This window comes from Bufo bufo, chromosome 8 (assembly GCF_905171765.1).
Source record: "Bufo bufo chromosome 8, aBufBuf1.1, whole genome shotgun sequence".
In the NCBI taxonomy this organism is placed as follows: Eukaryota; Metazoa; Chordata; class Amphibia; order Anura; family Bufonidae; genus Bufo; species Bufo bufo.
In genome coordinates this window covers 185891400-185963488 of record NC_053396.1, presented here as the reverse complement: position 1 = coordinate 185963488, position 72089 = coordinate 185891400, and the positions used below count along the sequence as shown (strand labels likewise).

The following is a 72089-nucleotide window of genomic DNA, read 5'->3' as shown; positions in this document are numbered from 1 at the left end:
GGGATGTGGAAATTTTACACAGGAGATGTCACCCATATAATGTCACTGTCTGCAGCGGACACCGTCGATGGAAAAAGTACACTGGATGTCACTTATATTTTTTGGATGTGCACACGTTACACAGGGGACGTAGCGCAGATAATGTCGCTGTCTGCAGCGTCCTAACTATTGCATGCTATATCGCGCAGGATGCGCTAAAAATAGATATTGCTGACACACACAATAGCCCTTAACTGCTTAAGGACACAGCCTTATTTCACCTTAAGGACCAGGTCATTTTTTGCAAATCTGACCAGTGTCATTTTAAGTGGTGATAACTTTAAAACACTTTGACTTATCCAGGCCATTCTGAGATTGTTTTTTTTATCACATATTGTACTTCATGACACTGGTAAAATGAAGTAAAAAAAAAATCATTTTTATTTATAAAAAAATACAAAATTTACCAATTTTTTTTTTTAAATTGCAAATTTCCAAGTTTTATCTTCTCTAATTCTATAATACATAGTAATACCTACAAAAATAGTTAGTACTTTACATTCCCCATATTTCTACTTCATGTTTGGATCCATTTGGGAATGATATTTAATTAGTGGGGGATGTTACAAAGCTTAGAAGTTTAGAAGCAAATCTTGAAATTTTTCTGAAATTTTCAAAAACCCACTTTTTAGGGACCAGTTCAGGTCTGAAGTCACTTTGTGAGGCTTACATAATAGAAACCACCCAAAAATTACCCCATTCTAGAAACTACACCCCTTAAGGTATTATAAACTGATTTTACAAACGTCGTTAACCCTTTAGGTGTTCCACAAGAGTTAATGGCAAATGGTGATAACATTTTTGGCAAATTTTCCATTTAAATCCATATTTTCCAGTAATAAAGCAAGGGTTAAATAGCCAAACAAAATGCTATATTTATTGCCCCATTTCTGTAGTTTGCAGAAAGGTGCGACGTATGGTTTTTGGAAGGCAGATTTTGCTGGACTGGTTTATTTACACCGTGTCCCATTTGAAGCCCCCCTGATGCACCCCTAGAGTAGAAACTCCATAAAAGTGACCCCATCTTAGAAACTACACCCCTCAAGGTATTCAAAACTGATTTTACAAACTTTGTTAACCCTTTAATTGTTGCACAAGAGTTATTGGCAAATGGAGATGAAATTTGAAAATTCAATTTTTGGGCAGATTTTCCATTTTAATTCATTTTTTCCAGTAACAAAGCAAGGGTTCACAGCCAAAAAAATGCTATATTTATTCCCCCGATTCTGTAGTTTGCAGAAACACCCCATATGTGTCTGTAAACTACTGTACGGGCACACAGTAGGGCGTAGAGGGAAAGGTGCGCCGTTTGGTTTTTGGAAGGCAGATTTTGCTGGACTGGTTTTTTTACACCATGTCCCATTTGAAGCCCCCCTGATGCACCCCTAGAGTAGAAACTCCAAAAAAGTAACCCCATCTAAGAAACTACACATCTCAAGGTATTCAAAACATATTTTACGAACTTTGTTAACCCTTTAGGTGTTCCACAAGAATTAATGGAAAATAGAGATACAATTTCCAAATTTCACTTTTTTGGCAGATTTTCCATTTTAATAACTTTTTTCCAGTTATAAAGCAAGGGTTAACAGCCAAACAAAACTCTATATTTATGGCTCTGATTCTGTAGTTTACAGAAACACCCCATATGTGGTCATAAACCGCTGTACGGGCAAACGGCAGGGTGCAAAATGAAAGGAATGCCATACGGTTTTGGAAGGCAGATTTTGCTGGACCGGTTTTTTGAAACCATGTCACATTTGAAGCCCCCCTGATGCAACCCTAGAGTAGAAACTGCAAAAAAGTGACCCCATTTTAGAAACTACGGGATAGGGTGGCAGTATTGTTGGTACCAGTTTAGGGTACATATGATTTTTGGTTTCTCTATATTACTCTTTTTGTGAGGCAAGGTGACAAGAAATAGCTGTTTTGGCACAGTTTTTATTTTTTGTTATTTACAACATTCATCTGACAGGTTAGATCATGTAATATTTTTATAGAGCAGGTTGTCACGGACGCGGCGATACCTAATATGTATACAATTTTTTTTATTTATGTAAGTTTTACACAATGATTTCATTTTTGAAACAAAAAAATCATGTTTTAGTGTCTCCATAGTCTGAGAGCCATAGTTTTTTCAGTTTTTGATCAAATACCTTAGGTAGGGTATGATTTTTGCGGGATGAGATGACGGTTTGATTGGCACTATTTTGGGGTGCGTATGACTTTTTGATCGCTTGCTATTACACTTTTTGGGAAGTAAGGTGGGCAAAATTTCAATTTCATCACAGGTTTTTTTTTTTTATCGCGTTCACTGTGCGGGTAAAGTAACATTACAGATGTTACAGATGCGGTGATATCAAACATGTGTAGGGAATTTTTTTTTTTCATTTTTAATCAGTGATAAATGTGTTTTTTTATTTTTACTTTTTTTCACTTTTTTAACCACCTCCGGACCGCTGTACGCACAGACGCGTCCTGGAGGTGGTTGTTTCATTCCTCCTGGACGCGCCGGCGCGTCCTCTCGCGAGATTTCGGTCACAGCCGGCCCGCGCATGCGCATCGCGGGCCGGCAAAAGTTAAAGGACTATTGCATCAGCAACCTGCCAGCCAATGATCGTCGCTGGCAGGTTGCTGATTTTTTAAAAAATCGAATCACAAGCCAGATAACAGATCATATTAGTAAATATGATCTGTTATATGGCTTCTCTGCTCCTCTGCTGGTCCTTTTCGTCGGTTGGATCCAGCAGAGAAGCAGACATCACTGTGAGTACACACCAAACACTGCCCTTAGCCCCTGATCACCATCCATCACCCCCATCATCCAAATTAACCCCTTGATCGCCCCCTGTCAATCACTTAGTGAAAGACAAAAAGTGATCAGTGTAAACTGACACTTTTTTTTTCACTAGTATTGGCTGTTAGGTTTTAGGGATAGTTTAGGCCCCTTGGTTAGGTAGTTAGCGTCAGTTAGCGCCCACCCCACCGCACCGCAGTCACTTTTATTCGCTGTTTAGCGTATCGCTAATCAGCATTTGTACTTTTATAGTATCTGTAAGTGATCAAAACTGATCACGGTCAGATCTATAATAGTATTAGTGTCACCTTAGCTCGCCCTCCACCCAAAACGCAGTGTTTGCCCAATCAGGCCTGATCGGTCGCCCACACGTGCATTCACCCACGCCCGCCCCACCGCAGTGACAAAAAATTATTATTTTTTGATCACTGCACATTCACTTTACACGCTCTGCGGCGATAAAAAAATCAGTTTTGATATTTTTTATCAACCGCAGCGGCCTCCCGTACTTCGCTAGCCTCCCCTTTGTAAGACAGGCTTGCTTTTTTTCTTAGGTAGTCTCAGGGAATACCCCTAAATTTAGTAGTCCAAAATGTCAAACAGGGGGTATTCTTCTGAAGAGGCCTACAGGATTCTGACCCAGTCGGATGAGGAGTGGGAACCCTCATCTGACGAATCTAGCGGGTCAGAATATGAACCTGTAGAAAGCAGTGGCTCTCTGACCCAAAGTTCAGACGAGGAGGTTGAGGTCCCTGGCAGCACCAGGCGTACCCGGCCCCGTGTCGCTAGACCACAGGTTATGCAGGATCCGCTTCAAGAGCAGCAGAGTGGGGCTGTCGCTGCCGGATCACGTGGTGAGGCATACACCAGCAGCGCAGCCCTTCCTGGACCTAGTACCAGCACTGCCGTACAACATGGTGACGTGGCGAGCACCAGAAGGGCAGTTGAAGCTGGTACGGTGGCACGTGCACTAGTTACCCCGTCGCAGCCACCGCACAGACAGGCCCGTAGAGCCCCTAGAATCCCTGAGGTGCTGGCAAACCCTGATTGGCAGTCACCAACTTCAGCCGCACCAGTAGTTCCCCCTTTCACCGCCCAGTCTGGAGTTCGGGTTGAGACGGCTCAGATCAGTACGGCCCTGGGATTTTTTGAGCTGTTCTTGACTGCGGAGCTCTTGGACTTAGTCGTGGCAGAGACCAACCAGTATGCCACACAATTTATAACCGCAAACCCGGGAAGCTTTTATGCCCAGCCTTTCCGGTGGAAACCAGTCCAAGTTTCCGAAATTAAAATTTTTCTGGGCCTTCTCCTCAACATGGGTCTAACCAAAAAGCATGAATTGCGGTCATATTGGTCCACGAAGCCGATTCATCACATGCCCATGTTCTCTGCTGCTATGTCCAGGACACGATTTGAGGCCATCCTGCGTTTCCTGCACTTTAGCGACAACACCACCTCCCGTCCCAGAGGCCACCCAGCTTTTGACCGGCTCCACAAAATTCGGCCCCTCATAGACCATTTCAACCAGAAATTTGCAGATTTGTATACCCCTGAGCAAAACATCTGCGTAGACGAGTCCCTAATACATTTTACCGGGCGCCTTGGCTTCAAACAATACATCCCAAGCAAGCGTGCCCGGTATGGGGTCAAATTGTATAAGCTCTGTGAAAGGGCCACAGGCTATACCCACAAATTTCGGATCTATGAGGGAAAAGATCAGACCCTGGAGCCGGTCGGTTGCCCTGACTACCTGGGGAGCAGTGGGAAGACAGTCTGGGACTTGGTGTCACCCTTATTCGGCAAGGGGTACCATCTTTATGTGGACAATTTTTACACAAGTGTGGCCCTCTTTAGGCATTTGTTTCTAGAACGGATTTGCGCCTGTGGCACCGCGCGAACTAGTCGCGTGGGCTTCCCCCAACGGCTTGTAACCACCCGTCTTGCAAGGGGGGAGAGGGCTGCCTTGTGTAACGAAGAACTGCTCGCGGTGAAATGGAGAGACAAGCGTGACGTTTACATGCTCTCCTCCATTCACGCAGACACGACAATCCAAATTCAAAGGGCAACCCGTGTCATTGAAAAGCCCCTCTCAGTCCACGACTATAATTTGCTCATGGGAGGGGTGGACTTCAATGACCAGATGTTGGCTCCCTATTTAGTTTCCCGCAGAACCAGACGCTGGTATAAGAAGGTGTCTGTATATTTAATTCAATTGGCGCTGTACAATAGTTTTGTTCTCTACAGTAAGGCTGGGAGAACACGATCCTTCCTCAAATTCCAGGAAGAGATCATCGAGAACCTCCTTTACCCAGGAGGTTCCGTGGCCCCATCCACCAGTGTAGTTAGCCGTCTACACGAGCGACATTTCCCCAGTGTCGTTGCTGGTACCTCAACCCAACCGCCACCCCGAAAAAAATGTCGTGTCTGTAGCAGGAGTGGAATAAGGCGTGACACCCGCTATTTCTGTCCTGACTGTCCGGACCACCCTGCCCTATGCTTAGGAGAGTGTTTCCGGAAGTACCACACACAGGTACACCTAGCATAGGGATCACATCTCACCAGGACAGGCACACAGGGTTATAAGGGCCCTTTCTCTCACAGCTGCTGCAAACCTCTCCTTTCACCTGGGATAAAGTGCATAACGTACTTCGCCACATCTTTGGGCGATTTGCGCTTTGCACATTGTCCCATGGGGAAGGAGAGGTTTGTTCTATAAAGGTAAAAAAAACTAAACAAAAAAAAAAATTACCGGTAAGTAAAAAAAGTTAAAAAAGTTTAAAAAAGTTAATATGTTCTGTTCTAAAGTTAATAAAGTTATTGCTTTGCGGCCTGTTTTTTTTTTTTTTTTTTTTTACCTTCCAAGTGGACCAACCGATCGACCAGCTGCAGCACTGATGTGCATTCGGACAGAAGCATTGCGCTGCTGTCAGATTACACGCAAGTCGGTGTATGCGGCGCTGCAAGACGAGATTTCTCCTCTGCAGTAAAAGATATGTTTGCCGAGGCATATGAGCTGAGGAGGTGGCGGTGTTCATATACTTTGGCAAACACTTTGTATATATAAAAAAAAAAATCCCGGCAATGATTTATTCATCCACATCGATTGATGTGAATGGAGAAATCTGGTTTGCCAGGGCATACGAGCTGAAGTGGGTATGGATGTTGGGCGGAGCTCCTATGTCCTGGCAGACGCCTTTCCCCTCCTTTTTCTTTTTTTGGCAGAGATTTTTTCATCCACATTGATCGATGCGAATGAAGAAATCTGTGCCGTTCATTTTTTTCTTTCAGCCCAGAGGCTGAACGGAAAAAAAAAAATCTCATTACCCGTAAGCTCAATATAAGGAGAATAGCAGAAACTCCTAATGCTGGCCATACATGTAATGATTGCGGAGACCCTCAAATGCCAGGGCAGTACAAACACCCCACAAATAACACCATTTTGGAAAGAAGACACCCCAAGGTATTCGCTGAGGGGCATATTGAGTCCATGAAAGATTGAAATTTTTGTCCCAAGTTAGCGGAAAGGGAGACTTTGTGAGAACAAAATCAAAAAAATGAATTTCCGCTAACTTGTGCCAAAATTTTTTTTTTCCAATGAACTCGCCATGCCCTTCATTGAATACCTTGGGGTGTCTTCTTTCCAAAATGGGGTCACATGTGGGGTATTTATACTGCCCTGGCATTTTAGGGGCCCCAAAGCGTGAGAAGAAGTCTGGTATCCAAATGTCTAAAAATGCCCTCCTAAAAGGAATTTGGGCCCCTTTGCCCACCTAGGCTGCAAAAAAGTGTCACACATCTGGTATCTCCGTACTCAGGAAAAGTTGAGGAATGTGTTTTGGGGTGTCTTTTTACATATACCCATGCTGGGTGAGATAAATATCTTGGTCAAATGCCAACTTTGTATAAAAAAATGGGAAAAGTTGTCTTTTGCCAAGATATTTCTCTCACCCAGCATGGGTATATGTAAAATGACACCCCAAAACACATTCCCCACCTTCTCCTGAGTACGGAGATACCAGATGTGTGACACTTTTTTGCAGCCTAGGTGGGCAAAGGGGCCCACATTCCAAAGAGCACCTTTCGGATTTCACAGGTCATTTACCTACTTACCACACATTAGGGCCCCTGGAAAATGCCAGGGCAGTATAACTACCCCACAAGTGACCCCATTTTGGAAAGAAGACACCCCAAGGTATTCCGTGAGGGGCATGGCAAGTTCCTAGAATTTTTATTTTTTGTCACAAGTTAGTGGAAAATGATGATTTTTTTTTTTTTTCATACAAAGTCTCATATTCCACTAACTTGTGACAAAAAATAAAAACTTCCATGAACTCACTATGCCCATCAGCGAATACCTTGGGGTCTCTTATTTCCAAAATGGGGTCACTTGTGGGGTAGTTATACTGCCCTGGCATTCTAGGGGCCCAAATGTGTGGTAAGGAGTTTGAAATCAAATTCTGTAAAAAATTACCTGTCAAATCCGAAAGGTGCTCTTTGGAATATGGGCCCCTTTGCCCACCTAGGCTGCAAAAAAGTGTCACACATCTGGTATCTCCGTACTCAGGAGAAGGTGGGGAATGTGTTTTGGGGTGTCATTTTACATATACCCATGCTGGGTGAGAGAAATATCTTGGCAAAAGACAACTTTTCCCATTTTTTTATACAAAGTTGGCATTTGACCAAGATATTTATCTCACCCAGCATGGGTATATGTAAAAAGACACCCCAAAACACATTCCTCAACTTCTCCTGAGTACGGCGATACCAGATGTGTGAGACTTTTTTGCAGCCTAGGTGGGCAAAGGGGCCCACATTCCAAAGAGCACCTTTCGGATTTCACAGGTCATTTTTTACTGAATTTGATTTCAAACTCCTTACCACACATTTGGGCCCCTAGAATGCCAGGGCAGTATAACTACCCCACAAGTGACCCCATTTTGGAAAGAAGAGACCCCAAGGTATTCGCTGATGGGCATAGTGAGTTCATGGAAGTTTTTATTTTTTGTCGCAAGTTAGTGGAATATGAGACTTTGTATGAAAAAAAAAAAAAAAAAAAAAATCATCATTTTCCACTAACTTGTGACAAAAAATAAAAAATTCTAGGAACTCACTATGCCCATCAGCGAATACCTTAGGGTGTGTACTTTCCGAAATGGGGTCATTTGTGGGGTGTTTGTACTGTCTGGGCATTGTAGAACCTCAGGAAACATGACAGGTTCTCAGAAAGTCAGAGCTGCTTCAAAAAGCGGAAATTCACATTTTTGTACCATAGTTTGTAAACGCTATAACTTTTACCCAAACCATTTTTTTTTTACCCAAACATTTTTTTTTTATCAAAGACATGTAGAACAATAAATTTAGAGCAAAATTTATATATGGATGTCGTTTTTTTTGCAAAATTTTACAACTGAAAGTGAAAAATGTCATTTTTTTCCAAAAAAATCGTTAAATTTCGATTAATAACAAAAAAAGTAAAAATGTCAGCAGCAATGAAATACCACCAAATGAAAGCTCTATTAGTGAGAAGAAAAGAAGGTAAAATTCATTTGGGTGGTAAGTTGCATGACCGAGCAATAAACGGTGAAAGTAGTGTAGTGCAGAAGTGTAAAAAGTGGCCTGGTCTTTCAGGGTGTTTAAGCACTGGGGGCTGAGGTGGTTAATACATTTTTTGGACCCAGACCCACTTGGTTCTTGAAGATCCAGTGGGTCTGATGTCTGTATAATACAGTACAGTACACTATATAGTGTACTGTACTGTATTTTCACTTTACAAAGTCTGATTAGACTTCTGCCTTTAGCAGAAGTCTAATCAGCACCATGGACAGCCTCTGATGTGAAGGCATCCGGTTGCCATGGTAACCATCACTTGCTGCCACAGCAGAGCAGTGGGTGATGGGGAGGGAGGCTGGCCCCCTCCCTCTCCCATCGGGGGCTGAAAATGCACAGCAGCCCCCGATGGGAGAGGGAGGGAGCTCACTCCCTCTTAACCTTTCCCATACAGCGGTTCCTACAGACTGCGGCATGGAAGGGGTTAAACGCCAGATGTCAGGCATTTCAAGCAGAGTGTCAGCAATGTGCTGACACTCTGCAAACCGCTCGGCTATCTTGAGAGAGGGGGCAGGCGGATGATCGCATGCCTGCCCGCCCCCCCAAGCACCGCCTGCACTATCCGCCCGCCCTGCCTGCCGCACTTTTGGGTCTGACAAGTTTTTCAACTTAAAAAGAAAATAATTCACTCCCTACACTATCTTTCCCTTCTTCAGCACAGTTCTCTCTGACTAAGGGCTCATGCACACAACCGTATGCCCTCCGAGACATACGGTCCGTGAGCGGGCCATATGTCCCGAAGCGGCATACATCCTGAGCACGGGAGCGCACAGCATCATAGGTTACTATGATACTGTGCACATCAGGGTGCCCGCGGGACTATTGTTCCGCACTAATATGATATTATTGATGCAGGACAAAAGCCCCGGGGGCGGCCTGATGCGCACAGTATCATAGAAACCTATGATGCTGTGCGCTCCCGTGCGCACAATGTATGCCGCTCTGGGACATATGGCCCGCTCACGGACCGTATGTCTCGTAAGGCATACGGTCGTGTACATGAGCCCTAATACTGAGCCAAACACGTGTCATCGGGTGCTGTATAGCACCCAATGACGCGTTCCTGCCAGCCAATCATTGTAATGCCAGTAACCAACATGGCTATGGCATTACAGTGAAGGGCAGTACTTATCTGCACATTCATTGGCTGCGTAGCAGCCAACAAACTTGCGGGGAGGAGACTCAAGCATTGCGTTCGAGCACATGCAGTATTCGGCCAAATACCGCCACGTGCCGAGCATCGAGATACTCGAGCCGAGCTGGTATTCGGCTGAGCATGCTCGATCAACACTAAGCGATGCCTGTCATCTGCATTTCATATGGACTCACAGTATTATTTCACTACCATAGCAGACTCCCTATGCGTGTTACTGCAAGACATAGTGTTCTACACCACTATAAAGGCTCTCAGCAGCCATGAAAAAGCTGTTTTTAACATAATTCGCCGTAAATATATTCGGATCGAGACAAATTTTTCCCGAAATTGAGAAATTTTGTATTTGAATCAGACGAAGAGATAGGTGACTGTATGTCTGACTTCATTAGTATGTATCTAGCTCCTTTTGTCTTACTCTGATTCTCACATATAAAGGTCTTGGAGGATCCTGTATCTCTTACATATGCTGATTGGTAGAGAACAAAATGTACCCAAAATGTGTAAATAGGAGTGAAGTGTTAAAATGGTAAAATAACTGGTTGACCAAGATTCTGTTTCTGGGAAGGCCCACAGGCTCTTGGATAACCAACATAAGGCGCTGACAAGCTTTTAAAAGATAAAAACCCATGCTTTGGACATTGGGGAGACTGGAAGGAACTGCGGGAGCTGCAAGGAAGAGAGGACTGGAGAGGACAGAGGAGAGATGAGGATTGGAGGCCCATGTGTGGTAACTATAAACTGTAAGGAATTTTAATGTTGAGTTACCAAATGGTCTTGAAAGTAGCATAATATTGCATCTTGGAATTTGTTAGTAATTGTAATTATCATTATGTGTGTATAAATCTTTACCTGTAATATTTATTTATTTTTGTTCATCATCTCTCCATATATACTCATCAATAATAACTGTAGTATCAATTTTCCACACTTTACAATATACTTTTTTATATGCTCACTTGTGTCTCATTTATTGGATCCAGCCTTCAAATCAGACCCAGGAAGAGGGTGTATTGTACTGTATATAGTATATATTTATATATAATAATTTCATAAACAATCATATGAACTAAAACATGAATTTCTAAGATTGCTGGATCGGATTTCACAGAAATAGGTAAGGGTATGTGTATAATATGAGACAGTCCTACCCTCATTTTGGCTACTTTGAAAGTGATTTTGCCTCCATTCCATAATCCTAATAGTCCCGAATTCATGCTGAAAGGTGACACCCCAGGTGGGTGCATACCTCGGGTATATGATGCCCTGTCTCCTTCAGCTCTTTTTCTGTCTCCATCCTTTATCTCCACCCTTCACCTCTATCTTATATTCTGCAAGCAGCAGAATTTTTAATGCAGCTCTGGAGTATAAGGCTGCGTTCACACGGGCGAGATTTCCACGCGGGTGCAATGCGGTAGGTGAACGTATTGCACCCGCACTGAATCCCGACCCATTCATTTCAATGGGGCTGTTCAGATGAGCGGTGATTTTCACGCATCACTTGTGCGTTGCGTGAAAAACGCAGCATTCTCTATATTCTGTGTTTTTCACGCAACGCAGGCCCCATAGAAGTGAATGGGGTTGCGGGAAAATCGCAAGCATCCGCAAGCAAGTGCGGATGCGGTGCGATTTTCACGCCCGGTTGCTAGGAGACGATCGGGATGGAGACCCGATCATTATTATTTTCCCTGATAACATGGTTATAAGGGAAAATAATAGCATTCTGAATACAGAATGCATAGTAAACTAGCGCTGGAGGGGTTAAAAAAATAAATAAAAATAATTTAACTCACCTTAATCCACTTGATCGCGTAGCCCGACATCTCCTTCTGTCTCCTTTGCTGAACAGGACCTGTGGTGAACATTAATTACAGGTAAAGGACCTTTGGTGATGTCACTCCGGTCATCACATGATCCATCACATGATCTTTTACCATGGTGATGGATCATGTGATGACCGGAGTGACGTCACCAAAGGTCCTTTACCTGTAATGAATGCTCACCACAGGTCCTGTTCAGCAAAGGAGACAGAAGGAGATGCCGGGCTACGCGATCAAGTGGACTAAGGTGAGTTAAATTATTTATTTTTTTTTAAACCCCTCCAGCGCTAGTTTACTATGCATTCTGTATTCAGAATGCTAATATTTTCCCTTATAACTATGTTATAAGGGGAAATAATACAATCTACAGAACATTGATCCCAAGCCCGAATTTCTGTGAAGAAGTTCGGGTTTGGGTACCAAACATGCGCGATTTTTCTCTCGCGAGTGCAAAACGCATTACAATGTTTTGCACTCGCACCCGCACATTTTCCCGCAACGCTCGTGTGAACCCAGCCTAAAACAGAATATAACTCAGGATCCGTTCAAAGTAAGTAATGCTAAGCATTTACAAAGAAAAAATTACAAAGTAAACGTATAATTTATTCAATATGGGAGTGAGAATCTAAATCTCACATCCACATGACTATGCTTTTGATATAACAACTGTTAAAAAATATACAGCAAGATAAAACATGGCTCTACAGCACTATTGTCTATCAATTGCTATGCACTATTAGGAGGCAATTAGTATACAGTTTGATCAAAGAGCATAGGCCCACTTACCGCGACAAGGTTGCCTCTATCAAGTGGGGACCTACTCTAGCATAATGTGAACAGGTGCCAAGAGCTCATCTGTTCTTTTTTCTGGATCAGCACTCCTCCCAATTCGGCGCAGGTGCTTTTAAACTAGCAGAAGTCTGCAAAGGGTTTATAAATTCCTACCTCATCTCTGTTGGAGTTCCTGAGAGGCTGCGAACAGATGAGCTCTTGGCACCTGTTCACATTATGCTAGAATAGGTCCCCACTTGATAGAGGCAACCTTGTCGCGGTAAGTGGGCCTATGCTCTTTGATCAAACTGTATACTAATTGCCTCCTAATAGTGCATAGCAATTGATAGACAATAGTGCTGTAGAGCCATGTTTTATCTTGCTGTATATTTTTTAACAGTTGTTATATCAAAAGCAGAGTCATGTGAGATTTGGATTCTCTCTCCCATATTGAATACAAAGGTATAATTTATGATTTATTTGGTCAAGTTCAATTTCTAATAGAATAAAGGGTACGGTCACACGCTCAGGTTTTCTGCATTTAGTTTTGGAAGCCAAAATCAGAAGTTGATCATAAAAAATAACAAAATACAAACAACAGATACAACTTTTTCTCTTTTTTTTGAATTCACTCCTAGTTTTGGCTTTCAAAACGGCATCAGGAAAACTGACCATGTGGCTGCACCCTAAGATTTATTTTAAGTTATGTGCATTCGCTTATGCCTGAAGTTATTAACTACAATTTCCTCTGACACAGCATGTTTGCTTGAAATTCTGTATCTACACTGAAAGGGAAAACAGTGACACAGCTTGTGCAATATAGAAGCTTTACTGCTTAGGAGGTTAAAGGTTTTAAACTGAATGGGTGGAGTCTGGAGAGCCTGACAAAACAAGACTGCATGTTGTCTAATCTGGAATTCTGCAGGTCTCCTGGATAGGGGCAACAAGCGCACATCTAAGGTAAGCACAGACACACTGAGGTTGTGGGACAAGTACTTGGGAATAGGAAAGACATGCTTTTCTTCAGCAAGACTTGAAAAGATTTATGCACATACAGATTTTGTCTGGCCTTTTTTAACCATGAAAAACTGGCAGAATAACTGCATGCATTTTTTTGCCACCTACGTGTTTTGCTCTCTTTTTGGTATTTTTTTTTTTCATGTGTTTTTTTTATAAACCGTATGTTTGCAAACTAGTATTTTCTTTGTGGTGTTTTTCCCTTGCCTGAAAAACGCTGAGAGCGCCATCATGCTGCGTTTTTGTACAGATGCCAGAAAGACAAAGAACACCACCTATTTAACAAAAAACACTTGTGTGTGTCCTGAGTTTCATATTTCCCACAGACCTTCAGCTAACATCTGGGGATGGCGTTTTTACAAAAGAATATGCAGGTGCGAAAAACACAACTAAAAATCAATCAAAGGGTACTTTCACACTTGCATTGTGAGGATCCGGCAGACAGTTCCGTTGGCGGAACTGCCTGCCGGATCCGTAAATCCGTATGCCAACGGATATCATTTGTAGATGGATCCGGATGCGTATACGTCTGACAAATGCATTGAAATTTCGGATCCGTCTCTCTGGTGTCATCCGGAAAAACGGATCCGGTATTTATTTTTAATGCATTTTTAAAGGTCTGCACATGCGCAGACCGGGAAACCGGGTCCGTTTTGCAGGAACACTAGGTACTGGCAGCAGGGAGCTGACCATAGCAGCCATGGAAGGCTTCAGTACCATCCTGGCTCTCATGGTAACCGAACGGAGCCCCGCAATTTCACTGCTGGGGCTCCAATCAGAAGCTGCTACTGCCACCAATGAGAATACTGAGGAGGAAGGGAGGGGAAGATAATACTGGGAGGGGGTGGGTCACACTTCACCATTAATGATTATAATACTGGGGTGGTGGGGCAGGCGCATGGCGTCACCAATGATTATAATATTGGGGTGGGGGAGTTCACTGCGCCACCAATGCATATAATAAACTCTTAAATACAAATATTGGCTGCGGGTGCCGGCAGTATCACATACCTGGCACCCGGTCTCTATGACAGGGCACTGCAATCCCCGTCAATTAACCCCTCAGGTGCCGCGGTTCGGTGGATAACGGCACCCTGTAATAGAGGCCGGATGCCGGGTATGTGATACCGCCGCCACCCGCAGCCTACATTTGTATTTAAAGGTTAATCATATGCATTAGTGGCACAGTGGCCACAGCCCCTCCCCTCCTCCTCAGTATTATAACCATGTTAACTATATGCATTGGTGGCAGCGGCAGCTTCACAGCCCTCCCTTCCCCCTCTGTTTATTGGTGGCAATGGTGGCCGATTCACAGTGGGGAGGGACTCCCTCCTTCTCCACTGTTCAGGAGAACATGGTGCGCGATGAGAGCAGCGCATGCCATGTTCTCTGTACACACTGCAAATTCCTCCCAGATGTCCAAGCATGAGCTAATCAAGTAGTTTGCAGCAATGGCCTTCTGATTACTCTTTCTCTTGCTACAGACTCTAGTACTGGGATTTCTGGCTAGCCCATGTACTTTTTCAAGCCAATGGGTGGTTCTAGTAATACGACTAGCCAAAATCGTACCTGAAGTGTGCAGGGTGTCTTAACTCATTATCCTTCCACTGCTTCAGTGCCTGAGAATGCTATACACTGCTAGCTAGCGGAATAAAATGTTGTAATCCACTAGTATTAACTTGTTTCCCTGATGTAGCAGCAAAGTCTGTAGTGCTCTTGCTGATTCTCATGCTGTAGCCATGCAAATTCTCCAACTCTTCTCTCTCTCTCTGATGGTAGCAGAAGAAACACTGGGATTTGTTAGTCTCCAGAAGCATTGAATGCCTGAGAAAAGAAGTGAATATTTTTTTGCTCCCTGCATTCTGCATGCCCATCCTAACACTTCCAACATCTAGCACAGCTAGAATCTTCTCTTGCAACTCGGGGGAGGGTCTAGTATACATCCTAAGATCAAGAGAGGATGGGCCATGATAGTTAACTCTGGCCGTGCCTGTCTCATGCTTAACCATACTGGCTGTACAGTGCATTACATTAGCAGTACAAACATAAGGGTACTTTCAAACTTGCGGCAGAGGATTCCGGCAGGCAGTTCCGTCGCCGGAACTGCCTGCCCGATCCGGCAATCTGGACGCAAACTGATGACATTTGTCAGACGGATGCAGACAAATGCATTGAAATACAAGATCCGTCTCTCCGGTGTCATCCGGAAAAACGGATCCAGTATTACATTTTTTTGTATTTTTAAAGGTCTGCGATGACTGTCAGTCTTCCTCGGTCTGGGGCTCCATGCAAGATCTCGCCTCGTTGGGTAAGGATGATTTTGAGAAAGGTCAGGAATCAGCCCAGAACTATATGGGAGGACCTGGACAATGACCTGAAGGGAGCTGGGACCACAGTCTCAGATTACCATTAGTAACACACTATGTCGTCATGGATTAAAATCCCCTGCAGGGCATTCAAGGTTTCCCTGTTCATGCCAGCACATGTCCAGCCCATTTGAAGTTCACCAATGACAATCTGGATGATCCAGAGGAGGCATGGGATAAGGTCATGTGGTCAGATGGTATCAACTCCACTCGCTGTGTTTGGAGGAAAAAGTATAAGTACAACCCCAAGAACACCATTCCAACCATGAAACATGGGGGTGGAAACATCATACTTTGGGGGTGTTTTTCTGCAAAGGGTAAAAGACGACTGCACAGTATTAAAGGGAGGATGGATGGGGCCATGTATCATGAGATTTTGGCCAACAATCTCCTTCTTTCAGTAAAAGCATTGTAGATGGGTCGTGGCTAGTTTTTCCAGCATGACAATGACCCGAAACACACAGCCAGGGCAACTAAGGAGTGGCTCTGTAAGAAGCATATTAAGGTCCTGGAGTGGCCCAGCCAGTCTCCAGACCTGATCCCAATTGAAAGCCTTTGAAGGGAGCTGAAACTTATTGTAGCCCAGCAACAACCCCAAAACCTGAAAGAATTGGAGAAGATCTGTATAGAGGAGTGGGAAAAAATCCCTGCTGCAGTCTGTGCAAACTTGGTCAAAAACTACAGGAAACGTCTGATCTCTGAAATTGCAAACAAAGGTTTCTGTACCAAATATTAAGTTCTATTTTTTTATTGTATCAAATACTTATTTCATGCAATAAAATGCACAGTTGAAGTGTACCTACGATAAAAATTCCAGACCTCTCCATTCTTTGTAGGTGGGAAAACTTGCAAAATTGCCAGTGTATCAAATACAGGAGCAGGGAACTGTAAGTAATAGCAGCACAATATTTACTGCTCCTTTGTCTTCAGCTGAGCGCATCCACAGTGGAAGCGCTCACTAGTTACAATTAGAGTTTGTATCTTTTGGCCCTAACTTTGCGCCCCCATTATAGGTAGCAAGATGGCGCCCTAGGCGGGTGCCTACCTTTGCCTACCTGTTGTCCCTGCTTCCAGGTGAGAAGATGAACACTGTATGGCAATTCGTATTGCTTAGCATAAAGATCTGCCTGTATACGGCCCCCCTGTTTGCCCGATGATGTCTTTCAGTCTCTGAGTCAATCAGGGCAAGTCCTCCCTTCTCATCCTTCCAGTGTCATGTGATCCTCCATCTTCTTCCTCCCTTGTGTTCTCCCCAAAAATCTTCACAGTAAAATGGCGCTAAGCTCCAATTTTTACGCAATTTCTCTGAAACGTATAGCAAAAGGTTCAAATTTGTTTGGTGGACAAACTTTTGTGAAATTCCTAACAAATACAAGTTCAATGGATCAACTACATTTCCTCTTTGTGTATTTTAGTGACATTTTCTTATGCTGACCTGTGACCATGGATTTTGGAGGACCTGGATCATTGATACTTCTTCTTGTCGTCATTTGTCTTATTCTTCTCGCTCTATGGTCGGAGAACAGTAAGCGGAAGGCTATGCCTCCTGGACCAACTCCACTCCCTCTTCTAGGAAACATTCTACAGCTGAACATGAATAAACTGCCTCAGTCATTACTAAAAGTGAGAACATATCATCTACTGTGTGTAACCATAATATTAATAGTATATGTTAGGGTACATTTTGGTGTTTTCTGTCCAACAGAAAAATAGGCAGTGGAAACCATAGCAAAAATCCTAGGCTGATCCTCAGGTTTCTACAGCGGGTACACATGTTAGCACCATTGAATGGGTCTAGTCTGCAAGTGCACTTGTGCTGTAATTAATGGTGGTTTCTTCACAGAATTCCACATGTAAATATTCGGTGACCATATGGTAAGCAGAACGAGTTTCCATTGACAACTAAGTTCTATGTTCTGTATGTACTACAACCACCATATGCTAGAGCTTGGCTATTTTGGGAAGACTCATAGCAGTGCACATGCACTGTCCATCTGTATTCACATTGGAGCCCCATTCTTGAGGCAGGAGTAGGTCCTAGAATCGGGACCCTCACCTATATGACATTTATTGCATATGTTATTGACATGATATAAATGTCCAGATGAGACAAATTCTTTAATGTACTGTATTTATTTACCTCTTGCTACAGCTTGCCAAACGTTACGGAGATGTATTCACTGTCTATTTGGGCCCCAGAAGAGTGGTCATCCTACATGGATGTGATGCTGTTAAGGAGGCTTTAATAGACAATGCACATGTCTTCAGCAAAAGAGGGAAAGTGCCTGCAGCTTCACTTATCTTTAAAGATTTTGGTAAGCATTAACCTTAAGACTTCCACCCAATGACATCAGATTACAGATGGAATTAAGGTACAATGACAATCCCACAGGATAGCACACATTCAATGTCTCATATTTATAGGAGTTATTTTAAGCAATGGTGAACGCTGGAGGCAGCTCCGCCGCTTTTCCCTCACCACCCTGAGAAATTTTGGAATGGGGAAAAAAAGTCTTGAGGAACGGATTCAAGAAGAAGCTCGATACATGAGAGAGGAGTTTAGTAAAAAGAAAGGTTAGTAAGGAGAAACTTATAGCTGTTTATACTTTCTAGGTGAAATTTCATACATTGGCTAACTGATGTATTAAGCTCAATGATGCAACAGTGTGAAATGAGATCCTAAGCTCCCTCTACTGGTGACTGAAGACAGACAGAATTCTGTTATTTAAAGGGAGTTTTTCAATTTACTTACTGTATGCCCAATAAACCATTAGAAGCACCATGTAGTGCACTGCCATCATCATCACCTTCTGACCGTTGACACCTTCTTATTGCTGAGTAACAAAAGTTTCATTTGTTATGTAAATGAGTTGGTAAGTAAGGAAGGTATGGTTTTAAATGCCCGGAAGTGTACTACAATAGCTTATTAGGCATACTACTTGAAAAACTCCATTTACTGTAAATAGTTTTTTGCACTTATCTTCAATCCACAGGACAGGCAATAAGTAGAGATGAATGAACTTTTCAAAAATTTGATTTGGACACTTCGGTGAATTGTCCCGCAAAAAAATTGATATGAATTTATGATATGAATTTATTTGTGAAGCGCGTTAAAAATCAGCTATTTCCCGGCTGCAGAGAACCTATATATCGGTGTAAAGCACTGTACATTGCAGAAACATGCATAGCTAGTCCGCTGTGGTAGTGAAACAGTTACTGTGCGTCAGTATGACAGGCGTCATTGTTAGAATCACTTCACACTTCACTTATTTGGTCAGTTACGGGGCTAAAACTGACCAAATAACCAATAAGTGTGAACTCAGCCTTAGAGGTCAATGTAAGCATTAAGTGTAGAGAACCGAGCAGTGGCCCAAGATTCTACTGTAGAGTGAAAGAACGCACTCCTTTTACATCGTCATCAGCTGATTCCACATAGATGTCTATAGAACCTGTTCTGTTACACGCTAAGACAAGTAGTGTCCCCCTGACAGAGTGGAGAGGGTGTCAGGAGTAAGTTTGTGTTGACATCACTGTTTATTTTGCCCTTCTCATCCGTCATAAGAATAACCCCCAAAAAATGGATCCTGTCTTTTGAGTATCCCCCTTCACATAGTCAGCATTTGCTCATTACTCCATCAGTATTGCCAAGGCCAAACAAAACAGGAGTAGATCCAAAACAGAGATGACACGTGAATGGAATATTTTCATGTCTTCTGTGTTTTGTACCCACTCCTGCTTTTGCGTTCCAAATCATGATCCAATCCTGATGCAAAATAGGGACCATGTGATACAGGCCTTACGGCTGCTCCAAAGACAGGATCCGTTCTGTTTTCCATTTTTACGTCCTTCTGACAGATCAGAAGGGTAAAATAAATGCTGATGTCAACAAGGTCAAACAGGGACATTAGTGACCCATCTCAAAGTGGGGAGGGTGGCAACTGCATGAGGAGTCAACATAGTGGCCCAGTCCAGAGCGGTGATAGTAAAACAACTTAAACACACCAAAATTAGTAGTATCAGGCAGGGGCGTTGCTAGGGTCTGAAGACATCCGGGGCACGAGCCCCTGTGAAGCCACGCCCTCATGGCCTCCGGGGGGGGGGGGGGCTTCACAGTAGTAGTTTTTAACCCCTTTCAGCAGTCCCCCCTTCAGTGAATGGGGGACTGCTGAAAGGGGTTAATAACTACAGTGAAGGGCCTAGCTGTCTGGGCAATCCCACAGATCATCCTAACCTATGGTCAGCCTAATTTAAAATTAAGCAAACCCCCCAACTATAAACTAATCACAGATTGTGCTGCTGGGATGCCAGAATCAGTTGTAATCTCTGAAGGAATCCATTAACAAGTGTAGGAAGTTGGAACCCATCAACCCCCCTTGTACTTGTTCTGCTACTTGCAGGCTTCACGGGCATGAGTTCAGAACTTCAGTCACTTCAGTCCACAATTCTGTGTTGCGGCGCGTGATCCCTCGAGACCTGTGACCTCCTGCGGCGGGTCTCACGGGATCATGAGCCGCAGAACAGAATTGCGGACTGAAGTTCTGAACTCATGCCCGTGTAGCCTGCAAGTACAAGGGGGTTGGCGGATGATCTGTGGGATTGCCCAGACGGCTAGGAATAGCCTAATAAATAAAAAAAATCCCACCAGCATAAACATTCGGGGCACTGGACAAAACATCCGGGACTCCAGCCCCGAATGTTTTGACCTAACTATGCCCCTGCAGCAATTTCATCCCAATTACACAATTTTAGAATTATCGGATTTACTTATGTTTAAAAGAATGTAAACACCCTAAAATCTGTAGTATCAGACTGCAATTTCACCGCAATGACACAATTAATGAGGATTGAATTATGTATAAAAGAACGTGAACATCCTAAATTCACCCCAATTACACAATCAAGGATTAACTGATTGAATTACATATATAAAAAGTAAGTGATCCCCCAAAATCTATAGTATCGAGCCACAATTCATCCTAATTACAAAATCAAGGATTAATGGATTTATTTATGTATACAAGAATGCGAACAACCTAAAATCAGTAGTATTATAACACTTTTTAACCCCAATTAGTGCAGCAAGGTGTAATAGAATAGCTTCTATTAGCCAAGCTTTACATTGTTCAATTGGCCCCTGCTCTCTCCCAAAAGTGTGGGTAATGTCTCCCTATGATATCCCTACACTATCTCTATGCTGTCCCTAAACTGTTCAGTAGTATTATTTTGTGAATAAAGTCTTTGCTAATGACTGTCCCTAGTGCCTGTAACGTCTCTCCGTGCACTAAGTTCACTGGAAAATGGCGGAGACCGGGTAGGGGGAGACTTTTTATACGGCTCTGTCATCATAGATGCTGGCTATCTACTGATTGGCTGGCTGCACGGAATTATGGGTTCCAGGGCTCCTTACTTCCTCTTTCTAACATGTGCAGCAGCTATTAAAAAAAATCTGATTCGTTACAATAAAGCGTGAGGAAATTCGACTTCATGACATAGTAACATAGTACATAATATATAAGGCCGAAAAAAGACATTTGTCCATCCAGTTCGGCCTGTCATCCTGTGAGGTAGAAGCCAATTTTCCTCACTTTAGGGGAATAAAAAATTCCTTCCCGACGCCAATCAGGCAATCAGAATAACTCCCTGGATCAACGACCCCTCTCTAGTAGCTATAGCCTGTAATATTATTGCACTCCATAAATACATCCAGGCCCCTCTTGAATTCCTTTATTGTACTCACCATCATGACAAATAAAAATTTTCCTGAAATTTTAATCGAATTCCACTTCGTCAACTTCTATTCGCCTAACTGTAATAATAAGTGTCTGATCACTGAGTGGCTGATCTCTTTGGCACCCACCAGTTATGAAAATGAGTGTGCCTATGGAGTGGTAGTGAGTAGTGTTGAGCGAACTTGTGTTTTAAGTTCGGCGTCTAAAGTTCGGGTTATCGAAGAATCGCCTTATGGATTCCGCTACCACGGACCATAATGGAATTTAAAGTCCATAACGCGATTCTTCGATAACCCGAACCCCAACTTTAGACGCCGAACTTAAAACACAAGTTCGCTCAACACTAGTAGTGAGCATGCACCACTCACTGGAGGATTGACAGAGCCAAGCATGGTCTTTATCAGCCCCATAGATGTGAAGGGATCACATTTGCACTGCTACTCCATTCATGCAGAGGACTTTGGGATCTCTGTTCTCATAATCTGGGGATTTGGGATCAGTTAAATCTTCTATACTGTGGATAGGGGATAAGTGTCCATTATGAAAAACCTCTTTTATGCTATGTTGTATGTGAGGTATTTAAGATCTTTCAGAAAAACTGAGCTCCAATACCCTACAAATAGTAAACATGAAATGCCGTAAAGATCAATATCTGATTTGATAACTCACAACTCCCTCCAATTATTATGAAGTGGATGTGGATCAGCTGTGCCACTTTAACCGATTTGGTTTGGGGCATTATCCAAGTGGCTCCCCTGGTATTCACCAGGGGAACAACTAGGCGCTACCTCTTGGAGAAGCCTCTGTTTCAAGTGCCCATTGACCCACAAGGGTCAAGATACATGGGTGAATAGCACTGTGTGATCTGGAAACACCATAGTCAGGCTGAGGTTAGGACAGGCAGAAGTTGTGCAATCTGATAAACAGTCCAAGGACAGGGTGGGCCTCTCAGGGTCAGTATGGGAATCAAGGAAGAGTCGGGTCAGGTAGCAAGGGGTCAAATTGGGGAAACAGGCAGAAGTTGGTACATAGGCAGACAAACATGGAACAGCACACCTTTGCAGGACACTAGCAGACTAAAACGGGCTAGCCATTGGTTAGCAAAGCTTAGGGTGCATATGCTGGCCCTTTATGAGCTGGAGGCAGAGAGAGAGAGAGAGGCCTACAGTAGCCGTCTAGAAGCAGGCTGCAGCCTGTGTGGAGGGACAAATCTATTCTGGTTGGGCCTGTCCATAAGAATGGAAGAGGCACCACTAGATCCATGATGCTGGAGCCCAGAGTGAAGGACTGGATGAGCAGAGCAACAGCAGCTACTGTAATACTGAACAGCTGCTTCAGAGAGACTCTGATGCCAGAACGTCACATCTCCCTCCATTTTGCAGTGGACAGATCTGGCTATTGTAGCTCTACTCCAAATTGATGTGAATGGGAGCAGCAGCTCCCTTTACTGCATAATGGATAGAGCTGTGTAGTCACTGCACGCGACTTCAAATGCCAGAGCCAATCTGAAACATCCGATCTGCGGAGGTGCATGGTGTTCAACCTCCGCAGTTACAATAATGATGGCCTACCCTGAAGATAGGCTATCAATCGTAAAGGATTAGAAAATACCTTTAATTGTTGTCATAATACAATAAAAAAATACCTCAAGTTTTGCTCCTAAACTGAGTTTAACATTTTCACAACTTATCCCAGGTTTTCCTTGTGATCCAACTTACTTTTTGTCCTTGGCGGTTTCCAACATGATCTGTTCCATTGTTTTTGGTGAACGTTTTGACTATGAAGACAAAAAATTTCTTGGACTTCTTGCCTTGTTGAAGGAAACTTTTGGTATATTAAGCTCGGGGGCTGGTCAGGTACGCATTTGAGTATTTCTTTGTTAGATTCTTAATCTTCTTTCTTGTTTTTCATTAAAAGGGTTATCTCACCTTGCTATTTCAGGCTGAGTCTGCTGGCTAGCTCTGCACTTTCTGCTCTGTAGGTGGGTGGTGACTGTAAGGTTGAATGATGGCACAAGCAAGTAGCTAGGATGATGCCGCCCCTTGAGTGCACGCTCCTGAAGCTGATAATGAATCATATTCACTAGCAGCTTTAGCGCTGAGAACCTTCTTCAGATTGTGACAACCAGCTAGTTATAGTAATCCTGGTTGCCACAATCTGTCGTTTTGCCATGCTGTCCCCCCAGGGCCGGCTCCAGGTTCATGTGGGCCCTTGGGTGATAAATCTCAGTGGGCCCTGTTGTGGCATTTGTCAAATGTCACAATGGCATCTGAGAGTGTTAAAAAATGGAAGCGCGGGCTTCCTGCTCAGAAGTGCCTTCCCCCAGCGGAGATCAGGAAAAGCACCCCGTTCTAAAAATGAGCAGCAGCCTGTACTAGGCTTCCAGGCTCATTGTTAGTATATCCCAGTTCAGGCCACTAGGTGGCAGCACTAAACTGTGATATATGATTGTTATAGAGAATAATGGAACAATTTCCATTATTTTGTATAAGTTGCAATCTGATGAAAAGTAATTAAAAAATATAAAAAAAGGTTTTGAAAATATAAAAAAATGTACAAAAAAGTAAAATCACCCCACTTTCCCCAAAAATGAACAAAAAATAAATAAAGTTATAGGCATTGTCGCATGCAAAAGCACCCATACTATTAAAATATAAAAAAAGTTAGCCCATATAGTGAAGGATGTAAAAGAATAAAAGAAAAAAGGCTGATTTGCCGTTTTTTCATCACTTTACCTCCCAAGAAAATTTAATAAAAAGTGATCAAGTCATACACACCCCAAAATGTTATTGTAAAAAAAAGACAGATTTTCTTCAAATGATTCCCCACACATTCTGTAGAGATAACTATAAAAAAGTTATGGGGGTCACCGGGGAGCAGGGGTTCTGTTAGGGTTGCCACCTTTCCCAACAAAAAATAATAGTTACCCAAATTAAAAAGGTTGGTGTGTCTATTAAAGTTTTATTTAGTCTCTATTGTTGAAATGATTATGCTGGGATTCAAACTCATAGCCTTCTACATTAAAGTTAAGAATCTTAATGACTGGGCTGTAGAGCTTCATATTAACCTGCTGTACATATATTATGGCTCAAAATCTCAGTAGTAGTTTATCACATATTATGCATAAATATATAAATATCAGAAGTATGATTTTATATATATATATATATATATATATATATATATATTTTTTTGTAATAATTACACATTTATTTTGTGGCATACATTTTTTTACAATTACAAAAAAATATATACAATTATACTTCTGCTGTATAGGAATACCTAATGCATGAGAAACTACTATGAGGTTTTTCTAGCACAGATTGTCATGGAGCTTCATAGCTCAGTGGTTAAGGTTCTTGCATCTAATATAGAATGTTGGGAGTTCAAATCCTAGCAGAAACATTTCAGAAATAGAGGCTAAATTTAAATTAAATGCACTGGGTGTCCCCAAGCATACTGATAATGCTTGGAGATACCCCCTTCATGTTCATAGTACTGACTCCATATATGGACATAGCCATATATGGAGTCAGAGCATGGACTCCTAAGCCGGGAGCTAGAGTCCTGAGTGTTCAGTAACACTGGGGGATTCCCCGTACAGAGATCTTCAGCATAGACTTGAGTGGGCCCCCGGCTTTGCCGGGTGCTGACGCCAGCCCTGTGTTTTTATACCATAGTAAAAAAGTTCTTGTGTTCCGTCCTTTGTCTCCAAAAGCCAGGATTTCCAATTCATCGATCTCAACTCATATTCTCTCCCTTCACCCTGCCCCCTATTCATAGCCAAACTTTAGAGATGTCCCGAACTATTCGTCGGCGAACATCGCTTGTTCGCGTTCGCCACGGCGGGCGAACATATGCAATGTTCGGTCCGCCCCTATACGTCGTCATTGAGCAAACTTTGACCCTGTACCTCACAGTCAGCAGACACATTCCAGCCAATCAGCATACCCTCCCTCCCAGACCCTCCCACCTCCTAAAAAAAAAGCAAGGACGGCAGCCCTCTTAGATTCATTCTGAAGCTGCAGTGTTAGAGCAGGGAGAGTGCTGCTGCTGCTGAATTAATAGGGAAAGCGTTAGCTAGGCCACTGTTCTGTGTCCACTCCAGTCCTCAAAGACTCATCTGCTGTAAGGACAGCATCCTGACAGCACCCCAAAAAGCCCTTTTTAGGGCTGGTACATCAGTCTGCTTTTATTTATTTTTTCTATATATATATTTCAGTTGCCTGCCCGTGTGTGAGAGGCCACAGGCCCACAGACTGTACTGTGTGCACACCACTCATATAGGGTGGCACAGTACCTTGCACATATAGTACCACTAATCTAAAAAAAAAATGACAGGCAGAGGCAGGCCACCCCTCAGGGGCCGTCATGGTCGTGGTGCTGTGATTTCCTTTGGCCCTAGAATAATGCCCAGTGTTCAGAGGCCATGTACCCTGAACTCGAAAAATTCTGAGGACATAGTTGACTGGCTTACACAGGACACCCAATCTTCTACAGCTTCCGCTCGGAACCTTGACGCACCACCATCCTCCTCCAGCTCAGCTTCGGGCACCTCTCAAGTTACCACTCGCCCGCCCGCCACCACCACCACAGCCGCTTCACTTGATCTGTCAGAGGAGTTATTTACACATCAGTTGGAAGAAATGAGTGATGCGCAACCATTATTGCCAGAGGATTTAGATAACAGGGATATGTCTCAGTCAGGCAGCATTACACACATGGACGTACGGTGTGATGATGATGTTGTACCCGCTGCTGCTTCCTTTGCTGAGTTGTCAGATACAAGTAAAGCGGTTGATGATGACGATGTGTCCGTGGATGTCACGTGGGTGCACGCTCGAAGAGAAGAACAGGGGGAAAGTTCAGATGGGGAGACAGAGAGGAGGAGGAGACGAGTTGGAAGCAGGGGAAGGTCATCGCAAGGAGCTAGTGGCACAGTCAGACAGCATGTATCGGCACCAGTGGTCAACCAGACAGCACGCCAATTAACGCATGCTGTTGCCACCACCAGAATGCCGTCATTGCAAAGTTCAGCAGTGTGGCATTTTTTTGGTGTGTCTGCCTCTGATAACAGCGATGCCATTTGCAACCTGTGCCAAAAGAAACTGAGTCGTGGGAAGTCCAACACCCACCTAGGTACAACTGCTTTGCGAAGGCACATGATCTCACATCAAACGCCTATGGGATCAACACATGAGTACAAGCAGCACACAAACTCAAAGCCACCATCCTCCTCCTGGTCCAGCATCTTCAGCCATGTCAACCACTGCTGTCCTCCTTGCCCCCTCTCAACCACCCGCCACTCTGCCTCTTACCTTCAGCAGTTCCTGCTCATCTGCCCACAGTCAGATGTCTGTCAAGGAAATGTTTGAGTGTAAGAAGCCAATGTCACAGAGTCACCCCCTTGCCCGGCGTCTGACAGCTGGCTTGTCGGAACTCTTAGCCCGCCAGCTTTTACCATACAAGCTTGTGGAGTCTGAGGCCTTCAAAAAATTTGTAGCTATTGGGACACCGCAGTGGAAGGTACCCGGCCGAAAATTTTTATCACAAAAGGCAATCCCCAACCTGTACTCTGTTGTGGAAAAGGAAGTCATGGCATGTCTGGCACACAGTGTTGGGGCAAGGGTCCATCTGACCACTGATACCTGGTCTGCAAAGCACGGTCAGGGCAGGTATATCACGTACACTGCGTATTGGGTAAACCTGCTGACTGCTGCCACGCATGGAATGCGTGGCTCTGCAGCGGAGTTGGTGACACCGCCGCGACTTGCAGGCAGGCCTGCTGCCACCTCCTCTACTCCTCCTACTCCATCCTCTTCGCTAACCTCCTCGGCTGAGTCTTCTTCTGCTGCTGTGTCTTGCTCCACATCAACTGCACCCCCTCAGCTCCCCAGGGGCTATTCCACATCCCGGATACGACAGTGTCACTCCGTCTTGGGGTTGACTTGCCTGAAAGCAGAGAGTCACACCGGACCAGCACTCCTGAACGCACAGGTGGATCAGTGGCTGACCCCGCACCAACTGGAGATCGGCAAAGTGGTGTGTGACAACGGAAGAAATCTGTTGGCGGCATTGAATTTGGGCAAGTTGACACATGTGCCGTGCATGGCACATGTGTTGAATATGATCGTACAACGCTTTGTGTATAAGTACCCAGGCTTACAGGATGTCCTCAAGCAGGCCAGGAAGGTGTGTGGCCATTTCAGACGTTCCTACAGGCCATGGTGCACTTTTCTGATATTCAGCGGCGAAACAACATGCCAGTGAGGCGCTTGATTTGCGACAGCCGACACGTTGGAATTCAACACTCCTAATGTTCGACCGTCTGCTCCAACAAGACCTGGGTGCTAGGACTGCCTCTGCGGAGCTGGGTATTTTTTTGCCACGTTACTGGACGCTCATGCGCAATGCCTGTAGGGTCATGCGTCCTTTTGAGGAGGTGACAAACCTAGTCAGTCGCACCGAAGGCACCATCAGCGACCTCATTCCATTTGTTTTCTTCCGGGAGCGTGCCCTGTGAAGAGTGCTGAATCAGGCCATAGATGAGTGTGAAGAGGAAGAGTTGTGGTCACCATCACCACCAGAAACAGCCTTATCATCATCGCTTGCTGGACCAGCGGCAATGCTGGAAAAAGAGTCTGAGGAAGAGGAGTCAGAGGAGGAATGTGGCTTTGAGGAGAAGGAAGACCAACCACAGCAGGCATCCCAGGTTGCTCGTTATCACCTATTTGGGACCCGTGGTGTTGTACATGGCTGGGGGGAAGAACAGACCTTCAATGAGATCAGTGAGGACGAGGAATGGGACATGAGTAGCTCGGCATCCAACCTTGTGCAATTGGGGTCTTTCATGCTGTCATGCCTGTTGAGAAACCCTCGTATAAAAAGGCTGAAGGAGAACGACCTGTACTGGGTGGCCACGTGTAACAGTACAGCCTGGATCGCAGCAGCTCCCTGTGACTCCGCCCACTTACCTCCGGGCCTTAAATAGAAGACAGGTGCTAAGCAGGGTGTTCCACTAATGGAGTGCGCACCCTGCTAGCTCCATTGCATCTGAGGACTCTGTCCACATATCCAGACCTGGATCCCTAACAACATTGTGAAGGACTGCCTACCTTCTTGCCACTGGCTTCCCCACTGCTGGCTTCCTAGCCAGGACCAACTAACCGCAAGTATATGCCTGTTACCTGCTCTGATTGAGGTCCTGGAACTCAGTGTGGGGTGGTTCCTGCTGGTGTGAGGCGATATTCCCAAACCAACACTGAACTCAGGACATGCTATGCTAACTCTGAACTTGCTGCATATTATATACTAAACTGAGGACATGCTATGCTAACTCTGAACCTGCTGCATATTATATACTAAACTGAGGACATGCTATGCTAACTCTGAACCTGCTGCATATTATATACTAAACTGAGGACATGCTATGCTAACTCTGAACCTGCTGCATATTATATACTAAACTGAGGACATGCTATACTAACTCTGAACTTGCTGCATATTATATACTAAACTGAGGACATGCTATACTAACTCTGAACCTACTGCATATTATATACTAAAACTTTTAAATACATAAAGGGAATTATATACTATTCCCTTTTAAATACATAAAGGGAATCAACTCGGTAAAGGAAGAGAGCATATTTAAAAGAAGAAAAACTACCACAAGAGGACACAGTTTTAAATTAGAGGGGCAAAGGTTTAAAAGTAATATAAGGAAGTATTACTTTACTGAGAGAGTAGTGGATGCATGGAATAGCCTTCCTGCAGAAGTGGTAGCTGCAAATACAGTGAAGGGGTTTAAGCATGCATGGGATAGGCATAAGGCCATCCTTCATATAAGATAGGGCCGGGGGCTATCCATAGTATTCAGTATATTGGGCAGACTAGATGGGCCAAATGGTTCTTATCTGCCGACACATTCTATGTTTCTATGTTTCTATGTTTCTAAAACTGAGGACATGCTATACTAACTCTGAACCTACTGCATATTATATACTGAAACTGAGGACATGCTATATACTAACCCTGAACCTATGGCATACTATAGACTAAACTGAGGGCATACTATATACTAACTCTGAACTGTGCACAAGCTTATACTAACTTGTGACTCCTGTAATACTGGGGGACCCTCCTTTCCAGCAGTAACTAATTAGATGAATAGCGGTAAATGATTTTGTTACCCCAAACTCTCCGCCCAAGACTGAGAGAGACGCCTGGGGTACATACTGAGTAACCGTGAATCCCACAGCCAAAAACTAGGGCGGTGGGATAATAGTGGATGTCCATTGCTTCTGCAGTTGAGATCCTAACTGATCAACTAGGTGCGTTACACCACGCTACTAGACCCCCGGTATAATCAGAAAGTGGCTGAAATGTTACCGAATTACCGGAAGTCGGAAAGGATGCAGCAGTTCCAAAACAAATTAAAAAGTATGCTTTACACAGCGTATAAGGGTGATGTCACAGCACAACGGGAATCTAACAGGGGAAAAGGTGAAAGTAATCCTCATCCTACCACGACCACGCCGGCAAGGACAGGACACTTTACAGACGTGTTGTTGATGGAGGAAACGCAGAGCTTTTTAAGTCCTACGCATCGCCACAGCCCTTCGGGGTCCACCCTCAGAGAACGACAGGTAGCAGACTACCTCGCCTTAACTGCAGATATCGACACTCTGAGGAGCGATGAACCCCTTGACTACTGAGTGTGCAGGCTTGACCTGTGGCCTGAGCTATCCCAATTTGCGATAGAACTGCTGGCCTGCCCCACTTCAAGTGTCCTGTCAGAAAGGACCTTCAGCGCAGCAGGAGGTATTGTCACTGAGAAGAGAAGTCGCCTAGGTCAAAAAAGTCTAGATTACCTCACCTTTATTAAGATGAATGAGGCATGGATCCCGAAGGGACTGACAGTGGGGGATGCATTTGACTAAAAAAGGTCTGATGAGATGCCTTGGGCTAAAAATGGTCCACACGCTGCTGTATTTAATCTCTACATGCCGGATGACTTGCGTGACTTCTCCGCCACCAACTAGGGTTCAAGCCACAATGTTTTAGTACACTTTCTGCCTGGAAAACAAATTTTTTCGGCGGCTGCAACAATGCCTAATTTTTCAGGCATGTGTACATGCCTAATTTTTCTGGCCTCTGGTGCTGCACTGTGGCTGCAAAAACAAAACAAAAAAAGGCACATACATGTGTCAATTCCCCTTTGTGATCGTTACCTTGTTGTGGTGAAGGGGCTTGCGTAGAAAAAAGACATTGACATTAATTTTCTTTGTGATCATCTAAGGTGATCATTAAAGCCTACTAGGCCAACAATGGGCCCACACTGCAGAATCATTGATTTCTGGGTCACTTAACTCTCACTGAACTACCTCAGCACGACCATAGGCTTTGAAAAACCGCCATCGCCTGTAATCTCCTGAACGTGCGCACGAGCTACATCATCACTACACCAAGATTGACACATAGAGGAATAAAATTTATGTCATGAGTGTGTCAACTATTGACAACTCTTTGCGGTTGTTTGCGGTGCGTTAAACGGGGAGTTTGGTCTGTCAGAGTTTGGTCTGTCACTGTGAAGCGGGCGTAACCCTTACACTACCTGATCGATACAACATCATACCTGATCGTATACACACACTGGATGTTTTAAAGCACATTATTCTAAACAATTTAGGAATGTTAGGTGATTTATGCCCTTTATGGAATAAAACCCGACTCTGCGTCAACTACGTAATTTTCCATGGGAGTTTTGCCATGGATCCCCCTCCGTCATGCCACAGTCCAGGTGTTAGTCCCCTTGAAACAACTTTTCCATCACTATTGTGGCCAGAAAGGGTCCCTGTGGGTTTTAAAATTCGCCTGCCTATTGAAGTCTATGGCGGTTCGCCCGTTCACGAACATTTTCGTAAATTTGCGTTCGCGAACGTAAAATTTTATGTTCGCGACATCTCTACCAAACTTACATTCAGCCCTCTCCATGAAGTGTTTGCTCTGGAGTGCACTGTTATCTCCCACTGATAACAGTGGCTTCCAGCAGCTCTGCCTGACCTCTGATGTTAGCAGTGTTAGCAGCCTTACTAATTGTCATCTATCAGAAGATGGCATCTAGCAGGGATTGGAGCAGCTCTAGCTGTGTAAAACAGCTTCAGGCCTCTTTCACACGACCGTATGTATTCTTCTGTATTTTGCGGTCTGTTTTTAACGGATCCGTTGTTCCTTTTTTTGCTTCTGTTTCCGTTCCATATTTACGCAAAAACATCTCCGTAGGGTTTCCATATGACATCCGTTTTTTGGGGATCTTAAATGGAAACATAACATTTGTAATCATTAGGCCTCTTGCACACGACCGTATGGCTTTTTTTTTGTATTTTGTGGTCCATTTGTAACTGATCCCATGTTCAGTTTTATGTTTCCGTTGTGTTTCCGTTTCTTAGTTCTGCAAAAAATCTCTCTATGGTTCCCGTATGAGATCTGTTGTTTGGGGATCGCAAAACAGAAACATAAAATTTTTAATTAATGTCATTTACAGTAATGTGTTTTATCAGTATACAGTACGGACCAAAAGTTTGGACACACCTTATTCAAAGAGTTTTCTTTATTTTCATGACTATGAAGGCATCAAAACTATGAATTAACACATGTGGAATTATATACATAACAAACAAGTGTGAAACAACTGAAAATATGTCATATTCTAGTTTCTTCAAAGTAGCCACCTTTTGCTTTGATTACTGCTTTGCACACTCTTGGCATTCTCTTGATGAGCTTCAAGAGGTAGTCACCTGAAATGGTCTTCCAACAGTCATGAAGGAGTTCCCAGAGATGCTTAGCACTTGTTGGCCCTTTTGCCTTCACTCTGCGGTCCAGCTCACCCCAAACCATCTCGATTGGGTTCAGGTCCGGTGACTGTGGAGGCCAGGTCATCTGGCGCAGCACCCCATCACTCTCCTTCATGGTCAAATAGCCCTTACTTTCAAAGTTTTCCCAATTTTTCGGCTGACTGACTGACCTTCATTTCTTAAAGTAATGATGGCCACTCGTATTTCTTTACTTAGAATTTGTATTATGGCAAGAAAAAAGCAGCTAACAGTCTATTCAGTAGGACTATCAGCTGTGTATCCACCTGACTTCTCCTCAACGCCACTGATGGTCCCAACCCCATTTATAAGGCAAGAAATCCCACTTATTAAACCTGACAGGGCACACCTGTGAAGTAAAAACCATTTCAGGGGACTACCTCTTGAAGCTCATCAAGAGAATGCCAAGAGTGTGCAAAACAGTAATCAAAGCAAAAGGTGGCTACTTTGAAGAACCTAGAATATGACATATTTTAAGTTGTTTCACACTTGTTTGTTATGTATATAATTCCACATGTGTGAATTCATAGTTTTGATGCCTTCAGTGTGAATCTTCAATTTTCATAGTCATGAAAATAAAGAAAACTCTTTGAATGAGAAGGTGTGTCCAAACTTTTGGTCTGTACTGTACACCTGGGCAAAGTGGGCATGGATCTGCAAAATACAGATGACATACGGATGTGTTCCGTATGTATTCTGTATTTTTTGCAGAACCATTGAAATGAATGGTTCCCCATACGGACCGCAAACGGAATCCGCAAAAACTGAACGGAAACGGCAAAAAAAACATTCGTGTGCAAGAGGCCTTACTGTAATGTACTGTAATGTTTGTAAACAGTAAACACATTGGCAAAGTGGGCATAGATCCGCAAAATACGGATGACATAAGGATGTGTTCTGCATGCATTCCGTATTTTTTGCGGACCCATTGACTTGAATAGAGCGACTGAACATTATTTCCGGACAATAGGACAAGTTCTCCTTTTAGCAGAACGGATATACGGAAACGGAATGCACACGGAGTACATTCTGTTTTTATATTTTTTGCAAAACCATTGAAATGAATGGTTCTGCATACGGACCGCAAACGAAAACTGCAAGAATGGCAATGGAAACAAAATAAGTTTGTGTGTAAGGGACCTCAAGGATACACCTGCCTCGGAGCTGTTTTACTGCAGACTATAAGCAGAAATGAGGTGACTGGGAATGTGAGCCCCCAGACAGGCCGTATCTGTTTCTTACTGTGCGCAAACGCGGCCACCGCTGCTGGATATTAGTGGTGGCTGTAACCCATGATAACTAGTTAATTGTAAAATGTATTGAAGAAGATAAAGGAGGCAATTTGGACCAATTAAATACATTAGGAAGTGGCTTATAATACTGTTTTAATTATAATAAATAACACTTAAGTGAGGTGAGACAACCGCTTTAAGAATACATTTTTGGATATTGGAGGTTGAAATATGTGAACAGCCTGTACAAACCATGTAGCCAAAAAACGTATTCCAAAATCCCATGTGTTCATTAAATATGCAGTTATTAATAATTTCTTGGCCATGTGTGGAAGCAGCCATAAATTTATAGCAGTAGGGATATATCAGGACAACGACGTGGTGCAAAAACACGGGCCAGGACACTCACATGAAGAACAACAAGGTTCCTCCTATTCACTGAGCCCCCCTTTCAGACAACCATGTCTTTCCTGTAAATGGCCACTAGAGGTCAGTAGAGTCCCTTAATTAGCAGCTATCTCCTCAGTCCGACGACTACACTAATCATTTTTTTCCTAGTTCTTTCCCTCTCTGTTGCTTGTGAACATCCGAGAAGGCTTGGATGTTCACAAGCAACAGAGAGGGAAAGAACTAGGAAAAATAATTATTAGTGTAGTCGTTGGACTGAGGAGATAGCTGCAAATTAAGGGACTCTACTGACCTCTCGTGGCCATTTACAGGAAAGACATGGTCGTCTGAAAGGGGGGCTCAGTGAAGAGGAGAAACCTTGTTGTTCTTCATGTGAGTGTCCTGCCCGGTGTTTTTGCGCCACGTCGTTGTCCTGATATATCCCTACTACATTGCCTTTGGGGAAGACTGGGCATCTTCTCCAGAATTTTTGGATACTACGGCAGCATAAACCGACAAGTGGACACACGAGTTCGATAAACCTACAGTAGAGTTGTGCCTATTGACAGCACAACTCTTTATGGTGAGCCTCCATTTTATAGTTCTATCAACCAGTCTTACTTAACTGGAACATACTACCCTATGGTGCGCTTTCTTTGTGCTATTCTAGCCACTATATTCCTATATGTATAAATCATAAATTTATAGCAGGCAGACCTACATCTGAATCACTGAATATCAGGATATTACAGAGGACAGTTGCTATAACAACACTAAAATCACTGAGGGCCACTTCCTAAAACTTAACCTTTAATCTACATACAATTAAAATACAAAAGTCCAAATTGGACTACATCTGAACACCACACCAATGTATTTAGGTTTTGCCCAGGTTCCCTAGCTGTGGCCAAGACTACAGGGGACCCCGGAATGAAGGCAGAAGTGGTTTTCACATACCCAGAACTCAAAGATTGCATGAACCCCCTTGCCCCATTGCAAAATCTGTAAGGGGGCTGCAATGTACATAGTGCTATTTATAATACTGGTGTCACTTTATGTGGTTGAAGGTCCTTGGGCTTGATTTCCTCTGTAATTGGAGCTACTGTTTATTTTTGGGAGATACTATATGATTACCAGTATTTTGCTTTAATATTTCACAGACAATAAGCCTAATATCTCTAGAAAAATAAGGTGTCCTGAAGGCCTAAAATACCCAGAAACTCAACCACTATTTTTGGAAGTAGACTCAACAGCTTTGTCCGTTTGTCCGTATGGAATCCTGAAATACAGAATATAGATAATTACTTGAGGGAAGTTGGTAATGATGATTTCTTCTGGTTGTCTTCAGAAAAGTATTAAAGATATTATTGTTTTTATCTCCCGTACAGCTACTTAACGCCTTCCCCAATCTCCTCACTAAAATCCCTGGACAACATCAGAGGATATTCCAAAATATTTCAACTCTGAAATCATTTGTATTGGACAAAGTGAAGGCACATCAACGAACATTTGACCAGAACTGTCCCAGAGATTTTATAGATTGTTTTCTTATAAAGATGGAAGAGGTGAGAAGATGGGAATGGAGATGGTTAAAGGGTTTCTGTCATCAGAAAAATTGCTATGTAGCTGGTTGATGTTAGCGATGTGCTAATGTCAGCAGAACATGGCTGCATGACTTATATCTCCCTGCCTGCCGCCGTTCCCTCAAAATAAAGACTTTCGCCCATGTCCAGTTGATTGACGTCCTAGTTCTCCTCAGTGCCCCCGAAATCCGTCCCGTTTAGTATTCGGCGCAAGCGCAGTGAGTGAAGGACGCTCTCCTGCTGCCGGCTTCATTCACTGCGCCTGCGCTGAATACTAAACAGGACGGGATTTTACGGGCGCAAAGGAGAACTAGGACGTCAATCAACTGGACATGGGCGTGCCAAAAGGTGAGAAGACGGAGCCTCTTGGTGCTGCAGCAACGCCCCACTAGCACCTAGAGGCTAATTTGCATATTATAAAAGTCATTATTTACCGCAGCAGGTAGGAAGATATAAGTCATACAGTCATGTTCTGCTGACATTAGCACATCGCTAATGTCAGCCAGCTACATAACCATTTTTCTGATGACAGACACCCTTTAAGGCCAGAGGAGTCAACTTAAGCGCTAATGCTAAAAACTAAGTAGCAGGAGCCACCAACCATTATGTTTCCTATAATGATGGAAGAGGAGGGCAGGTGGAGATGGGCATAGTTAAAGTCAGATAGGCAAAGTAAAGTTCGTGTGTTGCAAATGTTTCATATATACTATAGTAGTGATTTTCTGAGGCCGTGGGGCCTCAAAATCCCCTTAGACATTATGATATTGGTCCTTCTGCATGTTCCACAGTCAAGGCCCAAGTTCTTATAGAGGGTAAAAATTAGCAAAAACTGAGTTCTCATTGGCTTTCCATTCTGTAGTATGGGGTTAGAAGGGCTAACGTGACGTCACAACATCATCACACTGGCTGGGCACGGTGACATCATCAGTGATGACATCACTGCACATGGCTAGCGTTGTGATGTCATCACGTCAGTGTGCCAGAGATTTGGCACGTTTTCTTCAATCAAGATGGCTGCAAACGGATGAGGTATCAATTTTTTTAGTTTAACCCCTGATTAACCCCTGAAAGGCCTCAATATCAATGTTAGATGCTGCGATCATCGTTGAACGCGACATCTGAGGGGTTCAATGACAGGGGGGCGATCGCTGTTCCCTGTCATTGCACCCACTACATACAATGAAAGGCAATTTATAACAAAGTAGTTTGTAATGAATCAAATTTATTTGTGAACTTTGGCGAAGCAGCCAAATCCAATTTTTGATAACTTTGCTCATCTCTAGATACAGCCACATCCTTTCAAGGTCACAAGTTGAACACAGAATGGCATTTCTTCCTTCGGAGCATAAGGACTTGTCTTCATATTGCACCCTGATTGACTGATTAGGCTGTATGTCAGCCTCTGCTCTGAGCCCCCCCCTCCACCCTCATGTATTCCTTCATTTTCTTCCTCCTTCCTGATTTTTCCCGCCAATTTTCACTGTAAAACGGTGATGGGCGATTTTTTAAAATTCATCCAAAATGGAGTGTCAAATCTTTGGATTCGTTTGGCAGACAAGTTTTCATGAAATTCGTAATGAATCTGATTAGAATCGATTCTCTCATCTTTAGCGCTTACTATAAATGATACATTTGTCATATAATTTATGGTTTATGTTAAAAAGTTTATTTTGTTTGTACCTCCAGGAAAAGGGAAACCCTAACACCGAGTACCACTTTGATAACATGTTTGTCACTGTTATGAACCTCTTCTTTGCTGGCACAGAAACAACAAGCACTACATTGAGACACAGCTTCAGAATCTTGACCAAGCATCGGGACATACAAGGTATTGTTTATACATTACATGACATACATATACAGTACAGACCAAAAGTTTGGACACCTTCTCATTCAAAGAGTTTTCTTTATTTTCATGACTATGAAAATTGTAGATTCACACTGAAGGCATCAAAACTATGAATTAACACATGTGGAATTATATACATAACAAACAAGTGTGAAACAACTGAAAATATGTCATATTCTAGGTTCTTCAAAGTAGCCACCTTTTGCTTTGATTACTGCTTTGCACACTCTTGGCATTCTCTTGATGAGCTTCAAGAGGTAGTCCCCTGAAATGGTTTTAACTTCACAGGTGTGCCCTGTCAGGTTTAATAAGTGGAATTTCTTGCCTTATAAATGGGGTTGGGACCATCAGTTGCGTTGAGGAGAAGTCAGGTGGATACACAGCTGATAGTCCTACTGAATAGAAGGTTAGAAATTGTATTATGGCAAGAAAAAAGCAGCTAAGTAAAGAAAAATGAGTGGCCATCATTACTTTAAGAAATGAAGGCCAGTCAGTCAGCCGAAAAATTGGGAAAACTTTGAAAGTAAGGGCTATTTGACCATGAAGGAGAGTGATGGGGTGCTGCGCCAGATGACCTGGCCTCCACAGTCACCGGACCTGAACCCAATCGAGATGGTTTGGGGTGAGCTGGACTGCAGAGTGAAGGCAAAAGGGCCAACAAGTGCTAAGCATCTCTGGGAACTCCTTCAAGACTGTTGGAAGACCATTTCAAGGGACTACCTCTTGAAGCTCATCAAGAGAATGCCAAGAGTGTGCAAAGCAGTAATCAAAGCAAAATGTGGCTACTTTGAAGAACCTAGAATATGACATATTTTCAGTTGTTTCACACTTGTTTGTTATGTATATAATTCCACATGTGTTAATTCATAATTTTGATGCCTTCATAGTCATGAAAATAAAGAAAACTTTGAATGAGAAGGTGTGTCCAAACTTTTGGTCTGTACTGTATGTATTTGTTAGGACATACTGTAGTTTTCCTAAATTCTAATTGGATCCTCTCAGCTCTACTTAGACAGCAAAGAGAGAGGCCCACAGGGTCCTGGAAGTCCAAGTTTGTGCACCGCTGTGCATGTTTTCCTCTTGTTTTAGAGATCATAATGTTCTTAACACCCAGACCCCATTGATCAAAAGTTCTGCAAGGCAACTATGACATGTCAATAAAAAAAATAAAAAAAATGACAGATACACTTTAAGTTTCAAAATTAGATAATGGAAACACCATTCAACTGATCGGGGTTTTAAAGGTGGAACTGTTACCTTTTATACAGTATTGTTAGAAATACAAATTTCGTCAGGTGCTGTTCACAGGTGCATCGTGGGTGTTATTTATAATGAAGCCATGATGCTGGGCCATATACTGTATATCATATCTGTGCCATCAAGGACCAGGTTTTTTGACAACATGCAAAGCGTTGAATGTACACATTTCTTGATGTCAAACTATCCATATTTTGTGGACCTAAATACAGACTGAGCAATGTGAATGGGAGCTGAGCTTCAGGAAACCAGTATGGGCATCCAGCTCTGTGGCTCCTGGTGGCATAGTCCTTTCTAGTGATGAGCGGCATAGGCAATATTTGTTTTCACGATATTTTGCAAATTTATGGCCTAATAGTCGTCATAAATTTGCAAATTCTAAAATTCGCGATCTCTAGTCATTATTTTCTTGATTGCGAAAATCGGCAATGTAATTTGCACGTATTGCACGCGCAATACAGGCATAGCTCATTTTTGCTACATTTGTCAAACTGCTAGAAGCTTCCTGAGAATGGAGAAAATGGTTGGGAGCAACTTTCGTGACTGTGAGGAAGAACTCCTGACAGAGTGCTCCAATATATTCGCAATTGCGCAAATCGGCCCTAATGATGCGCATATTTTTGGCGCAATACATGCAACTTCACATTTTATCAGGTCTGAGTAGATATTACTGATTAGTGCACTAAGTATTGTTGTGACATCACAGCACTATGTCTGTAGCATGTATGTATGGACAGCAGAGAAACAGTAATTCCTATCACACTAACTAACACCCTGCACTGGAACCTATCAGCTACACTATATCACTATCTCCCACTAACTATCTGCATTATATACAGTTGCAAGAAAAAGTATGTGAACCCTTTGGAATGATATGGATTTTTGCACAAATTGGTCATAAAATGTGATCTGATCTTCATCTAAGTCACAACAATAGACAATCACAGTCTGCTTAAACTAATAACACACAAAGAATTAAATGTTCCCATGTTTTTATTGAACACACCATGTAAACATTCACAGTGCAGGTGGAAAAAGTATGTGAACCCTTGGATTTAATAACTGGTTTAACCTCCTTTGGCAGCAATAACTTCAACCAAACGTTTCCTGTAGTTGCAGATCAGACGTGCACAACGGTCAGGAGTAATTCTTGACCATTCCTCTTTACAGAACTGTTTCAGTTCAGCAATATTCTTGGGATGTCTGGTGTGAATCGCTTTCTTGAGGTCATACCACAGCATCTCAATCGGGTTGAGGTCAGGACTCTGACTGGGCCACTACAGAAGGCCTATTTTCTTCTGTTTAAGCCATTCTGTTATTGATTTATTTCTATGCTTTGGGTCGTTGACCTGTTGCAACACCCATCTTCTGTTGAGCTTCAGCTGGTGGACAGATGGCCTTAAGTTCTCCTGCAAAATGTCTTGATAAACTTGGGAATTAATTTTTCCTTCGATGATAGCAATCCGTCCAGGCCCTGACACAGCAAAGCAGCCCCAAACCATGATACCCCCACCCCCATACTTCACAGTTGGGCTGAGGTTTTGATGTTGGTGTGCTGTGCTTCTTTTTCTCCACACATAGTGTTGTGTGTTACTTCCAAACAACTCAACTTTGGTTTCATCTGTCCACAGAATATTTTGCCAGTACTGCTGTGGAACATCCAGGTGCTCTTGTGCAAACTGTAAACGTGCAGCGTTTTTTTTGGACAGCAGTAGCTTCCTCTTTGGTATCCTCCCATAAAATCCATTCTTGTTTAGTGTTTTACGTATCATAGATTCGCTAACAGGGATGTTAGCATATGCTAGAGACTTTTGTAAGTCTTTAGCTGACACTCTAGGATTCTTCTTCACCTCATTGAGCAGTCTGCGCTGTGCTCTTGCAGTCATCTTTACAGGGCGGTCACTCCTAGGGAGAGTATCAGCAGTGCTGAACTTTCTCCATTTACAGACAATTTGTCTTACCGTGGACTGATGAACAGCAAGGCTTTTGGAGATACTTTTATAACCCTTTCCAGCTTTATGCAAGTCAACAATTCTTAATCGTAGGTCTTCTGAGAGCTCTTTTCTGTGAGGCATCATTCACATCAGGCAATGCTTCTTGTGAAAAGCAATCACAGAACTGGTGTGTGTTTTTTATAGGGCAAGGAAGCTGTAACCAACACCTCCAATCTCATCTCATTGATTGGACTCCAGTTGGCTGACACCTCACTCCAATTAGCTCTTGGAGATGTCATTAGTCTAGGGGTTCACATAATTTTTCCACCTGCACTGTGAATGTTTACATGGTGTGTTCAATAACAACATGGTAACATTTAATTCTTTGTGTGTTATTAGTTTAAGCAGACTGTGATTGTCTATTGTTGTGACTTAGATGAAGATAAGATCACATTTTATGACCAATTTGCGCAGAAATCCATATCATTCCAAAGGGTTCACATACTTTTTCTTGCAACTGTATATGAGCTAACTAACTATCTAATGTAATTGGATAAGGAATTGGATCCAGAGGAAAGCACAGAGCACAGCAATCACACTGCTCTCTCTGTCAGAACTCCAAAAAGCAGCAGAAAATGGCTGCTGGGGAGTTTCTTATATAGTAAAGGGGTAGGCAATTTTCCTATTGGTTGCTTTGGAATTTGCTAAGCTCTGACAAAGATATTGCAGCCTTAGCATTGGCCCACAAGCAAGAAGGGAGGTTACTGATGGAAAAAAAAAATTACAAATATATCTAATTCTCAAAGTGCTGATATTCGCAATAAAAATTTGCTAATAAAATATACGTTTGTTAATTATGCATTATAAACCCCCCAAAATCCCCTTAGCTACCAGGTTAGAAAAAGTCACAGTAATTTGATTTCTGTCTCCTCAGCTAAAGTTCAAAAAGAAATTGATGCAGTGGTTGGTCAGGATCGGTGTCCTTCTTTAGAGGATCGGAGCAAGATGCCATATACAGAAGCTGTTATTCATGAGATCCAGAGACATTCAGACATTGTTCCACTGGGTCTTCCCCATGCAGCAGCCGAGACCACCACGTTCAGAGGATACACTATCCCAAAGGTCAGCAGAAATGTACACATTAATACTTTTGAGCAATATCAGATTGACTTGAGGATCATACGTAGTCATCATACCATACAGATAAAAGCATTATGCAATGGAAACTGATCATTTGCCGGCTAAATGCTAATTGAGGTTCTAAATGTTCCTTAAAAGAGCTTAATGAAACTTCCCTATCCTCTCTTGGATTCCCGAAACAGGCACCAATAGGGCTTGAAAAATTAGAAAAATAAGTTACTGTGCACCTAGGGGTAAATGAGCTTTACTTTTATCCAGTGTTCTCTGACTGGAATTTATCAAGGGACTCAGAGAATGTCCTTGGATGAAAATGACTAAAGGTGAATTTACATGGGACGATTCTACAGCCGATTGTCAGGAAAGAAGCGTTCCTTCCCGACAGTCAGCTGCTCGTTCAGTGAAGGAGACCACTGCATTTACATGCTACTGCGATCCCTCGTCCTCATAAAGAATCATGGTTTCTGAGCAGATCGCTGTTTAGATGACACGATCTGCTGCCCATAAACTATGATCGATGGTGTCTGCATGAATGACAGGATCACCCGAGGAACAAGCGTTTCAATCATCTGGATGATGGGTGAATGAACGGTGGGTGCTACCAGTGACATATTAGCTGGTGTCACAGCAGTTAATGATTCAAATCTAGGAATATTCCTTAAATTAATTCAACCATGTAAGTATAGAGCTTGCCACCAAACCAACAGAATTCCATCTAACTGTATTTGTATTTAGAGAACCCTATATCCCCTAAAAATTTGGCTTAATGTATACCCCATCTTGCAGAACTAGTACACAAAGTTCACAAACAGTATGACTTCACCCAAAAATATAGGTTGACCAGAAGACTTGAAGTTGCTACCATGTAACCCACAGAAAACGATGGCAGTAGACTACAGCTCAAAGCTTAGGTTGTTTCCACATCTACCTCTAAGGTTCTTTTCAGATAAGGCTATGCTTTGGCTTACATCCTTAAACGGGTTGTCTCTCTTCAGCAAAAGGCATGTATTATGTAGAGGAAGTTAATACAAGGCACTTACTAATGTATTGTTATGATCCATATTGCTTCCTTTACTGGCTTCATTCATTTCCATCACATTATACACTGCTTGTTTCCATGGTTACCAACACCCTGCAATCCATCTGTGGTGGTCATGCTTGCACACTATGCATTGTCTATGGCCCCTGTGGTTGCCGTGAAGCAACTTTCTTGATACTTTCTAAATGCTGTTAAGAACAGCTCAGGCAAGATGGCCGCCCACACAATCACGTTCAAGAAATAGAATAAATAAATCTGCAATTATAAAATAAAAAACAGATCAGCAAAAAAGGATGTGTTGCTATCTGGACAGAAAAAAAATTGGGGACATATTTCCTTTAAATCTTTAACTAAGGTACAATATGAGAGTTTTTCTAAAAGCCTGTGGCTGCTAGACATGAAAAGCTCAAAGTTGCTATCACAGACTCCATTGCTAGCTGTGCAAATTCCATAACAAAGGGTGGTATGCACACTATAATTCTCTCAATGACATACCGTATTTTTTGGACTTTAAAGGGCCATTTACACAGCCCTTGAACAGATCATCACTAACCAGCGTTACTAGTAACACTCACTAGCGATGATCTGGCGGTGTAAATGCACTGCCGATTACCCGATGAACGATCAAAATGCTTATTCATCAGGTAATTGGATCATCATTTCCCAGTGGCAGATAGGGTTGTGTCAGTGTTGGACTGGGGTTCCTAGGGCCCACCAGTAAAATTTATTTTGGGGGCCCACCGTACGGATACATTCAAATATAATAAATAATTTAACACGTTTTTTATATGAACATAGGCTGGTTGAGGTGCTGTATGTTGAATATATGTATGTAGTGCAGTAAATCTAATGTGTTATGTGCCACTTGTGCAGTGGGTGGGAGACAGGGGCTCACCATGCTCAGGATCCCACCGGGGGATTTCCCTGTACCCCTGTGGGCCAGTCCGAGCCTGGGTTGTGTAAACACGATCTGCTGCCGGAAAACAATGAGACAGTACGGGGAAGAGCAATGGCATTAGCGATCGCTCCTCCCCATACTCTGGAGGAGCTGGAGGAGATTGGTGCATGCAAATGCAGTGGTCTCCTCCGCTAGTGATCAGCAGATGGCAGGAAGGAACGCTTCCTTCCAGACAATCTGCTAAATCCTAATCTTATGTAAAGGGAACGATCCCAAAAAGTGGGGGAAAAGTGGCAGTGCATCTTATAGTCTAAATGCTAATGACTGCTTCTATTATGGTAGTGGTCATTAACATGGGGGAGGCGAGTTCAGCGCTGGCTGTACTCATCTCCCCTGGTTTTCTACCAGGTGCCGCTGTGGTGTTCTGACCGTGCACAGTGGCAGGACATAGTGCACATAGTGCACTATGACAGTACACAGCTGGACCCGGAAGAAGTAGTGCAGTGAGTCTTGGCTACGCAGCGCTGTCTAGAGCAAGAAAAGTTAGTTAATTTTTTTTTTCAACATCTGATCTGAGGTCTGATGGGGGTGCGATCTGAGGCTAGGTGGGGCTGGGTTGGTCCGATCAGAGGCTGATACGGTCTGATTGGGGGTCTGATCTGAGTTTGATGAGGTCTGATCTAAAGGGTTGATGGGGGTTGTGGGGTTCCATCGGAGGCTGATTGGGGCTGGGGGGTCTAATTTGTGGCTGATTGGGGGTCTGATCTGAGTCTAAACGGGCTGGAGGGGCATCTGATTAGAGGCTTATCTGAGGCTAATGGAGAGCTAGGGGTTTGATGGGAGGCTGATGGAGGTTGAGGGATCTGATTCTGGGGTCTGATGCAAAAATATATTTTTTTCCTATTTTTCTCCTCAAATTCCTAGTTGCGTCTTATAGTCCGCAAAAATACAGTAATTCTTTTAAAGGAGTAGTCCCCTTTCAAAAATTCCCCTTTCAAGCATTCTTACACAGATTTTTTAATCAAGCCCTAGCTGAGAATGGATACAAACAGAAATTAACATTGATATATGGATATTGTCATGCCCTGCTCAGGTTATGAGCTGAGGTCTGCCAGGCTAGCAGCACATGTGTAGTTTGTTTTGTTTTGGGTTTGGATTTGAGCTGTATCCGCCTCCTTCCAGGTGCACTGGGTGGGGTTGTTTGTATGAGTTTAAATTACTCCCTTTCCCAGTGTCCTGTGCGGGTTATAGCTTTTATCTTGCTCTGAGGAAGGAAGGATTTGCTGTTTCTGCTCTGCTACAGATAAATTGGTTTTGTTTCTCTCTTGTGTTCTGTCTAGACTGTTAGGGAGAAACCTGTTCCCTCCTTGCTTGAGGAAGCAGGCTGTCTCTTTTCCCCTTTTCAACTATCTTAGGGTTTCTTCAGCCTTAGGCACGGGGGCACATTTATTCCCACCTTCAGGCTCTGAACGTGGGCACAGAAGTCCAGGGAGAGTTGGTAGAGATTTGCTAGGAGGTGACCCTAGACACTTGTTTCATGGTTTTCTGTGTTTCTATTGTATCTTGTATCCTACCCAGCGTGACATTATAACCCGCCAATACTTCGACTGCCATTTCTCATCTGCTTTGAGTTGGAGTCAATGGATGCGCTAGTTGATTGCATGCAGGGATTATCCCTAGAGGTTGCTGATCTGCGTAATTCGGTCACACGGTGTCAGAATGCTCTGGCATCAGGTGCAATAGGAGGAAGTCAAATTTTTGGGGAGCCTAGAGTCGCTCTCCCTGATAGATTTGCAGGGGGTGTGGATGACTTTATCCGCTTTAGAGAGTCATGCAAGCTGTATTTTCGGTTGCGTCCATATTCATCTGGTGATGAGAGTCAGAGGGTAGGGATAATCATATCCCTGCTTAAAGGGGATGCACAATCCAGGGCCTTTTCTCTGCCGTCCGATTCTCTGGCCCTCCGGTCGGTGGAAGAATTTTTTAAATCCTTGGGATTAATTTATGATGACCCAGATCAGGTCTCGATGGCGGAATCTAAAATTGCGTAATTTATTACAAGGTGAAAATACTGCAGAGGATTACTGCATTGAATTTAGGAGATGGGCTACTGAGTCAGAGTGGAATGACCCCGCTCTACGTAATCAGTTTTGTCAGGGGTTGTTTGAGAGATTAAAAGATGCCCTTGCTTTTCATGAGTACCCGGATACATTGGAGAATGCTATGTCTTTGGCAGTACGGTTAGATAGACATATTAGAGAGAGGTGTAAGGTTCCCTCCGCGCGAGGGATCCCTTCTGTGAGTGGTTTCGTCTCACCTGTTCCCCAGGGTGATATGACATGTAACTCTGGGGTAGGGGAGGAACCCATGCAGCTGGGTCAGTTGTCTTTCCGTTCTGGTAATAGCAACTTTAGGAGGTTGCATAAGCTATGTTATTACTGTGGAGAAAGTGGTCATTTTATTTTTGCTTGTCCTTTAGTTAAACCGCATGTTGATGATAAAGAATCACAAAGAGGTTTACATAAAGAAAAAAAAAGAAAAAAACATCCCTGACTCTTGGTAGTGTGAATGGGGTGTCGGAGCAAGCAGGTATGCAAGCTCCCTGTAATACTCATTTTCTCCTTCCAGCTATGGTGGCGCTAGACTCAAGTAAATTTAATGTTGAAGTATTCCTTGAATGTGGTGCTGGGGTAAACCTTATTGATTTTCTTTTTCTTCAAAATCTGGACCTAAGTACTTGCACTTTAGAAAGAGAGATTCCGGTTTTCGCAATTGACTCTTCCCCTCTTTCTCAAAGGAGTCTCACTCATATTTCTCATGGTATTCAGTTAAGGGTGGGTGATTCACATGTTGAGATCATGTCTTGTTTTGTCATGAAGGACTTGCCCACTCCTATAGTCTTAGGGTTACCGTGGTTGACAAAACATAACCCAATTATAGATTGGCAGGCAAGACAGATCACTGGTTGGAGTGAATTTTGTTTGGACAATTGTCTTGGCACATCTATCTCTGGTGTGTCTACTACGGTTTTACCTCAGTATCTCTCAGATTTTGCAGATGTCTTTTCGGAGGGTGGGGCTCAGGATTGCCTCCTCATCGTGACTATGATTGTTCAGTTAATCTCATCCCAGGGGCTAAGTTGCCAAAGTCTCGGCTGTACAATCTTTCTCATCCTGAAAGAGAGGTCATGCGGAAGTATATTGCCGAGAGTTTTGCAAAGGGTCATATTAGACCATCTAAGTCTCCGGTTGCAGTTGGTTTATTCTTTGTAAAGAAAAAGGATGGATCGCTTAGACCTTGTTTGGATTTCTGGGAATGGAACCGTATTACGGTCCGTGATCCGTATCCCCTTCCTTTGATTTCTGACCTTTTTGATGAAATTGTTGGAGCCAAGGTGTACAATCTGATAAGAATCAAGGAAGGGGATGAGTGGAAAACTGCCTTCAACACGCACGAGGGTCATTTCGAGAATCTGATTATGCCTTTTGGGTTAACTAACGCGCCAGCAGTGTTTCAGCGATTTGTCAATGACATTTTCCATCATTTTGTGGGAAGGTTCGTGGTAATTTACTTGGATAACATTCTAATTTACTCTCCTGATCTGAACACCCATCAGGATCACATGAGACAGGTCTTGTCGATCCTTCGGGAGAATAAATTATATGCCAAATTGGATAAATGTGTGTTTTCTGTGCAGGAGCTTCTGTTTCTGGGATATCTGCTTCCTGACTCTGGTTTTCGTATGGACCCCGAAAAGGTCTGGGCAGTTCTGGAATGGGACCAGCCGGAGAATCAGAAAGCTTTGATGCGGTTTTTGGGGTTTACCAATTATTATAGAAAATTTATCTTGAACTATTCTACCATTGTAAAACCTCTGACCGATATGACTAAGAAGGGCGTCGACTTCGCTGTCTGGTCGGAGGAGGCATTGCAGGCCTTTTCGGCTATTAAGGAGTGTTTTGCGTCTGCTCCCATTCTGATGCAGCCCGATGTGTCTCAGCCATTTGTGGTGGAGGTGGATGCATCAGAGGTGGGGGTTGGAGCAGTGTTGTCGCAGGATTCATCTCCTGGCAAATGGGTTCCGTGTGCTTTTTTTTCCAAGAAGCTCCCGGTCGCCGAGAGGAATTATGATGTAGGAGATAGTAAATTGCTGGCCATCAAATTGGCCTTTGAGGAATGGCGTCACTGGTTGGAGGGGGAGTCTCATCCCGTTACGGTATACAGAAACAGAAAAAGAGAGTGAGCACTCACAACACTCGGACCACAGGATATCAGGATCAATAGGATATTTATTAGGACCTGGTAAATCCAATGACATACATATAAAATCACAAAAAATGTGATCAATATCTTTGTTACGGCCCGTTACGGTATATACTGATCATAAGAATTTGGCTTATCTGCAATCTGCCAAGCGTCTGAATCCTAGACAGGCTAGATGGTCACTGTTCTTTACTAGATTCAATTTTGTGGTTACTTTTCGCCCGGGGGTTAAAAACGTCAAGGCAGATGCATTGTCTCGTAGTTTTCCTGGGGGAGGTGATTCAGAGGATCCTGCTCCGATTTTGGCTGATGGGGTGGTGGTCTCCGCTCTGTACCCCGAATTGGAGATGGAGGTGTTGGGAGTCCAGGAGGGGGCCCCTGATTCTTGTCCCCCAGGGAGGTTGTTTGTTCCTGATGGACTGCGATACAAGGTATTCAAGGAACATTATGATACTGTCCTTGCAGGACATCCTGGTGGCAAGTCCACCTTTGATCTTATTTCCCGGAGGTTCTGGTGGCCCGGGTTATGTAAGAGTGTTGAGGATTACGTAGCAGCTTGTGAGACCTGTGCACGGTCAAAGGTTGCTCACACTCGACCTTATGGTTCACTTCTTCCTTTGCCTATTCCATCTCGTCCTTGGACGCACTAGTCTATGGACTTTATTACGGATCTGCCGAGTTCCCCTGGGAAAACGGTGATTCTGGGGGTTGTTGACCATTTTAGTAAAATGGCTCACTTTGTGTCGTTAGCTAGTTTGCCCAATGTCATAACTCTTGCTCAGGTTTTTATTGATAACATCGTGAAATTACATGGCATTCCCTCGGATATGGTTTCTGATAGGGGCACGCAGTTTGTTTCTAGGTTTTGGAGGGCGTTCTGCTCTCGGCTTGGCATTCAACTTTCGCTCTCTTCGGCTTTTCATCCGCAGTCAAATGGGCAGACAGAGTGTACTAATCAAAACCTGGAGACCTACTTGAGGTGCTTTGTGGCTAAGAATCAGGAGGACTGGTCCTCATTCTTATCCCTAACAGAGTTTGCTTTGAATAACTGTAGGCAGGAGTCCACGGGTAAGTCGCCATTTTTTGGCGCATACAGTTTTCATCCTCAGTTTGGTACCTTTTCTGGGACTAGTTCCTCTGGGATGCCAGAGGAGGAGAGATTTTCTTCTGCCTTGTCTTCTATCTGGCGGAGGATCCAAGTGAATTTGGAGAAGATGGGTGAGAGGTATAAGCGAATGGCTGACAAGAGACGTATGACTGGTCCGGACCTGTGTGTGGGTGATCTGGTGTGGTTATCTACAAAAAATCTACAAAAAATATTAAACTGAGAGTGCCACCTTGGAAACTGGGTCCAAGATTTATTGGACCTTACAAAATATCTGCGGTTGTCAATCCAGTGGCGTTTCGTTTGGATCTTCCGCAGATCTGGAGGATCCATGATGTGTTCCACAGGTCTTTACTGGAGAAATATGTGAAACCATCGCCATCGCCATTGCCCCCTCCCCTGTTCTGGTTGATGGAAATTTAGAGTTCGAGATCTCTAGGGTTCTTCAGTACCTGGTGCACTGGACGGGATACGGCCCCGAGGAGAGGATGTGGGTTCCGGCTGTGGATGTTAGTGCCAGCCGACTGAGGGCATTTCACAGGGCCCACCCGGATAAAGTTGGACCGGGGTTTCCGGAGGTCACCCGTAGAAGGGGGGGTACTGTCATGCCCTGCTCAGGTTATGTGCGAAGGTCTGCCAGGCTAGCAGCACATGTGTAGTTTGTTTTGTTTTGGGTTTGAATTTGAGCTGTATCCGCCTCCTTCCAGGTGCACTGGGTGGGGTCGTTTGTATGAGTTTACATTACTCCCTTCCCCAGTGTCCTGTGCGGGTTATAGCTTTTATCTTGCTCTGAGGAAGGAAGGAAGGAATTGCTGTTTCTGCTCTGCTACAGATAAGTTGGTTTTGTTTCTCTCTTGTGTTCTGTCTAGACTGTTAGGGAGACACCTGCTCCCTCCTTGCTTGAGGAAGCAAGCTGTCTCTTTTTCCCTTTTCCACTATCTTAGGGATCTTAGGGTTTCTTCAGTCTTAGGCACAGGGGCACGTTTATTTCCACCTTCAGGGTCTGAACGTGGGAACAGAAGTCCAGGGAGAGTTGGTAGGGATTTGCTAGGAGGTGACCTTTTTCCACAGCTTCTGGCCTAGACACTTGTTTCATGGTTTTCTGTGTTTCTATTGTATCTTGTATCCTACCCAGCGTGAAAGATATTGATTAGTGTTAGGCTACATGCACACGAACGTTGTTTGTTTCCGTTTTTTTGCGGATAGGATGTGGACCCATTCATTTCAATGGGTCCGCAAAAAAACGCAGACAGCACACCATGTGCTGTCCGCATCAGTATGTCCGTTCCGTTGCCCCGCATAAAAAATAGTGCATGTCCTATTTTTTTCTAGTTTGCGGACAAGCATAGGAATTATTACAATGGACCTGCAAAAAATCAGTTTTTTTTGCGGATCCGCAATTTGCGGACCACAAAACACATATGGTCGTGTGCATGAGGCCTTAGTCGAACACCAAAGTGCTCAGGTGCTCGAGTAGAACACTTCCCGATGCTCGGGTGCTCTACAAAACCTGAGCATTAAACCAGGCACCCCCTGCTCTGAAGAGGAGAGGGTGTCGGGACTCTAGTTGGGCTTAGGAGTCCCTGCTCTGACTCCATATATAGGTATGTCCATATATCGAGTCAGTGCTTGGGGACACCCAGTGTATTTAAATCTAATTTAGCCTCTATTTCTGAAAAGTTTATTGCAGGGTTCAATCTTACAACCTTCTACATTACAGCCAAGAATCTTAACATTCTGAGCTGTAATGTAGAAGGTTGTGAGCTCGAATCCCGTCACAAACATTTCAGAAAAAGAGGCTAAATTTAACTTAAACATATATATAAGTTTTTAGCCATAACATATTTATATATATTATTATTAGTGTTGATCGAGCACCAAAGTGCTTGGGTGCTCGAGTAGAACACTTCCCGATGCTCGGGTGCTCTGTATCAGTAAGTATTCCTTCTGTATAGGAATACTTGCTACTTTAGGAACTACTATGAGTTTTTTCTAGCATGCTTTATCATTGGGTTGTATAGCCCAGTGGTTTAGATTTTTGCATCTAATGCAAAAGGTTGTGAGTTCAAATCCCAGCAGATACATTTCAGAAATAGAGATTAAATTTATATATTTTATGTTTTTTAGTGATTGTATGTATGTATGTGTATGTGTGTGTATATATATATATATATATATATATATATAATATATATATATATGTGTATTACACTCACCGGTAATCCGGTTTCCTGGAAGTCTCCATGACAGCACAAACTAAGATTGCCTTCCTCTGATAGGACAGGAAAAAGCACACAGAGAGGTTAAAAACCCCACCCCCACCCCTCATCGCCAGTGTATTATAACAGGACTAGGACAAGGGGTAGAACGTAAAACTAGCCAAATAGTCTATTGACAAAGAAAAAACAAGGGCGGGACAAAGTTGTGCTGTCATGGAGACTTTCAGGAAACCGGATTACCGGTGAGTGTAATACTCATTTCCCCAGTCGTCTCCATGACAGCACAAACTGAGAACTAACAAAGTAACTTAGGGGGGGACTACAGCACCTAGGACTTTACGTCCAAAGGCCAAGTCCTCGTCAGCAAACACATCCACCCTATAATGCTTGGTGAAGGTGTGGGCCCTCTTCCAGGTAGCTGCCCTGCAGATCTGTTCTATCGAAGCAGAGGCTCTTTCAGCCCAAGAAGTGGAGACCGATCTAACTGAGTGGGCTCTAAGGGATGGAGGAGCCTCTCTACCGGAGGCTTTATAGGCCTCGGAAATGGTGCATCTAATCCAGCGGGATATAGAGCTCTTCGCTGCCTTCCTCCCCTTATTTGGACCTGAAAACTGGATAAATAAATTCTTGTCGATACGCCACTCCTCTGTGGCGTGTAAATAATGAAGAACTGAACGCCTAACATCTAAATTGTGGAATCTAGATTCCTGCTCGTCTTTAGGGTTAGGAAAAAAAGACGGGATAACTATGTCTTGCGACCTATGAAAGGAGGAGACCACCTTGGGGAGAAAACAGGGTTCTAATTTGAAAATTAGCTTGTCGTCTAGCACCTTGAAGAAGGGTTCCTGTATGGACAGGGCCTGGAGCTCGCAAACCCTCCTTGCGGAGGATATGGCCACTAGGAAGATGGTTTTCAAAGTGAGCCACTTAATAGATAGGGAGAGCAGAGGCTCAAACGGAACATCTGATAGTCCTAAAAGGACGGTGTTGAGGTTCCATGGTGCGACCATATTCCTGACTCAGGGTTTTAGTCGATCTGCCGCTTTCAGGAATCTTGCTACCCAGGGGACCTCATAAAGGCTGGTATTATAGAGGGCCCCCAAGGCAGACACCTGAACTCGCAATGTGTTAGGAGCAAGACCCAAATCCAGCCCATCCTGGAGGAATTCCAGGATAAGCGGGATATTTGGGGTGGACTGGTTGAACCTGACTCCGCCCCAGGAGGCGAACTTCCTCCAAACCTTGAGGTACGCTTTGGAGGTGTTGGACTTCCTACTGAGCAAGAGGGATTGCTCAGAATCCAAGCGGACAGCTTGAGGAGGTTGGTATTGGGGTGCGGTATGGGACCCTGGGTTAGAAGACCCTCCTCCGGCCGGAAACGAATGGGATCTTCCGGGCTGAGGGACCTGAGGAGCCCGAACCAGCTTCTCCTGGGCCAGAATGGGACCACCAGAATCAGTCTGCACCTTTCGGACTGAAACTTTTGGAGCACTCTTGGGATTACTGGGGGAAAGGCGTAGACTAGGCCAGTCGTCCAGCTCTGGGTAAAAGCGTCTATTGCCACACATGGGTCTCTTCGATTGAGGGAGAAGAAATTCTGAACCTTGCGATTCTTTGCTGATGCGAACAGGTCTAGGATGGGATTCCCCCAACAGTCCCGAATCTGTTGGAAAGCGGTCTGGGACAAAGACCACTCGCCTGGATCCAGACTTTGCCGACTGAGGTAATCCGCCTGGAGATTCAGGGATCCCTTTAGATCAGTGGCGTACCGCCAATATAGGCAGACCACGCAGCTGCTATGGGGCCCGTGGCAGGGGGGGCCCGGAGTGCATGGAAGGCCTCGCCCCCTATGTTTGCAGACTCAGTTTATATATCATGATCGGGATTCCTATCCGGCATTGCCATAGGCCCACCCCAGGATTGTCTTGTGTTCTGTTGACTCCCGGGCCCTGCTTCCCCTCTGCTCAGGGCCCCCTCCCTCATTGTGTACACCACTCACTCTGATGTTCCTCCCTGCGTGACCCAGCCAGTGACATCCAGCATAGACCTTTCTCTTCTGTCTGCTGGGCACTGCACTGGCCAATCATCATTTAGCAATACAAAGCTACTGCTGCTGCTGATTGGTTAGTGCATCGCTCGCAGCAGGCAGAACTGTGCAGGTGGGCGCGGGCGGCAGTTGTATACCGCGCTCACACGCTGCCTGCCTCAGGCAGCCACCCATTGGACCGGAGAAGAGAACAGACTCCAACAGCGCTGCCCCCAGGGCCGGTGCCAGGGCTCACTCTGCATTGTCCAGGTGGGCATTCTGCTGTATAGATGTATGACCTCACTTGCAATGCATTATGGGTCATCTATGACTGACTGATCTTCGTCGTAATACCTGCTGTCCTCGGTCCCTGTGCCCAGCAGGGTGTAAAGTCTTTAGTCCGAGGTAGCAGGGCAGGTTGAAAAAATGTACTGGCTGGCAGTGTAATAGGGCACGTGCCTGGCAGTGTTAAAGGGGGCACTGTTTTCAAGCACTACAAGGGGGTCAGTATGGGCACTGTAAAAGAGTAAGGAGTCAATGTGGATGGCATTGTAACGAGGCAATGTGGATGGCACTATAAGGGAAGGATGGAACTGTAACAGGTTGTTGTTTAGGGGCATCACATTGGTGGATTTGATGGGCCCAGCAGGCAGCAACACTTGCCCCTGTGGTGTGCCAGTGCCACCTGACCAAAGTCAGCACAGAAGTGAGTGTGTCAGTGACTGTTTAAAAAGTTCATGGGGGGAAGACAGAGGACAGCAGCAAGCAGAGTTCCTGTTGAAAGGACACGGTTCTGTAGGCTCATTATTATATATAATAGAGGTCTCAGGACAGTGTGCTCCAGCCCCCCCCCCCCAATGAACTCTGCTTACTGTTGAATTGTGTCCATCCCAACTCAGTCACCAGGAAGTGGTGGGGGGGGGGGGATGCTGGTGCACACTAAGGGTGCATTCACACAACTGTGCCGTGTTTTACAGTCTGCAAATTGCGATCCGCAAAACATGGTTACCGGCCATGTGCGTTCCGCATTTTGTAGAACGCACAGGGCCGGCACTATATAGAAAATGCCTATTCTTGTCCACAATTGCGGACAAGAATAGGACATGCTCTATATTTTTTTGCAGGGCCACAGAACAATGGATGCAGACAGCACACGGCCCCATCTTTTGCAGCTCCATTGAAATAAATGGGTCCGCACTCGTTCTGCAAAATTGCAGAATGGATATGGACCCATTCATATGGTCGTGTGAATGAGCCCTAAGCATCAGCAGCAAGGAGATTCAATGTGGAATAGCCCAAGGGTGGGTGGAGTTAGGGGGGCCCAAATCAGATTCTTGCTATGGGGCCCAATGATTTCTATGTACGCCAGATGTACTGCCGCAAGGGATTGTAGATTCCTTTCTGCCCAAAGGAAGATTTGGTCTGAGAGCCTCTGGAGATGACCGTGTCTTGTTCCTCCTTGGTGCTGGATAAATGCCACCGCAGTGGAATTGTCCGAATGGACCAGGACGTGGCGATTTTTGGCCTGTATTTAGATGGACCTGAGACCTTCCCACACCGCACGGAGTTCTCTGTAGTTGGAGGACATCCTTCTCTGGTCCTCGGACCAAATCCCTTGAAAAGTCTCCGAAGCCGTGAGGGCCCCCCAGCCCCAAGAGCTGGCGTCCGTCGTGAGGGAAAACACACTTTCCTGCCTCCATGGAACCCCCGATTCCAGGTTCTTGGTCTTAAGCCACCAGCCCAGTGAAGCCTTTACCTCCCGGGACACTGACAACCCCTGGTCCAGGGATGATCGATACCCGTTCCATTGTTTTAGAACCAGCTTCTGTAAAGGTCTCGTATGAAATTGGGCCCAGGCTACCGCGGGGATGCAGGAGGTGAGATGACCCAACATTTCCATGCCCTGCCTTATTGAGCAACGGGACTGCTTGGTGAAGTGGAGGACCCTTGACCTCAGCTTCTGTACCTTTAGCGGAGGGAGAAAAGATTTTTGAAGAACTGAATCCAAGAGAATACCCAGGAATACCTTCCGATGGTCTGGGAACATGTCGGACTTCTCCCAGTTGATCAACCAGCCCAAGTTCTGGAGGCGCGAGAGAACCACTTGGATGTGTCTGTGAAGGAGATCTAAGGTTTCTGCTACTATTAGCAGGTCGTCTAGGTAAGGGACGATTATTATCCCCTCCTTGCTTAGGGAGGCTACGACCTCCGCCATCACCTTGGTGAATATGCGGGGTGCCGATGATATGCCGAACGGGAGGCACCTGAACTGATAGTGGCAAACTGTCCTGCCTTGCTCCACCGCGAACCTCAGATATCTTCTGGAATGGACCTGTATTGGGATATGGAAGTATGCGTCAGAGAGGTCTATTGTAGCCATCATAGACCCTCTTTTGATGAGCTTCACCGCTGACTTGACTGTCTCCATCCTGAACTTGTGGTAAGTGATGTGTTTGTTCAGGGGTTTTAAATTTATGATGGTCCGAAAATTGCCATTCGATTTCCGGACCAGGAATAAGGGGGAATAGTGACCCCTCCCCAAATCTCTGGCAGGTACCTTTTCTACTGCCCCCAGGCGTAATAAGTTTCTTATGCCCTCGGATAAGGGAGACTCGAGGCCCCTGGTGAGCTTGGTCAAGACGAACCTCTGCGGAGGAAGGGAATCCAGTTCTATAGTGTAGCCATGTTCTACGATGCCTAATATATACGGATCCATGATGGTTTGTTCCCAAACCCCCAGAAAGGAGCTGAGCCTTCCTCTGACCGGGATGATGTCATTGTTTTGATGAAGAGGGAGAGGGATCTCCCCTGTTGGGATTAAGGAAAAAACCTTTTCCTCTCCCGCCTCTCGTAAATCCGCGACCCTCGCGGTTCCTCCTATCGGCCCTGGGATCCTGCTGGGGCCTCCGAAAGTCTCCTGGACTTGGATTTGTCCTCTGGAAAGCCCTTCTTACGGTCCGTGGCATTCTCAAGGATCTTGTCCAGGTCGGAGCCGAACACGTACTGACCGTGAAAGGGTAGAGATATCAGCCTGTTTTTCGATACAGTGTCGCCCGACCAGGCTTTAAGCCATAGTACCCGTCTGGTGGTATTGGACAGAACCACCGTGCGGGCAGAAAGCCTAACCGATTCTGCAGCGGCATCAGCAAGGAAGAAAGTAGCCTTCTTCAGAAGAGGCATACTATCCAGGATCTCCTCCCGAGGGGCCCTATTCGCTATATGGTGCTCTAGTTGTTCAAGCCACACTGTGAGTGTACGAGCCACACATGTCGCTGCTACCCCCGGTTTTAGGAGAGCTGCTGTAGCTTCCCAGGTTCTCTTGAGCAGACTCTCGGCTTTCCTATCTAGAGGGTCCTTGAGCTGCGCTGCCTCCTCAAAAGGAAGGACCGTTCGTTTCGTTACCTTAGCGACGGGAGCATCCACCCTGGGAATGGCCTCCCAGTCGGCACAGTCCGCTTCGTTGAAGGGGTATCGCCTTTTGAGGCCCCGTGGGATAAAGGAACCCTTCTCTGGCTTCTCCCATTCTGCCCGTATCATCTTCTGGATATTGTCCGGGACCGGGAACACCGATTTGTGCCTCTCCCCTAAGCCCCCGAAAATCTCCTCCTGGACTGACTTGGATCTCTTAGGGACCTCCATCTTAATAGTAGCCCTGATGGTTCGGATCAATTCTTCTATATCCTCTGGGTTAAAGAGGAATCTCCTGTACTCACTACTCTCCTCCAATTCCTGAGATCTAGCCGAAGTCTCCGCATCTGACAAGACAGAGTCGGCCGAGTCCAGATCACTCCCGGAGAAGTCCAGGCCTCTGGAAGAGGGTGGTCTGCGGCCCTGACCGGGCTGGGGTATAGGGGAGGCAGGGGGGTCCCTAGCGGCCAACGCTGATTGGACCTCCGTTCTGACCAGAGTCTTGATCTCCTCCATGAAGCTAGAGGACTCAGCCTTCACCACGGTAGAGGTGCAGTCCTTACATAGTAACTTGGACCCTGAGGAAGCGAGGCGCTTAGAACAGACGCCGCACTTCCTGGGTCTGGATTTAACGGAGGAGGCAGACTCCTTTTCTCCCTGCAACACCAAGGGAGGAAAGGGTCAACCACTGCAGGGATAAATAAACAATATGAAAGGGTTGGCACCCTTTCATATTGTTTATTTTTCCCTGCAGTGGTTGACCCTTTCCTCCCTTGGTGTTGCAGGGAGAAAAGGAGTCTGCCTCCTCCGTTAAATCCAGACCCAGGAAGTGCGGCGTGCTACTCACACCGCCCAGAGTGGTAGGAGGCTCAGGAACCGAGCCAGTGGTGGTAGGGGCGCTCATCTTCGCAGCTCCCGTCCACCTGCGTTGCTGTCAGCAGGTAGGGTGACCGTGGAGACCTCAGATCGGCAGAATCGGCTTTCCTTCTTTGAATTTGGCGCCGGCCGCGGCCTCCGTGACGTCACGACGCTGGCCACGCCTCCCGGCGTCTGACATCATCACCCGGCGACTGGAGGGAAGCGCGTCACAGCGTCGCTCCAGCCGCCCTACCTCACTGCTTTAAGCCCGCCTGGGCCGCCGCAGAGGGAACTTCGCCGGGATCACCATAAGTGAGGGTGACCCGGGCATAGACCGTGGGGCATAGACCGTGCCTGGAGGAGGGAGAGCCGGACCCCGGAACCGACCTCCGGTCTAACCAGTGACACCCCGCCGTAGCAGGGTGAGAAGAAAAAAGTAAAAATAGAAAATAGAAAGCTAGGAAACCCAGAAGGGCTCCCAGCACCTCTCTGGCATTTCTTCCTTGACAGGACAGGAAAAAACACTGGCGATGAGGGGTGAGGGTGGGGTTTTTAACCTCTTTGTGTGCTTTTTCCTGTCCTATCAGAGGAAGGCAATCTCAGTTTGTGCTGTCATGGAGACGACTGGGGAAATATATATATACTGTATTTTCCGGCGTATAAGACGACTTTCTAACAGTAGAAATTATTTTCAAAAGTCGGGGGTTGTCTTTTACGCCGGGTATACTCTTATCCGATGGTATATTCTAACCCCCGGGCGTTCTCATGGTGACGGGGACGCTTGCCTGGGGGTTAGAATATACAGGGCCACGCTGCTCACAGGAGTACATTTATAAACTGTAATCGGTTTACTAGGATACCTTACTCTCAGCTCCGGTAACAGCAGGCAGTGCGAGCGGCGCTCACTCACTGATGTCACGTGCCTGCTTCTCCCACTAGCCGCTGCAGGCGCGTGACTTCAGTGAGTGAGCGCCGCCCGCACTGCCTGCTGTTACCGGAGCTGAGAGTAAGGTATCCTAGTAAACAGATGAGCGATGATTAAAGTTAAAGTTACCGATTACAGTTTATAAATGTACTCCTGTGAGCGTCGGGGAGGGGGATCTGTGGATGGCACTGTTTAGGGGAGGGGGATCTGTGGATGACACTGTTTAGGGGAGGGGGATCTGTGGATGGCACTGTTATGGGAGGGGGATCTGTGGATGGCACTGTCATGGGGTGGATCTGTGGATGACACATATAGCATAAGATGCTATATAGTGTCATCCATAGATCCCCCCCCCATAGCAGTGTCATCCACTGATCCCCCTTCCCATAACAGTGCCATCCACAGATCCCCCTACCCATAATCAGTGCCATCCACAGATTGCAGTCAGTTCCCTGGACTGGAGAAGATCATCTTGAAGACAGGGAGGGCTGGGCATTCAGGGGTAGTCTTATACGGCGAGTATAGCCCAAAACCTTTATTTTGAATGGAAAAGTTGGGGGTCGTCTTATACGCCCGGTCGTCTTATACGCCGGAAAATACGGTATATAGTATATTTATAGTGTATAATATATATATATATATATATATATATATATATATATTTATATATAATTTTTTTTTGTAATTAGTAAATTACATATACATATTACACATTTATTTAGTGCCATACATTTTTTACAATTACTAAAAAACATAAATTTAAAGGGAACCTGTCACCTCCAAAAGTGATATAAAACTGCCAGCATTACCTTATAGCAGCCCCAGTCTGTAACTGATCATGTGTGAGAGCCAGAAATTAGTTAATTTATACTTCAGAAAAACACTTTTTTAATCTCCCTGAGCGCTCTGTTTACAGTGTGCTTTTCTTCAAGTTAAGCATTACCCGACTTTTCCCCGCCCCCTCCTGACTATGATTTACATATTTACCATTCCTTGGGATCGTGCCAGTCTGGCACCTGCGCAGTGCGCTACTTGTGACTGCACGATCCCATCTCTGGCTCCCGCAGTCAGCCGGGCATAATTTTGGAACTGAGCGTGCGTGCTCGCCGAATCAAGCTGGCCGGCGCATGCGCAATTCCAAAAATATGCCCGGCTGACTGCTGCAGGCCGAGATGGGATCGTGCAGTCACAAGCGGCGCACCGCGCAGGCGCCAGACTGGCACAACCCCAAGGAATGGTAAATATGTAAATCATAGTCAGGAGGGGGCAGGGAAAAGGCGGGCATTGCTTGACTTGAAGCAAGGAGGCCGCTGCCCCCTTGACTTCAAGCACACTGCAAACAGAGCGCTCAGGGAGATTAATAAAAGCATTTTTCTGAAGTATGGATTCACAAATTTCTGGCTCACACACATGATCAGTTACAGACTGGGGGCTGCTATAAGGTAATGCTGGAAGTTTTATACAGGGAGTGCAGAATTATTAGGCAAGTTGTATTTTTGAGGATTAATTTTATTATTGAACAACAACCATGTTCTCAATGAACCCAAAAAACTCATTAATATCAAAGCTGAATATTTTTGGAAGTAGTTTTTAGTTTGTTTTTTGTTTTAGCTATTTTAGGGGGATATCTGTATGTGCAGGTGACTATTACTGTGCATAATTATTAGGCAACTTAACAAAAAACAAATATATACCCATTTCAATTATTTATTTTTACCAGTGAAACCAATATAACATCTCAACATTCACAAATATACATTTCTGACATTCAAAAACAAAACAAAAACAAATCAGTGACCAATATAGCCACCTTTCTTTGCAAGGACACTCAAAAGCCTGCCATCCATGGATTCTGTCAGTGTTTTGATCTGTTCACCATCAACATTGCGTGCAGCAGCAACCACAGCCTCCCAGACACTGTTCAGAGAGGTGTACTGTTTTCCCTCCTTGTAAATCTCACATTTGATGATGGACCACAGGTTCTCAATGGGGTTCAGATCAGGTGAACAAGGAGGCCATGTCATTAGATTTTCTTCTTTTATACCCTTTCTTGCCAGCCACGCTGTGGAGTACTTGGACGCGTGTGATGGAGCATTGTCCTGCATGAAAATCATGTTTTTCTTGAAGGATGCAGACTTCTTCCTGTACCACTGCTTGAAGAAGCTGTCTTCCAGAAACTGGCAGTAGGACTGGGAGTTGAGCTTGACTCCATCCTCAACCCGAAAAGGCCCCACAAGCTCATCTTTGATGATACCAGCCCAAACCAGTACTCCACCTCCACCTTGCTGGCGTCTGAGTCGGACTGGAGCTCTCTGCCCTTTACCAATCCAGCCACGGGCCCATCCATCTGGCCCATCAAGACTCACTCTCATTTCATCAGTCCATAAAACCTTAGAAAAATCAGTCTTGAGATATTTCTTGGCCCAGTCTTGACGTTTCAGCTTGTGTGTCTTGTTCAGTGGTGGTCGTCTTTCAGCCTTTCTTACCTTGGCTTGACTTTTCTCAGTTCATGGGCAGTTATTTTGCGCCTTGGTTTTTCCACACGCTTCTTGCGACCCTGTTGACTATTTTGAATGAAACGCTTGATTGTTCGATGATCACGCTTCAGAAGCTTTGCAATTTTAAGAGTGCTGCATCCCTCTGCAAGATATCTCTCTAGATATCTCACTATTTTTGACCCATTTTGCCAAAGGAAAGGAAGTTGCCTAATAATTATGCACACCTGATATAGGGTGTTGATGTCATTAGACCATACCCCTTCTCATTACAGAGATGCACATCACCTAATATGCTTAATTGGTAGTAGGCTTTCTAGCCTATACAGCTTGGAGTAAGACAACATGCATAAAGAGGATGATGTGGTCAAAATACTCATTTGCCTAATAATTCTGTACAGGGTGTATATCACTTTTGGAGGTGACAGGTTTCCTTTAATCTCTATTTCTTAAATGTATCTGCCGGGATTTGAACTCACAACCTTTTGCATTAGAGGCAAGAATCTTAACCACTGGGCTATACAACCCAGTGATAAACCGCGTTGGAAAAACCTCATAGTAGTTTCTAAAGTAGTAAGTATTCCTATACAGAAGGAATACTTACTGATACAGAAATTACTATGAGGTTTTCCAACCTAGATGCTTGCCTCTAATGCAGAAGCTCGTGAGTTCAAATACTGGCAGAAACTTTTCTGAAATACAGACTAAATTAGAATTAAATACACTGGGTGTCCCCAAAACGGACTCCATATATGGGCATAGCTATATATGGAGTCAGATCGCGGACTCACACTGGGGGATTCCCCCACTGTACAGCGGTCTTCTGCATAGACATATAGGCTAAATTAGATTTAAATACAGTGACTCAAGCACACGCGGTGCTCGCTTAATACTAATTATTATATATTTAGAATATATTGTAATATATGTAAATATATTATGGCTAAAACATCAGTAGTAGTTTCCCACATATATATCAGAAGTATGATTATTTTTATTTATATATATATATATATATATATATATATATAAAAATAATCATACTTCTGATATATATGTGGGAAACTACTACTGATGTTTTAGCCATAATATATTTACATATATTATAATATATTATATATTCTAAATATATAATAGTTAGTGTTGAGCGAGCATCGCGTGTGCTCGAGTCAGTGTATTTAAATCTAATTTAGCCTATATGTCTATGCAGAAGATCGCTGTATACATATATATACAGTACAGACCAAAAGTTTGGACACACCTTCTCATTCAGAGTTTTCTTTATTTTCATGACTATGAAGGCATCAAAACTATGAATTAACACATGTGGAATTATATACATAACAAACAAGTGTGAAACAACTGAAAATATGTAATATTCTAGGTTCTTCAAAGTAGCCACCTTTTGCTTTGATTACTGCTTTGCACACTCTTGGCATTCTCTTGATGAGCTTCAAGAGGTAGTCCCCTGAAATGGTTTTCACTTCACAGGTGTGCTCTGTCAGGTTTAATAAGTGGGATTTCTTGCCTTATAAATGGGGTTGGGACCATCAGTTGCGTTGAGGAGAAGTCAGGTGGATACACAGCTGATAGTCCTACTGAATAGACTGTTAGAATTTGTATTATGGCAAGAAAAAAGCAGCTAAGTAAAGAAAAACGAGTGGCCATCATTACTTTAAGAAATGAAGGTCAGTCAGTCAGCTGAAAAATTGGGAAAACTTTGAAAGTAAGGGCTATTTGACCATGAAGGAGAGTGATGGGGTGCTGCGCCAGATGACCTGGCCTCCACAGTCACCGGACCTGAACCCAATCGAGATGGTTTGGGGTGAGCTGGACCGCAGAGTGAAGGCAAAAGGGCCAACAAGTGCTAAGCATCTCTGGGAACTCCTTCAAGACTGTTGGAAGACCATTTCAGGGGACTACCTCTTGAAGCGTATCAAGAGAATGCCAAGAGTGTGCAAAGCAGTAATCAAAGCAAAAGGTGGCTACTTTGAAGAACCTAGAATATGACATATTTTCAGTTGTTTCACACTTGTTTGTTATGTATATAATTCCACATGTGTTAATTCATAGTTTTGATGCCTTCATAGTCATGAAAATAAAGAAAACTCTTTGAATGAGAAGGTGTGTCCAAACTTTTGGTCTGTACTATATATATATATATATATATATATATATATGTATTTTTTTTTATAGTAATTAAACATTTTTTACAATTGCTAAAAATATATAAGTTTAATTTAGCCTCTATTTCTGACGGGATTCGAACTCACAGCCTTCTACATTACAGTTCATAATGTTAACCACTACACTCTAGAGCTGCATGGCTAGTTATTTAAATAAAAAATAAAATATATGAGACTTCTGCTGTATAGGAATACTTACTACTAGGCATGCTCGCCCAACACTAATATTGATATATTGATACAATTATTTTTTAAATCAAAATTTAATGCTTCATTTACTTTATGGGGTTGCTACTGGAGAATTATTAGTTGATTAGTTTTCCCACAGATTTACCCTTCCAGTAAAAAAAAAAAATTAGTCTAAATTTTCTGATATTATATGTAGTACTGTAGTTCCTCATTCTTATATTGTCTCTTTTTATTGCATTGAAGGATACCACAGTGTTTGTTTTCCTCTCCTCTGTACTTAAAGACCCCAAATACTTCAGGAACCCAACAAAATTTGACCCGGGACATTTTCTGAATGAAAAAGGGGAGTTTCAGAAGAATGAAGCTTTCATGCCATTTTCAGCAGGTATTACTCAGACAATGATATGGAATACAAATTTCATGCATTTTGATGATAAGATTAAGCCCAATTATAATTTTTCGTTTACTAAGATATTGTTCAAAAGCAAACATCTGAACTTTTTTTTGGTAGGGCGAAGGATTTGCCTAGGAGAAGGAATGGCACGAATGGAGATTTTCCTTTTTCTCATCTCTATCCTGCAGACATTCAATTTGGAATCAGATGAAGACCCTTCGGATATTGAGATTACCCCTCATCCATATGAGATGCGTTTTGTCCCTCGCTAATTGCTGTAGTATAAAAGGGTGAAATAATAAAAAAAAACATTCCTATTGAATCACCTGTAGGCTTTGTGTGATAAATATCCTCTGCTGACTGGTGGTGCAAACTGATAAAAGAAGTATCAGACAATCTGGGGTAGAAGCTGGATAATCAGAAAGGAATATCAGAACAAGAAAAAAAATCTAAGGACAGAGTCAAGGTTAGAGCCAGTTATAATAATTGGTCAGGACTACAAGTGTCAGAATAACAGAAGAATAGGAATCTAGACAGTCCAAGGGTAAATCCAGGTTAGATGGGCAGGGTTTAATCCAGAGGAGTAGTGAGACTCAAACAGAGAGCCAACCTCTCAGGTTGCACTAATATTTCCCCTTGTTGGTCCACTGACTGAGTCTCCTGGCTGGCCAATTAGTTAGACCTCCGGATTGACTAAATGGTCAAGCATCATGACTGGCTGGGTGGACAGAACCTATACCAGTAGGTGTGGCTATCAAAGAGACTCATGTGTGACTGCCCAACAGTTAGCCTTATGCCTCATTGACACATCAGTGTTTTTGTCAGTGATTTGCATCAGTGTTTTTGAGCCAAAACCAGGTGCGGCTCTAAACACAGAACAGGTGCAGATCTTTCCCTTATACCTTATGTCTGTTGAGGCTCCAATCCTGTTTTTGGCTCACAATTAAGGATGAGAACGAATATTTGAATAGCGAAATATTCGTACGAATATTACAACTTTGTAAATTTGCGAATATATTAAAATATATTCGTTATAACGAATATTCGTTTTTTTGTCCATCTGAACCCATTAGTCATATTAGTAATTTACTTTAATATCACTAAATTAGAGCTAGTAATTTAGTATAACAAATTTTGTGATAGTAAAAATTACTACTATCACTAATGGGTTGGCTTGATAGAATTGTCGAATATAGCGCTATATTCTCTATCTTTGTCTATTCGACCAAGCCAACCCAATAGCATACAGCCCTTATGCGACCTGATTCACTCGCATATTTAATTGCCGATTTATCGCATAACATAAACTATCTTACATAAAGAGGAAAATTATAAATCAGTAACGATTCTCATTACTGATTTTATAATTTTCCTCTTCATGTAAGATAGTTTATGTTATGCGATAAATCGGCAATTAAATATGCAAGTGAATTGCGTCGCATAAGGTCTGTATGCTATTGGGTTGGCTTGATCGAATAGACGAAGATAGAGAATATAGCGCTATATTCGACATTCAAAAATTCTACCAAGCCAACAGTTACTTATGGTTGGCTTGGTAGAATTGTCGAATATAGCGCTATATTCTCTATTCGACCAAGCCAACCCAATAGCATACAGCCCTTATGTGATCCAATTCACTCGCATATGTAATTGCCTATTTGTCGCATAACATAAACTATCCAACATAAAGAGGGAAATGATAAATCAGTAACGATTCTCATTACTGATTTATAATTTTCCTCTTTATGTTACAGCACTATATTAGCTAAATTGCAGTCTATATGTGTATATTACAAATATTCGAAAAAACGAAGTTATTGCAATATAGAGAATCTTTATAAAATACACATATAGACTGCAATTTAGCTAATATAGTGCTATAATCTTCTTTTTTATAGTCTAATTTTTTTGTCTCTTCTGAACTTTTGGAAAAAATTGACACTATTAAAAAAAATACTACAGCACTATATTAGTTAAATTTCGCTATCAGACCAAAACACTGATGTAGGAAGTTCAGAAAACGTAGTCTTGATTTAGTGGTCCTGGCACCCAGAGATACCATTGTTTGGTTGTTCTATGACCATGAAGTCCTTAGGACAGTCTACAATCTTAAACCAAACCATGCCACTCAAATGCTACAGAGTGTAAATCAGCCATTCAGAGATATTATAAATAATCATGGGGCACAGTGCCAGATGCCATGACCCCATGACTAGTACTGAGCGAACGAGCTGTCTGAAGTTGACTTTGATCTGAATTTCAGGGAAAATTTTATTTGCCGCGAAGCCGAATTTCTTAGTACTTTGTAGTAACTAATCAATTTTTTCCGAAATGGAGTAAAAAAAACATACTCACCTCATCCGTTTGGTTTCAGCATGAAGAGCCCATCACCGCCATCTTGAATGAAGATCCTGCGTGAAATCTTATGCGTGGTGAAGTATGACGTTAACATGCCGGCTGACGTGATGACGTCATCACGCACCATGCGAGACTTCACTCTGGATCTTCAATCAAGATGGCGGCGGTGGGCTCTTCACGATCAAATGGAAGTATGGAAGATTTTATTTATTTTTATTATAAACCTTTAATATTAAAATAAATAGCATGCCGGATGACTTGCGTGACTTCTCCGCCACCAACTAGGGTTCAAGCGCAATGTTTTAGTGCACTTTCTGCCTGGAAAACATAAATTTTTCCGGCTGCTGCCACAGCAGTGGCTGCAACAATACCTAATTTTTCAGGCATGTGTACATGCCTAATTTTTCTGGCCTCTGGTGCTGCACTGTGGCTGCAAAGCAAAACAAAAAAAAAGGCACATGCATGTGTCAATTCCCCGTTACCTTGCTGTGGTGAAGGGGCTTGCATATCACAATAAAGCGACCACCTCTGAGTGTGTTGGCAATGGCAATGTTGGCACACCCCAGATGATAAGGTTGTTGCTTCATTGTGAACAGACCAAAAGCGATTGGCTGGATAATTTTGCATAGAAAAAACATTCATTTTCTTTGTGATCATCTAAGGTGATCATTAAAGCCTACTAGGCCAACAATGGGCCCACACTGCAGAATCATTGTTTTCTGGGTCACTTAACTGTCACTAAACTACCTCAGCACGACCATAGGCTTTGAAAAACCCCCATCGCCTGCAATCCTTCAAACGTGCGCACGAGCACAGTCATCACTACACCAAGATTGACGCATAGAGGAATAAAATTTATGTCATGAGTGTGTCAACTATTGACAACTCTTTGCGGTTGTCTAAAATCTATTCGATATACGTCCCCTGATAGGGGACATAACAGGGATTAAACTGATAGGAATAGTACTACTTAACACACCACTCCTATCTGGTGGCACAGTAGATTGCACGCGCAGTGCCCCAAATTGGAAGTAGGAGGACCGACCAAGCATCTTTTTCCATCTCCCGGTTCCTAAAATCTATTCCATACACTGATAGGGGACGTAACAGGGATTAAACTGATAGGAATAGTACTACTTAACACACTTATAATAATGCAGAGAGAGGCAACGCAGAGAGAGGAGTCTGAAGAAGAGGAGTCAGAGGAGTAGGGTGGCTTTGAGGAGGTGGAAGACCAAACACAGCAGGAGTCCCAGGGGGCTTGTTGTCACCTTTCGGGGACCCTTGGTGTTGCACGTGGCTGGGTGGAGGAAGAGACCTTCAATGACATCAGTGAGGACATGGAACGGGACATGGCTAGCTTGGTATCCAACCTTGTGCAAATGGGGAGTTTGCGGTTGTGCAAATGGACTGTTTGCGGTGTGGTAAACGGGGAGTTTTGTCTGTCACTATGAAGCGGGCGTAACCCTTACACTACCTAATCGATACAACATTATACCTGATGTTTTAAAGTACGTTATTCCAAACAATTTAGGAATTTTAGGTGATTTATGCCCTTTATGGATTAAAACCTGAGTCTGCGTCAACTACGTAATTTTCCATGGGAGTTTTGCCATGGATCCCCCTCCGGCATGCCACAGTCCAGGTGTTAGTCCCCTTGAAACAACTTTTCCATCACTATTATGGCCAGAAAGAGTCCCTGTGGGTTTTAAAATTCGAATGCCTATTTAAGTCTATGGCGGTTCGCCCGATTCGCCCGTTCGCGAACATTTGCGAAAATTCGCGTTTTCCGTTCGTGAACGAAAATTTTTATGTTCGCAACATCTCTAGTTGTAGGTTGAGTGGCGAGAGCCACAGTTCAGTCTGGTCCCTTATACCCTGCCACAGCTCTTCAGCAGTGTGCTGTTTGTCACCTTAACATATTAGTTTCAGCACGGCCTGTTGCCGCTTCCCCACTGCAGTGCTACACTGCTTCCAGCTACTGACTGATGGCTGACTGGTGCTGCAAGATGATAACTCTGAGGTGGAAGTGTAGAAGGAGAAGGGGGGATTGCAGCCACTAATGTAGGTGGTGGAGGAAATCCCGATGAAGGTAGGGCCCGCAATCCTTGGCGTCTGTAGCACCTGTGCCATCCCAGGGTACGACTCGATCCCGGCCTCCACAACATTCACCCAGTGTGCTGTCAGGGAAATGTAGCATCCCTGGCCATAAGCACTTGTCCATGTGTCAGTCGTTAAGTGGACCTTCCCAATAACTGCGTTGGTCAGGGCACGGGTGATGTTATGGGACACATGCTGGTGTAAGGCGGGGATGGCACACCAGGAAAAATAGTGGTGGCTGAGGACTGAGTAACGAGGGAAGGCTTGTGACTGTGGATTCTCAAGAGTTTGGGTATCTGTGCACACAATCTCCTCATGTCCCTCTTCAAGTTGGCTTGGCGAGAGGCCCAAATAAAGGAATGGCGATGAAAAAAGCTCCTCAGAATATCTAAGTGTGGGATCACTTGTTTGGCAAGACTCTCCATGGTGGGAGGAAGGAGGATCAGGGTGAGGATTCTGTTGACCAGACTCTTGGCTACTGAGACTGGACTTTGTGGAAGACAGGGTGGTGCTTAACCGACTGGAAGGATTATCTGCTGCAATCCAACCGACCACCTGGTCACACTGGTGTGACTGGGACATGAAGCTAGGTATCGTGGATGACTGTTTATTTTGCTCTGGCAGCAGGCACAGTTTCACCGCGCCCAGGGCCACGGCCTCTACGTGCACCATCAGCAGTACGGCCACTTCCCTGTCCCTTACTGCTCGCCTTCTGCATATTAAATGGTATAGATGCTTGCAAGTATGTCACACATACAGTAGCGCAAGTTTTGTAAATGCATTCGCAAATAAATTAAACTGAATGTCACTGATATTTATGATGCGCAAACGTTACACAGGAGATGTAGCGCAGGTAATGTTGCTGTCATCAGCGGCTAATAAAAAATTACAGGGAATATCACTGATATTTATAATGCACAAACTTTATACAGGAGATGTAGCGCAGGTAATGTCCCTGCTGTCACCAGCGGCTAAGAAAAAATTACAGTCAATGTCACAGATATTTGGGATGCAGAAAGTTATGCAGGAGATGTAGTGCAGGTAATGTCACTGTTCGCAGCGTCTACGGAAAAAGTACACTGGCTGTCACAGATATTTTTAGGATGCGCAAACATTATACAGGAGATGTAAAGCAGGTAATGTAACTGTCCGCAGCGGACACCATCTACAGAAAAAGTACACTGGATGTCACAGATATTTTTAGTATGCGCACACGTTAAACAGGAGATGTAGCACAGATAATGTCTCTGTTCGCAGCGTCTACGGAAAAAGTACACTGGATGTCAGATATTTTTAGGATGCGCAAATGTTATACAGGAGATGTAGCCCAATAAATAGTGTCAGCCATCTTAGATTATGCCATTTAGGGCTCTTTCACACTTGCGTTCTTGTCTTCCGGCATAGAGTTCCGTCGTCGGGGCTCTATGCCGGAAGAATCCTGATCAGGATTATCCTAATGCATTCTGAATGGAGAGAAATCCGTTCAGGATGCATCAGGATGTCTTCAGTTCCGGAACGGAACGTTTTTTGGCCGGAGAAAATACCGCAGCATGCTGCGCTTTTTGCTCCGGCCAAAAATCCGGAACACTTGCCGCAAGGCCGGATCCGGAATTAATGCCCATTGAAAGGCATTGATCCGGATCCGGCCTTAAGCTAAACGTCGTTTCGGCGCATTGCCGGAGCCGACATTTAGCTTTTTCAGAGTGGTTACCATGGCTGCCGGGACGCTAAAGTCCTGGCAGCCATGGTAAAGTGTAGTGGGGAGCGGGGGAGCAGTATACTTACCGTCCGTGCGGCTCCCCGGGCGCTCCAGAGTGACGTCAGGGCGCCCCAAGCGCATGGATCATGTGATCACATGGATCACGTCATCCATGCGCATGGGGCGCTCTGACGTCACTCTGGAGCGCCCCGGGAGCCGCACGGACTGTAAGTATACTGCTCCCCCGCTCCCCGCTCCTACTATGGCAACCAGGACTTTAATAGCGTCCTGGGTGCCATAGTAACACTGAACGCATTTGGAAGACGGTTCCGTCTTCAAATGCTTTCAGTACACTTGCGTTTTTCCGGATCCGGCGTGTAATTCCGGCAAGTGGAGTACACGCCGGATCCGGACAACGCAAGTGTGAAAGAGGCCTTACCAGTGTACTTAATACAGGGAGAGACGTCAGCAGGCGCTAGGGACAGTGTTAGAAAATAACTTAATTGTGCTAAAAAACGATTTACATGTGCAGGGCAAGATTATTCAAGGTGTATGGAAAGGATAGGGAGGAATCATTCCACAGCATTTATGTTGAACAGGGTTCAATAGGGGAGGTTTCAGCCTGGGTAATAGAAGCAATCCTATTATACCTTGCTGTACTGACTGGGGATTCAAATTGCCATTATACAGCTCTGTAATTCCAGCAAACCGTTCTTATTAGGGTGCAAGTGCTGTTTGAAACAGGCATTAACAGGTTTATTACAAGGAAATATTTCTATGTCTTATTTGCCCTTGTGCGGTGCAGTTATATGCGCTAAAGCATTTATTGGATTGTATTAGTGTGAAAAAAGGGCTTATTAGCCGTTGTGCAGTGAAGTTCTAAAATTACAGTCCTTTTTGTTGTGTATTATTGGCAAAAGTAAAATATGATTGCCGGTCAGCGGTGCAGTTTTATGCTCTAAAGCCTTTTGTGGCGTGTATTAGTGGCAAAATGAAAATAGATTTGTCAGTCAGCGGTGCAGTCACATGTTCTAAAGCCCTTTTTGATGTGTATTAGTGGCAAAAGAAAAATATATTCGCCCTTGCGCGTTGCAGTTATATATTCTAAAGCCCTGTCTGCCGTGTGTTAGTGGCAAAAAAAATATATATTCAGCGTTCAGCGTTGCACTTATATGTTGAAAACCTTGTGTAGTGTAAAAGTGGAAAAAAATAAGGGCCTATTTGTCGTTAAGTGGTGCAGTTATATGTGGTAAAGCCCTTTTTGCGGTATGGACCGAATTACGTAGTGGTGAAATTTTTTATGTGTCTATGAAACCAATAGATGACTCATGAACAGCGCCATCTATTGGTTTCTTAGTCTTATGACAATACTATTGCTCTTGTCATAAGACTATGAAACCAATAGATGGCGGCATTCATGAGTAGTGTAGATCGCAAATTTTCCATGTAAATGGTTTTTCAGCTGTTTTTTTGCATGTCTTTCCCATATGACCATGTTTATGCAAATTCGTTTTTACATGAGAAAACTGTATAGAAAGGTTATTGAATATTATGCTAGGACAATTAAAAAGCTTTTTGTCTCCCTAATGATATTTATCTAGGTGCGCAGGTCCACCCAAGCCATCCAACAGATCTGAAATAACTTTGAGGCTTATTGGCTCTCTGTCAGATGAGAGCTGGTTTGGAATGTCTCATAGTGCACAAAGCTGCCATTGTAAGGTATGCTGACTCAGCCTGTCATTTGTCTCATGGATAGATTGATGGCTTGCATATACCTGGCTTTTGGCATATAGCCTTTGTGTGGTTGTCTATTGTATGTTGTAGATAATAGGAGTCCAAGACGCATCCAGCCATCCTCTTAATGCTGTTTCCAAACCATTTTGATGGGGTTTCCATCAATTTCTAACCTTTTTTTGTGAACCAGACACCCTCTCTTCTTCAGAGCAGTATTCAGCCGAGCACTCGGATGTGCCGAGCATAGCGATGCTTGAGCCGAACAGCAGTTCAGCCGAGCATGCTCGCTCAACACTATGGGTGATTGTACACCTCCTTTTGCTGTATGGACCTAATTATGTAGTGGTGAAATTTTTTAGGTAAAACAGGTTTTTTTGGGGAAAATTGATGGGTAATTGTTCACCTCCTTTTGCTGTATGGACCGAATTACGTTGTCGTAAGTCCTGCAGTAAACATAATGAAGACGCTGATACAACACACCAGCAGACTTTTCCTTTACCATCTATTTACAATTAAATCAAGCAGCTTCAGTAAGTTGAAACTATTTATGTGTTTTTATCTGCTCCATCTGCATTTGATCTCCACAGCACACAAGACATGACAGGAGAGCCTCTGCTTTGGAGTCCAAGTCCAGTTTCTTAAGA

General features: G+C 43.9%; 1 protein-coding gene across 2 annotated transcripts; it reads left to right on the top strand.

The window, feature by feature from the left end:
- The first annotated feature begins 13045 nt into the window (after positions 1–13045).
- Positions 13046–63867, top strand: LOC121009430 (cytochrome P450 2G1-like). 2 transcript variants are annotated; one of them, XM_040442542.1, is made up of 10 exons: positions 13046–13144; positions 16983–17190; positions 17720–17882; positions 17992–18141; positions 22992–23152; positions 35178–35354; positions 37059–37200; positions 41347–41534; positions 63404–63545; positions 63672–63867. In XM_040442542.1, exons 2-10 carry the CDS (start codon positions 17011–17013, stop codon positions 63824–63826), a joined length of 1458 nt encoding a protein of 485 aa, XP_040298476.1. In that variant the 5' UTR covers positions 13046–13144; positions 16983–17010; the 3' UTR covers positions 63827–63867. The 2 variants fall into 2 exon arrangements, with proteins under 2 accessions (XP_040298476.1, XP_040298477.1); XM_040442543.1 differs by lacking the exon at positions 13046–13144 and adding an exon at positions 16436–16454.
- The last annotated feature ends 8222 nt before the right edge of the window (positions 63868–72089 follow it).

Bases quoted from the DNA above. Each gene is read 5' to 3' on its own strand.
- LOC121009430 (XM_040442542.1), top strand. From the start codon at position 17,011: ATGGATTTTGGAGGACCTGGATCATTGATACTTCTTCTTGTCGTCATT. The intron at 17,191-17,719 runs GTGAGAACATAT...CTCTTGCTACAG, and splicing joins TGCCTCAGTCATTACTAAAA to CTTGCCAAACGTTACGGAGA. The intron at 23,153-35,177 runs GTACGCATTTGA...TCTCCCGTACAG, and splicing joins TAAGCTCGGGGGCTGGTCAG to CTACTTAACGCCTTCCCCAA.